Source organism: Ceratotherium simum, chromosome 6 (assembly GCF_057802395.1).
Source record: "Ceratotherium simum simum isolate JZ-2026a chromosome 6, ASM5780239v1, whole genome shotgun sequence".
NCBI classification, from domain to species: Eukaryota; Metazoa; Chordata; class Mammalia; order Perissodactyla; family Rhinocerotidae; genus Ceratotherium; species Ceratotherium simum.
Window position 1 is genome coordinate 48,246,864 of NC_141905.1, and position 72,089 is coordinate 48,318,952.

The 72,089-nt window shown below is 37.3% G+C and overlaps 1 protein-coding gene across 2 annotated transcripts; it reads left to right on the forward strand.

Annotated features, from left to right (window-relative positions):
• The first annotated feature begins 2,789 nt into the window (after positions 1-2,789).
• Positions 2,790-54,064, forward strand: A1CF (APOBEC1 complementation factor). Of its 2 annotated transcripts, none has more exons than XM_004439999.3 (11): positions 2,790-2,888; positions 18,807-18,941; positions 21,027-21,157; positions 26,047-26,285; positions 32,177-32,341; positions 38,679-38,776; positions 43,845-44,118; positions 46,074-46,279; positions 49,942-50,078; positions 50,802-50,953; positions 53,913-54,064. In XM_004439999.3, exons 1-11 carry the CDS (start codon positions 2,790-2,792, stop codon positions 54,062-54,064), a joined length of 1,788 nt encoding a protein of 595 aa, XP_004440056.1. The 2 variants fall into 2 exon arrangements, with proteins under 2 accessions (XP_004440056.1, XP_087289080.1); XM_087432954.1 differs by having other exon boundaries at positions 46,098-46,279.
• The last annotated feature ends 18,025 nt before the right edge of the window (positions 54,065-72,089 follow it).

Sequence of the window (72,089 nt, forward strand, 5' to 3'; positions counted from 1 at the left end):
AAAAAAAATTCTTGGATGATAGTAGGTACTCAGTAAATAATTTTTGAATGAATAAGTGATAAATACTCATGAGTACTTTCCTCTGTCTCCAAAGCCCTTAATGCCTACTACATATAGGTTTTGAATTCTATTGCCTCAATAAATTACATTGGGAACTACTCTCAAAATGCAGTAGTCTCAGATCTGAAGGATTTACAAGCTGCTAAATTAGAAAATGTATTGCAAAACCTCTCTTTCAAACTGACCAATTTTTTTAACAAAAGTTTGACTTGCCTAAAAAAAATATTTATCTGGGATTCAAGTTCACCTCTCAGATTAGGTCAACATTGGAAGAGGTGGTTGTTTTTGAGAAATAAACATAGAAGACTTGGTGTCTTTTGTGGCAAATTCTGAATTTTATTTCCATGTCCTGATTTCCAATGACCGGACATTGTAACATTGACATGTTATACAGATTTTGTCAATAATTTCAGAGTGAACCTATATGTGATCAAAAGACCTTTCTAATGTCAAAATATCTTTAATCACCTTTACTAATTATTAACCAAAACTAAAGGTAGGTTTTGTAAATAAAAGTTGTTGTTTCACCATGAGCTGTTATCTTTTGGAAAAGATGAAGTTCAGCAAAGTGCAAATCTACAACTTGGACAAAAGACAATAGACTTTGCCTTTAAACACCTGTAAGACACACATGACTAACCTCATCAGACCCCAGTCCCTCCATGGCCTCCCTGCTCGTGCTGGTTAAATTCAGCACTGTGGGAGAATTTGAGAGTGTCCTGATGAAAAGACAAATTTAGTAATATTTGAGAAAAGTGCAAAAGTTAGACTTTGTCTTAAAGGCTAATTTTCTTTGTAAATCTTCAAAATGCCTTTATTGTTTTATTTTTTTATGAGGATTTATATTGCTTCATAGAGATTCCTATGACTGTATTCACCAGTAGGTTAGGATTATAAACTGAAAACAGGTCTCATTTTACCCCTATCTTGTAGTACCCGTCGAAAGAGTATTTACACTATAAATGTGTCAGAAAGCTACATGTCCCAACCTGGATTCCTCCATGTATATCAAATCACCACTATCAGAAAGATACTTTCTAATTTGTCTTAGCCAAAATACAAAGTTAGGATTTTTTTCTTTAATTCACTGTGTTTTGCAAAGTACACACACACAAACTGGCATGTTAACTGAGTTAGCCTACTGCCCATAAAACACGACGCTCTAGTGCAGACAGGAGGTGGAGCCAGTACACAGACAGCACTAACTAAACACTTCTTGAGAGAATGAATGAGTGAAAACTGAATTGACCTGAGTCAGAAGTAAGCAAGAATTATTAGAAAAGTCAAAGGCAAGAATGACCATGCTTACACAGAGCATGAAATTGTTCTGTCCTTATAAGAGCTAATGGATATTCTCTGGAATCTCATATTTTTTTCCTTTGGTTTTCTAAATTATTTTGAAAATATTACTTTCTAAATGAAGCCTGTCTATTTAGTTTGGGAGTTTTTTTATATTCTATTACTTGAACAATTCTTGGAAGCTGCATTTTACTGAAATGATCACCTCAGTTTCACTTTTATTTTTGTCACCCAATTTTTGGCCCAGTTTTCTATATTATTAATGGTCCATTCATCCTGAATCTTTAAATGACAACAAAAATCAGTATAGAAAATCTCAACACATAGAACAGAAAATTTTTAAAAGGGCCTATAGTCAAATACATTAGGTTTGCATGTGATTCAAATCATCATAAAACACGCTTCCTCTGTCTTGGTTGGCAGAGCGTATTGAGCAGCGTAGAACCAGCACAGAACCCCCACTGAGCCACTTACGCTCTAACCCAGCAGGTCAGTGTAGACTCTTATGCACATGAGAGCCTCCAGGGCCTCACACTACCGTTCCCAGGACCTTCAGCTCGGCCATATCCTCGTCCGGGAAACCTGTGAATTTGAGCTACCACCACGTTTGGAATGGGGTTCAAATCATGTTCCCAAATAGAAAGTATAGACAGTAAAATGCTGAAATTGCATATTCATATCTACTTATGTAAATATGGACATATGTAAACTTCCTTAACTTCTTAGATTTTTACAAAGGGCTTCACATCCTTTCCTGAGTGATCTGCGTGGTATATGATCCAGGTGGTAGTAGGCCCGTCCAACACCACTCAATTGTTCTTGTTTTGGTAAAACTCATGTGACATTTTTATTACATAGAGTATTTGCATGATAACTTCTGTATATCTGACAGCAGCACACTCTGTTCTAGAAATTTATCTTTGGAGAATGAGTAGATAAATGCCTTAGGTAACACGTAGAACAGATAAACGAAATCTCTCAGGATTTTGATACTTTATCCTAGCTGACTTTATTTAATAACAGTGCCCTCTTCTCACATCTGCAAGGACTGTTTTGCATATTCTTTTAATTGACAAGAGCCAATTTGTTTTCAAGTATTCAGTGGCATTCTGTGATAATTGAATCAAGAATTACTGATCTGTGTTCTAATTGAAGAAGGGGTATTATTTGTTTTTGATGTCTAAACTTCAACTAAAATTGAACATTTTTTAAAAACTTTTTTTTAATGAGGACATTTAACTGGCCTCATTTGTGTGTGGCTGTTAGTTGCTCTAACCTAAATGACTCATTTATAGAGAATGTTTCCTAAAGAAGTCCTCCATGAAAAGGATAAGTTTGGACTTGGTAACAGTAATTTACTTAATTTATCTTAAATTTGGTTTCAGTGAGCAACCCTAATTAACCTGATTTTTTGCTGATAATCACTCTCAATGGAATCAAATCACAAATCCGGGGATGGATTGAGCGGCACCCAGAAGGAAGCAGCCCTCCGCGCACTGGTCCAGCGCACAGGATATAGCTTGGTCCAGGTAGGCACTTCTTGTGACATCTGCTGAGACCCACCGCCAAATTCACAGAGTGATGGGAATATTAGCGGTCCTAATATGCAAAATGTGAACAGTCAGTCGTATAACTCTTTAGATGGATGTTTCTTTCCAAGGGGAAAGGAAGTTGCATCATTTCAGTTTTGTAGGTGACCCTGCGGGTAATGTTCTTTCTGCTCTGGGTTATCAACTCAAACTTCACTTGTCATTTGAATGCAGAATAAGTGCACTGTCATAGTGACTATTACAGTTTTGAAAGGTCATTTTAGTATACAAAAAGGCAGCTGGAATTTACCACCCAAAGCTGTCTGTGAAGTAGAACCAAGTTAGTGTTTCAAGAACCAGCAGAGAGCCAACTATCCAAGAACTAGCCTTGGTTTCCAGATAGATACTGCAGATGTAGGAAGACTTCTAGATGAAGGATCCAAGGACTGACCATTTGGTCAGCCTAGCAATTCCAAGATGTTTTCCCAAAACGGCTACCCAACAGTTGAGGATTTATAATAATTTCTCTCCATGTTCAGCATTTTTGAAAAAGAAAAAAGAAAAAAATCCTAAGACTGTCTATTCATAGATATTGGTTATTAAGAATTACCTGTATATTATTACTGTCTTAATGATAACCTCCTTTAGAGAGCTTATGATTATTAAAAAGCAAATTTGTATTAGACAGATAAGTTATCTTATTTGAAGAAATAATATTGCTCTTTTTACACTAAGACAAAGTATTTTAATTCTCAGCTATTGTCTTTCACCCACATACTTTTCCAACTTATCCAAATCTGTGTGCTATTATGAATACAAATGTCATATGTGGGTAAAAATAAAATATGCAACAGTGTCTTTTTATTACATGGTCCTTTGTCAGATTGCTGCAAAATGTACTACATTTAGTTTTCAACTAATCTTATAAGTCATGGCATGCTTTGTTAGAGATAATATAATGCTCAAAGTCATTTCTAATTCTTCATCCTAGTGAAGAGTGTTTATTTAGGCTTTTTTAAGATTTCAGAAAGTATTGTTTCATGGTAGATTTTTCAAAGTTTCATTTAAGTCAAGGGAGATACTAATATATTATTAGTTTTTTAATAAAGTCATATTATTCTAGGATCATTAATAAACTTTCAAATTTTTTCACCTCCAAATTTAATGTGCTTCAAAATAAATGACTCATTGAAAAATTCTTATGCAGCCTTCTACCACATAAAGGGCTATTTTATAATCAGTAAAGAAAATTCTATAGAGTTTATGGTCTATAAAACGGATACGCTTAAAATAATAATTTTTTTTACATCTGCTCAGGTACATTTAGTTGAAAAGAAGTTTTTCTTTCCTTTTGTAATCAACATTTCCATAAATGTTATAAAAATCAAAAATGTTTTAAAATCAGTTATTTTTCTTTTTAACTTCTTTGTATCTGAAACATTCATACAAAGACAGGGGTAGTGGAAAGCACTTAAATTCTTTTGAAAAGCAATTTGTCAATATTTGTATATATAAAACAGTGTTCTCCCTCTGGAAATAAATCTCTAATGATCCAAAATATAATGATAGAAATACATATAAACACGTCTAGTGTGACATTACTTATAATACCTCAATATCATAAACCTAAATGTGTAAAAATAAGAAAACTATTAAGTAAACTATGAATAGATAATCATTACTTTCAACAAGCAGAACTTCATGAGAAATAACCCTATGACAATATTTTAGTCTGGACTCTAGTTCTTCCTTTTCCCCCAGATGAAATTCAGGGCAAATCTCATGACTTTTCTGCTAACTTTCAGATAATAAAAGATCCTCCACTAAATAATTAATATGCCTAGTCCAGTATAATAAAAACTCAACTTCATTCAAAGTTATAGCTGTTTCCCTTCACCACGTATGTCAGGGTGGAAGGTGATTTCTTTTCTATTTTCCTACTTTATGCTTTCAGAAGCATAGTTTCCTATGCCAGTTTGCTAGCTATAATTCCTGACTCAGAGTGGAAGCGAAGGGAGGAATAAAAGCAAAGGAAAGTTTTTACTTGACTGACATTGGCATTGGGCTTTCTGGACCTGACAGGTATGTAAAGCTCATGGAATACTTTGTAGGATCATCAGAGACATCCTTAATTCCACTGCTGGGCATCTCTCATCAGGCTACACTCTCCTCTTGCCGGCCACTTTCATGGGCCTCAGTCTCCTCCTGCAGACTTCTTTTTGACACTCCAAGCAGCCCTCTTAGAGAAGATGAAAGATAACCCCTGATTCCTACAGGTGGCCAAACTCTAGTCCCCTGGAAATACCGATTCTCTGACTCAGTAAAATCTGGAAGCGTAGGTGACACAAAGCAAGCACCTCTCCTTCTCACCAACATCAAAGCAGCAGGCCAACCCGTTGCTCACTGTTAGATATTTCAAGAGTGTGTTTAGACCCACCAGCCTAGTGTGTTCCCAAATGCAGGGAATAGGTATCAAGCTCTCTGAGTGTTTTCCTTCCTACTCCTCTCCTCTGCTTTAGGTAAACTGAGAGGCACCTCCCAAATCCTCCCACTTAGGAGGAACTAGGATTCACAACACACCAGTCATGGTCTCCATACATCCTTGTGTAAACTCCAAAAACTCCTCTCGAACTCTCCAATCTCTTTTCTAAACTAAACTCAGGGATGGGGAGGAAGGAGGGGTGTTCAGTCAAGAATGTGAAACAATTAAACAATGTCCTGCTACCTCCTTGTGCTGCTTGGTGGTCCAGTGACTGGGTTTCATATCCAAACCAGTGGCCAAAAGAGTCTCATCCATCTTAAAATCCTGTTACAAATGAAATAGTATTCAGTCTTTAAGTAATCATTTAAAAAATTCTGCAGGGCAAAAAACTGTAACATTATTAAAGCTATGTACCAAGTTTGCAAATAATATTTAAAAAAAAGACTCAAATAGCAATGGAGATAATTTTACAAACTTGATGCTATGATTTAAGAACATTTGCGTTATAGAGAAAAAAACCAAAAGGGCTATTTTACTTTTATAATAAAAAATGTTTTTAGGGGCCGGCCCGGTGGCGCAAGCAGTTAAGTGCGCGCGCTCCGCTGCGGCGGCCCGGGGTTCGCTGGTTCGGATCCCGGGCGCGCACCGACGCACTGCTGGCAAGCCATGCTGTGGCGGCGTCCCATATAAAGTGGAGGAGGATGGGCACGGATGTTAGCCCAGGGCCGTCTTCCTCAGCAAAAAAAGAGGAGGATTGGCAGATGTTAGCACAGGGCTGATCTCCTCACCAAAAAAAAAAAAAAAAAGTTTTTAAATAAAATATCCCTAAAAATATATAGTCAATCTGCATATTACTTTGATCTTACATATTCAAGTACATTCAGAAAATGTTAAACATGAGGGTTTAGATCATAAATTAATAACAACAAAATAATAGTAAACATTTATTGGGTACTTATATTCTAATGCACTGTGTATATTAATTCATTTAACCCTTACAATAACACTATGAGGTAGCTACTATGATCATCTCCAACTTCCAGATAAAGAAAACAAGGCACAAGGAGGTTAAGTACCTTGCCAAAGATTTATAAACTATAATTCTACTGCTATTGGCCAAAATTTCTAGCATAATTTACAGAACTAAAACCTGTTATAACGTTATCTTTAAGACGGCAATTTTAGAGATTAGCATGCCAGGGCATCCAAAAAAATATTTTGTTGAGCCTAAACATTATAACATGATTTATTTTAAGTAATATTTCTTTATTAGCAGAATGACTATTGGGTCAGAAATTCTCCAATAATATAGAAACCTAAAATTCCAAAACCTAGTTATCTAGATCTAAAGATCTAGATCTATCCGCTAATCAAGATGCAAATACATATATGACTTGGTTCAATCATTTTGAATGTACTGGAAAATGCTTTCTAATTTTGGCTGCAAAGCACAGAAAAGCACTCAAGACTTCAAATCAGAGACCTGTAATTTAACCCAGTCTCTATCATATACAACTTGTATGATCTTGAACAAGTCCTTTAACTGCTCTCAACCTTTATATCCAGAAAATTGGCTAGGTCCTATCCCCACTCTATTAGTCATGATTTTGTGATTCTAGAATTTGCTCAGTCTAGTAATTGGTTAGTAAACTGGACTAATTGGTTGGAAGAGGAGACCAATTTGTATTGAGACACAGCCTCCAACTCTTTGTAACTTAGGAAAAATTATTTAGCCTTCTCAGTACTTGTCTTTCTATTCTAAATTAGAGAAAACATTAATATTATTATCAAAAAAAGAGGGCAACATCAGGTTTAATTTTTCAAAAATCTCTGTACAGAAATGAAGATAAAGAAACAGCTTAATACAATTCAGGGAGCACACATGTAAAATGATAATTTAAAATTTTATGGTATTTGCTAAGTTAGGGTTTGAAAGCTTTACTTTTTTTGTATCTTTACAGTCTCTGATATTGAATGTTAAATACTTGCAAAACAAGAATTCAAAAAGCAGAGGCTAACTAATTTGTGCTCTCTTATCACTAGCAGGACAAATACAGCAGTCAAAAGTGGAATTTTGCAGGTTACTTAATAACGTGAGCCAGTCTGTTATATCACAACTGATGCAACAATAACATGCTCGTGAGAATTTCAAAATATACTCTGTGATATAATTTTTTATAATTGGATATCTTTGATATTAATAGCTGAAAATTTTATTAAAGTACTTCAGAGAATAAAAGAAACAATGCAATACTCTGCATATAGTAGACATTCAAAAAATATTATTGATAAAAATCATGTAATGTTAAACTACCAACTATATTTCCACACAGATATTTTGGAAGTAAGTTTGTTACAATGTTAGCTTGTAAACAGTGTTTGTCTCCAGGCAATAGAATTACATGTGGTGCTTTTTTTCTCCACTTTTCACTTAACTGTAAACCCCAGATTTTTCTTAAAGTAGCATGTATTTCTTTAAGAGTCAAGGAAAAACATCACATTGTGATGATCCTTTCCTCAAGAATGCATTAAGGTTGTGGGTTATAAACTCTGTGACGTTTGCTGCATCTGGAATTTTCTCCTTAAAACTAGGAAAATACATTTTCATAGATGAGCATTTTCAGAAAACTTTCCAACCAATGTAGGGTAGTTTATATCAATTTTATTTCTACTACCATTAAAGCTAAATATATATTTAATAAAGATCACACTCCAGTATTATGAGTATTTTTTAAAAGTAGACTCAAGATACCCATTATATATTATTTTTAAATGATTTAAAATATGATATGTATTAGTACTGTTTGTCCAATTACTCTATCGATAATCTATTTTCTAAAAATCATTACAGCACAATAAATTTTTATGAAGTATAACAGTCCCACTGCTTTCTTAATCCGACAGTTAACCTTAGTAAATATAAAGGGTGTTTTTGTTTTTGTTTTTCTGTCTTGTTTCCTTAGTCCTTATTATATATTGTGTTAGTGTCAGGGCTTGGAATTACAGAAGCAGAAGATGTAGCGCCTGACCTAAAATGCATATAAAGTAGTTGCGATGAAAATTAATTTATCCGAAACTAAAAATGGCAGCCTAAGACTGGTTTAAATGAGCACTACAGCTGTGGGTGCCACCTTTCTGTATAGAACCTTAAAACTCACCATGCTCTTTGACCTAAGGAATGAGGACAAGTATTAAGACATAAGGATGTCCATCATAGTGGAATTTATAATGTTTAAAAATTAAACATATCCTAAATGTCCAACAACATATTACCGGTCACATAAAGTATGATCACTCTTATATTTCCAAATTATATAGTCATGTAAAACTGTGATTTCAAAGAAAGACATGGATAAATGCCCAAATTTTAATGTTTAGTTAAAAATCAGAATGCAAAACGGTACATATTGTGTGTGAATAATAAGAAATTATTCACACACAATAAAAAATACTGGAAAATAATAAAATGTAATATCTGATTAGGGTAATTTTTCCTTGCTTGATGCTCTTCTTTATTTTCCAAACTTTCTATAATGAATATGGATTATTTTTGTTATAAGGAAAAATCTCATAAAGTGGAAAAAATTTCTAAGAAGCATTCAGTTAGGAGTAGAAAAATTGAGACAATTTCATGGAGAAAACTTCATTATTAAAGCTGAATGATAAATGCCTGGGTTCATTAGGCTATTCTTTCTAATTCTTTGCATGTTTGAATTTAATACCACTATAGACCAACACTTTCGTTTTGCAGTTAGAAAACAAGCCTCTCAGAGTTACACAATTCAGGAGAGACATAAGCCACAGATCAGCAAACTATGACCCATGACTCAAATATAGCTACAGCCTGTTTTTGTAGTGACTGCAGCCTATGAATTGTTTTCACATGTTTAAAGGGCTGTTTTTATAAAAAGCCTAAATTATCAACTATCTGGCCTTTTATAGAAAAAGTTTGCTGACCCCAACTCTAATCCTTAATCTAGTACTCTATGTTAGAAGCTAATCCACAGCTTTTAAAGAAAATTCCCTATCACTGCTTAACCAAAATATTTCTAAAATGCACAACACCTTTGAGCAATGAAGACATGTGTGTCTTAATTTCAAAGATCCAGTAAAATTACAGCAGATAAATAAGAGAAATAATCCTTCTCTTACTCTTTTAATCAGCCACCAGCCTGGTTTCCTGCAAACAACTCCCTCAAACTAGAAACAAAATACATTCTTTAATTCACACCCCTCAGACTTTGCTTTCTATGCATGTTCTCTTATATGGACTTTCAATGCAACCACATATTTTAATTCTAATTTATTCAATTCCTCAACAAATGTATACAACCTATAAGGTACAGAGGATGGTGCTAAATCAACATAAATCTGATTAGGATACCACCCTCTTCTAAGGGTGCCCCCAATTAAGTTGACTCCCCTCTCTCTCTCATTTGGTATAATGTACTTTAGTAATTTTACTTGGGTATTTCTCAAATTGCGATTTTTTTCTACAAATAATGCAATAAAAATAAGTAACTGAGGCCCTCAGTGTTTACAATTGTCTTCATCTAGACTAGCTCTGTGAGAAGCAGATGGAAGAACACTGTGGCACTGACATTCTTTTCCAACCACCACACAAAAATCTTAGGGACAGAAATAGGAATTTGACTTCATGGTAAAATATAGCTCCTGGGTCCTACTTTTTCTTCCATTGCCTGTTCTCACCACCTGCTCATGTTCCTGCTATCCAAGGACTTAGATCAATCACCAAGTGCATGAACACAAACTCTTTAAATAGGTAGCACTAATCATGAGAACAGGATGGGACCAGCAGATCGTCATAAGCACGTTTCCCTAAGCTTATCACCCCAGCCACCCACTGATCAACTTGATTTTAAAACTAATAAGAAGCATTGCTTCTACTAGTCAGAAATGCCATAACATGGTGTGGAAGACTCCAGATGAAGGAACAGTTCTGTGAATATTTATGTGGAAAATGTGTGTGCCTGACACGTAATGGGAACTTTAGCATGCCAAGAAATAGAAATACATTCCAGGGCCAGCCCCGGTGGCCTAGTGGTTAAGTTTGGCACACTCTGCTTCAGTGGCCCAGGCTTAGTTCCCAGGCATGGACCTACACCACTTATCTGTCAGTGGTCATGCTGTGGCATCGGCTCACATACAAAAAGAGGAGGATTGGCAACAGATGTTGGCTCAGGGCAAAACCTCCTCAGCAAAAAAAAAAAGAAAGAAAGAAATGCATTCCAGAAGCTATTTTCCAACAGCAATGAATTTCTCCTCTAATTGCCTAATAGAGAGTTGATTATTTATGAGGTCTTCAATATAAGGTTCAAAATCTTTGCAAACTATGTGTTACAGTGCTTTCCCTTAAACTAGAAGCGCATGAGATTTTCCATTTTATCAGCTTAAAAATTGATGTGAACTTCATGATTCAAATACACAGAAGCATGAACAGCTTCTTTGGACTTTGGACTTTCCTTGCAGGCAACTTCAGCATTTTTTAAATTGTTACCTGTTTGTTTAATACTGATGAGCAACCAAAAATAAATGACTCTTTATCTTCAGAATTTAAAAGCTTATCAGTATGAGATGCAAAGATAGCTTTCAAACATAGGTAGGCAAAGAAGAAAAAAGTGAGACCACAGAGCATGCAATGGTGAATTTGTGCCGGAATTGGCTGTGATCCTTTTTTAACATTGTTGCAGAGGTGCAGGGCAGAGAGGCAAGATGATGTTAAATGGCACATTGACACAGCATTAAATAACTTTGAATCTCACGGTAGGAGAAATATTCCACTCTCAATTCTCTTTCAAACTTTCTGATGAGGAGAGTTAATTGCTGGAGGTATGTCTAGAACATCTCTCCAGCTCCTACTAATCTTTTTAAGCCCCTACTAATCTTTTTAAACAAAGAGAGCAACACTAGGGCTCAGAGCTTTCAGGAGACAATAATGTCTAGCTAGAATTTCACTATGATATTCCCTCTTTTATAATTAAATATAAAAACAATTTCTTATATTTCCATTTGTGAGAAGTGATACTGATGGTCTTCTATAATAATGATATATATTTTCCTTTTTGCATATGTTTCTTTAAGAAAGTGAATCAAGGCAGAGAAAGTCATTAAGTAATTAATAGAATAGGTGTCGAGTGAATACGCAATTGTAGATACACTGATTTTAAAAATCTCTACAATATTCCCTTTAAGAATCCTATTGAGTAATTCACAAAACATCCTATGAACATTTTTCCACATTTAAATATGGTGTCAGCCTCCCTTTCACAAGCATCCTAACACTCTCAAAAGGGTAAGACTTTGCAATCACCCAGTCAACTCTATTTCTTTACAAATGAAGAATTTAGTCAGGAAAGATTTTGTGCCTTCCCAAGTCCCCCAGCTTGTCAGAAATTAAAATTCATAGAAATGTGGTAAGGAGAATAATGACTGCGTAAAATTTCTCACTGTATAAAATTTATGTTTCTCCCATAAAAAAATAGCATTCGATGGAATTCACCTTGGCATGTGTTGAACTAGGAGAGGACAGGAGAGCAATTATTCAAACTAAATGTTCTTTACCTGCACGTGGACAAACGTCTTTAACTGCATGTGAAAACTTTATATAATTTAACCAGATCTTTGACTGCTACAATATTAGTCAATTCCAAAAGGCAAATTGTATCTATAAGTAAATAAAAAGTTGATGGGTCTATTGGATAAATTACACATTCCAAAAGGATAAAAGCCCACTATGGACAAAGGAATCACCTAAGCTTTCGCCTAGTCATTTCTTGGATGGAATTGAGAGGTTCCTGTGGATTGGAGCAGTGTGTCAAGACACAGGCCTAAACCCAGAAGTGAGCACGAACACAGCAAATCCTGGTCTCAAAAAAGTACACATCTGCTCTGCAGTCCATCATCATGTGAACTTCGTTGCAAAATGTGAACAGAAGGTTTTAGAAGTGAGTTGGCATTTTACTTGTTCTCTTATGTAGAGACACACACTCAAAGAAAAATGTTTTCTGATTTCTAATTTTGTTTAAGGATATTTTTTAATTTAATATTCCCATGAACTGGCCAAAAACTTATATTACAAAAAGCTTTACAAAATACAAGTTATTTTAAAAGCTAGTTTGCTTTTAAACACTCTAAGTATTAAGATGTTGAATTCCTAAAGGGTGGTTTACTACACTTAATCCTTAAAGGTAAAGGGAAAATATTCAACGATGATGTTAGTAAATGCATCATTGATAACATAAATTAGTTCTGCCTCCATAAGACAACTAATAACTTGAAATGAAATTGGGAATATTTTCCTAGGCAACAGGCCTTCAACAGCCTTCCAAAGTGAAATAGGAACATGATGCATAATTTGCTAAAAGTCATTTTCTTGGAAGAACTATATTATACATTTTTTAAGATCAAATGTGAGGGCTTTGAGGAGAGTGAAACAAATCAATTTTCAAGAGCCAAAAGCTACTTGCACATTTCTTCATGATTTTTGCCATAAACACATGCCACCAATAATATTATTTACTGAGAATTCATTAAATTAACTCACTTTTTATTCAAGGTAATTTTAAAAGTAAACTTTTTCTCACTTATGTAAGTGAAAAATCCACAGGATTTACGTACGTGAAAATTATATTTTTCTAATGTACAATAAAATGCATAATGTAAAATAAAACATTGGCCTATAAAGTGCCTAATATCATCTCACATACCACATTTTGAGAAACACTGGACTGTATGATGACAAAACTAAATTTATATTTGCCCATTATGTTCATGCTCTAGCTTGTCCTCTCTTTGTTTCTAACTACAGCTCCACATTTCTACAAATTTCAACATCCCATTTATTCAGTCTTTATATCACAATTGTTATTGCTCTATTTTTGGAAAAATAATACTTGGCATTCATATAGCAGATGCCTTGTAATGATTGTAAAAAAAAAAAAAAAATGCTAATAAGGGTAATGCCAACTTCCATAGTATATAAATTAAATTCTGCTTTCTAAAAATTGTCAGCCAAAAATAGATTTTACCAACATGAAGTCACTGATCTTAATGAGATGTGAAGGTGAACAAACTATATACAAAACAGATTATTATCTTTTATACAGAATTAACAGAATGAAGTTTCCCTATAGCACTGTCTGTTGTCCTCAGGCAACAAAAATGTCATAAGCAGGCCAAAGGTACAATCACATCTAAAAGGATCCTTTTGGTTCATCTTATTTAAGGCCCTTTAGACTTGAGATATATACACATCTCCTTAAGGGATATATACGTGATATATAGGTGGAAAGTAATAGACATAATGTCTAATAGAGACTTTTATTCAAGCTCATAAATCAATAACTGGGAAAATTACAGATTTGGAATATAAAATTTCCAAACAATCGGTATTAAAGGGATTGAAATTACTACCCAGGAAAAAAAAACAGACTGAACGAGGGTTCATTCATTAATGTCCTTCCAGTTTATGAATGGGCTCACTTATGCGAGGGAACAAACCATCTGGTCTCCATGTTCCCTGAAGATGAACAAGAAAGTAGATGTAACACACAACACACAGAATTATGAGGCTGGTAAGCCTGAGAAGAAAAGTCATCATGACTTTTGAACAGTATATGTGCCATGAAGTTCACCAGATTAAGAATCATAGGACCTTTAGTCTAGTGTTTTCTGCAATAAATTACACCTGTGTCACTTTAGGTAAGTCACATAATATCTCTGGACTCAGTTTCCTCATCTGTAAAAAAAGCCTATTGAGTTAATATAAAAACCAAAGAGGGGGCCGGCCCCATGGCTTAGTGGTTAAGTGTGTGCGCTGCGCTACTGGCGGCCCGGGTTCAGATCCTGGGGGCGCACCGATGCACTGCTTGTCTGGCCATGCTGAGGTGGCGTCCCACATACAGCAACTAGAAGGTTGTGCAGCTATGACATGCAACTATCTACTGGGGCTTTGGGGAAAAAAAGGAGGAGGATTGGCAATAGATGTTAGCTCAGAGCCGGTCTTCTTCAGCAGAAAGAGGAGGATTGGCACGGATGTTAGCTCAGGGCTGATCTTCCTCACAAAAAAAAAAAAAAAAAACACTCAAAGAAAAATAATGTCATGACTACAAGCATGGACTCAGGATTCAAATTTTGTCTTTGTCATTTACTGCTTGCATGACTTCAAACACATTCTGTACCTTGGATTTCCCATCTATAAAATGAAAGTAATAGTCTCATCCTCATAGTTTTGTTGAGAAGATTAAGTGAGTTAATGCATGTACAGACCTTAAGAGTGCCTGACTCAGTTAGGGTTAGCTGTTGCTGTAGCTGTTGTTTTTTGCTGCTGTTACTGTTATGCGCAAGTAACAGAGCCAACTCTGGCTGATTAAGCAGAAAAGGAGTTTATTAAAAAGGTATTGGTTTACAGAAACTTTGGATTTGGAGAACTAGTTTTAAGAGTAAGCTTTTAGGAATAAAACCCAAAACCAGATCACAAAACTGGAAAGATAAAATGTATCCACCATCATGAAGTGTTCAGCAGTAAAGGTTTGCACCACCACAATTTCTGCACCAGAATTCAATTTTACTGTATTATAACTAAGACTGTCCCAGCTGCAAGGGAAGCTGGAAAAGCAAGTATCTGGCATTTTTAACTTCCGTAGGAAAAGGCAGTTTTGCCCAGATTCGCCAGATGTATAAAAATATCAAATGCCAGGTGGCCAAAATTAACTCAGTCCAGTTGACCTTCAAGCTAGGATTTAATGCTTAGAATCATTTATTAAAGGTTGAGTGGTTTTATCCAAGATCAAGAAGATGGTATACATAATTTCCTAAAGACTCTATGGTTCCATCATGAAAGGCTTAAAATATCTGTGACAGAAGAAACTTCCAAAGACTCTTGACACATAAACTGAGTTACTGGGTTGGCTCAGTATTCAATATTTAAATTAAAGCCGCTGGATTTATAGTTAGAATTAGGTTTTCAATTTTTAATTTACATAGTTGAAGGTTTTCACCTATTTATGTATAACTAGAGAGAGTAAATGGTTTCCAAGTCTTCAGTCGGAAAAATGAAAGTTCCCAGAGTTTAATGAACATTCTCTCATGGAAAACAAAAGCCTATAAACTATTAATACATCTGTGCTGCTGGGGGGGAATGCATCCCAGGAGAAGGACATCAGCCAGGAGGGGAAAGAGTGGTTATAACTGGGCTTTACCTATTTTAAACTCCTCAACTGTAAAAATAGTGCCTAAAATACCAGCAATCCAGCCCCTAATTATCCTTTCTGAGTAATGAACAGCTATTCTAACCCCATGACTAATGCCCAGGGCCTGTCTTAAATTGGCCTGGCCCTTCACCACTGGTGCATTCAAGCCCAGTTGGTAGTTCACAGGACAAATCTCCCCCTGTGCATGAACTTCATAGAATCTGAACCAGCCAGACTCTTTGCAATCCCAAAACATATTCTTGGGGAATTTATTTCAAGTGTTTATAGAAACCGCAGAAAGACAATTGGCTTTCCTGCCCAATCATTTTGGCTCATAAGCAGATGAATCCTCCTATACACATGATATGCACAAAATAGTTTAGTGACATTTTTAGCAATTATAGAAAGGACGAGAGTTGGAGGAAAAATATAAAAGGTCAGTTTGCTGGTTGCCTATTTATTTTTAAACTATCAGACAAAATTTGTCAAATTAGAAATTCTGGAATAGTCACTTTACTATTAGGGGATGCAAGTTTGGTTTCGTCAACCTAAAGTGTGAAAATACTGCCAAATTTATACTCAATTTATTCCAATAATCCATTGAACGGTGTACCTCTAGACATTTAAGATATACAGAAATGGCCTCAGAGGGATCATCATCAACCAAATCATCTGAGTCAGCCCAAGGAGGTAGATTGTAGTTTGGTAATAGAAATATGCCTCTCTGTAAGCAATAGATATGAGACATATTCTCCCCCCAAATTTGTGTAATAAAATGATTGGAAATTGGAAAGGATTTTAAATGTAGCAGAGAGTTTGCAATTTAACGGCATTTTTTTCATAAGTAAATATTTAAATGTATGGATCTCTTATAAGTGGTTAGGCTTCCGTATAATAAGGCAAAATGTTGGGATTAAGCTGATGGACTCTGAACCAGACTGTCTGGGTTCAAATCCTGACTTCTCTGCTTCCCAACGATGTAACCTCAGCAAACCACTGAATCTCTTTTGGTTTCAGTGTCTTCTATAAAATGGGGATAGTACTAGTCCTTAACCCATAATGTTGTCTGAGGATTAGAACAGTATCTGGCATGTAGTAACTGCTATGTAAGTATTTGTTAAAAAATAAGGAAATAAAACTTTTAATATGTCTCTGAAAAGATCAAATTCATATTTTTTAGGAAATTCTTGGTTGAGATAAAGCCCACTGAATTCTTAAGTTTTTTTCTATAAGTAAAAAACATTTCATTTCTCAGATTTCTCAGTGATACCAAAGTCTTGCTAGTGGATAATCCTCAAGAATTTAGGAGAAGAAGAAAAAAATACAAGAACTCTTGAGGCAAATATTTAATAAAATAAAAAGCACCCAGTTGTATGAAGCAAAAAGTAATCAAGGCAAGGTAGAACACCCATCTGACATCTTGTTTTTATTTAAAGCAACATGATATAAATTATTAGGAATAAAAAAGTGATCATAACCACAGACATCATTTAATTACTGTGATCCAAAAAGCCTTTGTGCCAACACCTATAAGATAATTGAGGAAGATTCAGGTTGGTATATATAAAGATTTAACAGTGAAACTAGAAGCTGCTTTATTTTTTATTTTTTTTAAGGTTTTTTTTTAACGCTTTTGTTTATTCATGATGTTGTTTTTAAGTTAAACTCCTTAATTAATGAATTAATTTATTTATTTTTGGTGAGGAAGATTGTCCCTGAGCTAACACCTGTTGCCAATCTCCCTCTATTTTGTATGTGGGATGCTGCCACAGCATGGCTTGATGAGTGGTGTGTAGGTCCAAGCCCAGGATCCGAACCTGTGAACCCCAAGCCTCAGAAGTGGTGCCCACGAACTTAATCACTATGCCGTGGGGCTGGCCCCAAAGCTGCTTTATTTTGGTTTTAAAGAATAAACAACTATCAGACAAAACAATGTCTTTGAACAACTAATGTGTCTTTTAAAAATACACATAGAAAAATATTTGGAAAGGCAGACAAACTTAACAGTAACTACTTCTACGGATGGGTAGGGTGATGCATTGGGGAATTTTTCCTTTACCTTACACGTTACTATTTTTTCCAACAACCTGTATCATTTTATAGCATAAAACTTTTTAAAGTATTAATTATAGAGGTACTGATATTTGGTCCCTTATACTTTCCTTTCTCCAAAAATCATAATAAAGAATAATGACAAAGAACTCTGGCTATGCCTAAGTCGATAGCAAATTTATCCTTCCCCAGCAAATGAACTGTTTCAGATCAGTAGTGGTAGATTAGGCCTATACTTCACTTTGGGGCCCCTGAAGTCACTTTTGGGTCTTTAACCTCTAGAAAAATAAAGATAGCAATGCAGAAAAGCACCAGTGCTACTCCTCCTCCAAAAGGAAGTTGAATTTGCAAGGGTTTGTTAGACAAAGGAAAAAAAATAGAAGCTAATTTTATTTGGACTGAGAAAGCATTGTTCTCCACAAAGAGATCCAACATTAACAAACACCTCTCACCATCTTGTCAGCTTTGAAAATAGACTTAAGTGTCTCACTAGCTAACCCCAAAATTAGCCAGTCCAGTCCTTCCAATGCTATTTTTCATAATTTTTCAATTTAGGGGCTCACATTGCCTTGCTTGGCACATGAAAGAGCCTAAACCCAGGGAGGCAAGAAGAGAATTAATTGAATGTGTATCACATGCCAAGACCTGTGCCATGCATATTTGATGCATTATCTCCTTTAATCAAAAGCTGGTATTATGCCCACTTTGTATATGAGAAAACTGAGGTTCTGAGAAGTTAAGTCATTTGCCCAAGTCCCCACAGCTAGTGAATTACTGAGCCAAGCAGTCCAGCTCCAGAACCCTTACCACCACAACACTTAGACTTCAATGTTAAATCAGAGCCCTGGATTCAAATTATAGTCAGATCCTTTGATTATTAGGCACTGGTGACTTTGAATGACAAAAAAAATAGTAGTAGCTCCTTATATTTGTCCAGCACTTTACAAGTTTTCACAAGGCTTAATTTGAGCCAGTTGCTGAAGCACAGAGCGTGGTATTAAAATCCATGTAAAAGAGACTTTGATTTTTATCCTCTGACCAGTCCACTACTATTACTTGTCAATGATAAATATGTTCCTTATTGTGAAATGATTTTGAAAATAATCGAAGAACTCAAACTAAAGATTCTATTGTTTTCTTCTCTCCCTCATACAATCCACACTGGATCTGCAGGAAAATGGACAAAGAAAATATGGTGGCCCTCCTCCTGGTTGGGACGCTGCACCTCCAGAAAGGGGCTGTGAAATTTTTATTGGAAAACTTCCCCGAGACCTTTTTGAGGATGAACTTATACCATTATGTGAAAAAGTGAGTTGAAATTTAATATAAATTTTCTTATCTTTCAAGGGGAAAACAGCACTCTCTTCACTGCTTTCACTCTCATTCTTCTTGGTCAGCGATGGTTTCTTTTCCAATTGCCATTTCTCAATCATGGATGAAGTTATAACATTCCTAGCTGTTAGTGACTGTCCCCTTATTATCACTGCCTTGACTCAGTTCTTTGTCCTGTTACTGACAGCTTGAACTACCATTGCTGATGACTTTCAAATCTATATTTCAATCCCTGATCTCCAGTGGCACAGCCATCTCACTGCAAACTCAATGTGTCTATCAATCTAAATTAACACTACAACAACCTGTCTAAAATAAGATATTGCTCCAACTCCACATTTTAATATGATTTTATAAAGTATAACATTTTCACGTAAAAATAATGTGTATGTTTGTCATGGCTCAAATGTGTGCCTATACCTATTGATCCAGAATGAAATTTCCTTCTACGAGTTTGAATTTCTTGACTGCCCTAATGCAACAGCAAGATTAATAACATGGTTTCTCAAAGTCATTATTTATTTATTTATTTATTTATTTTTTGTGAGGAAGATCAGCCCTGAGCTAACATCTATTGTCAATCCTCCTCCTTTTCTTCCCCCCAAAGCCCCAGGACATAGTTGTGTGTCATAGTTGCACACCCTTCTAGTTGCTGTATGTGGGACGCGGCCTCAGCATGGCCGGAGAAGCGGTGCCTCTGTGCACGCCCGGGATCTGAACCCGGGCCACCAGTAGCAGAGCGCATGCACTTAACCGCTAAGCCACGGGGCCGGCCCTCAAAGTCATTATATAATTAAGAAATAAATTTCCTTAGTTTTAATTCCAAATGATATTTTGTTACTAAACCCAAAGTTAAAGGGAGAATACAAAATTAAAATTTATTTTCAATAATTTACGAAGTGGTGTTCAAACAACCACATTCCTAGAAAATTTAGTAAAAACGAGAGTTTAGCTGTTTCTTTCCCCAAATGCCAAAATCGATTGTGTGTGTGTGTATAACTCAGCGTCAGATTCAGAACTGCTCCTAATTTTATACAAACAATCTCACTTGGCATGTGCACAAATTATGAAGACTTAATCCTGTAAGAATCTTAAATAGTGAATCTGAAAATGAACGCCAAGAAACACATGAAGCACATCAGGTGAAGCTCTTTCCTAATGAGCCCAGGAGAATTGGTGTCTCACTGAATACCTTGAGGTAGGATGGGCGGGGTAAGGCTGAGCCGAGAAGCAACCAACCACTGAGGTAATAGCATATGCCTATTGACACTTCTTCTCCCCACACATGCTCCTCCTATTTGATCCACACTTCCTACAGCAGCCGGCAATAACAAACTGCTGAGTCTGGATTGCTAGAGATCATTTGGAGTAGCAGGAGAGAGTAGTGTGCAGGCAAAGCAGAAGAGCTGTCGCCAGAGGGACAGAGTGAGTGCCCTCCTACTGTGGAGGTCCTGGCCCTGGGTCTGTTGGATAAACCTAGCATTTACCTTCAGCCCACAGAGGGAGAAAACCACAGGGCTCCCCAGACCAGCCTCTGAAACATCTTCTGTGTTCATCTTGATGTCATGGTGGGGGAAAAAGACAGCTAGGAAGTCAGTTAGGCAAGGTTCCAAATGAGTGTTCCTGGTTTTTGTTTTAAACATCAGTGGTAGAGTATGATCAAGTAAAAATAAAACTGTGGGGATTTCAGAGGTCAACATAGAGGGCAAGGACAAATCTATGAAGAAATTGTACTTCTGATGACAAATGCGTTTTCTGGTCCCTAACACGTTGTATAGATCCACAGATAATTGTGTGATGAAAGGTCACTCGCTCTGTCAGGCACATGTTTTGTTAACTCAGGCTGAAATGCCACTTGTACACGTTTTCTTTATTTAACTTGACTTTGCCCATGAGTCAGATAACAGATCTGAACCCAGCATGAAAATATGCAAACCATTCCACACGGGATGCAAATGCCAAACACAGCAAAGATAAACATCAGAAAACATTGTCTGTGTGTGTTTCACTTGGAATTACAAATGTATAAATATGAATGTTCTCTTTTTCTATTACTTGTAGATTGGTAAAATTTATGAAATGAGGATGATGATGGATTTTAATGGCAACAATAGAGGATATGCATTTGTAACATTCTCAAATAAACAGGAAGCCAAGAATGCAATCAAGCAACTTAATAATTATGAAATTAGGTAAGATCCACTTCTTTTAGATTAAAAGTGAATCACACAATGTACCTGTATCTGTTCTTCTATCAAGTTTATCTAACATAGTATACGCAAAAGACAGCCAAACCAGAAATAAAAAAGGATAGTTCTTTTCTTTGGTGAAAATCAATTTAATGAAATATTTATTGAGTATCAACACTATATAAGGTGACAAACTAAGTTCTGTGAAATGTTCAAAGAAACAAAATTCATTAATTTATCCATTTCATAAATATGTGGTTTTCCCTGTTCAAAATATTGGAAATATCAAGTACACTTTCCTAGCCTCATAATAAGCAAATGGATACATAAGACTATTTAAAAGAGTATGAAAAAATAAAACAAGGAAATGGAATAAAGTTGTGTGTGGAGTTTGCTGCTCTAGCTTGGTGTATTTAGGAAAATACTCTCCGGGAAAGTAGAATTTGATCCGAGACTTGAATGAAAAGCATCAGCCGTGACAGTCAGACCTGGAGGAAGATTACTCCAGAGAAAGAAAGAAGAGCAAGTGCAAAGATCCCAAAATCACCACAAGCTTGATGTGTTAGAGGGACAGAAAGAAAACCAATAAAGCAGCTGGAACAGAGTAGAGAGGAGGGTTGAAGGCAATACAGTTGGAGAGCCTTATACTCCGTGATTAAGAATTTGGATTTTATTCTAATAAAAAGGGGAGTCATAGGAGGGTTTTAATTAGATTCATGCTTTTTAAGACATTACTCTGGCCGTTGGGTGAAGAAGGGACTTCAGCAGGCTAAGGATTGATGGAGAGAAGCCAGCGAGAAAGCTCCTGTAGTAGTCTGGATCTAGACAAGAGATGATGGTGGCTGCACAAGGGGGTTAGTGGTGGAGGAGGTGAAAAGGGGTCAGATTTGGGGTATATTTTGGTAGTTGAATAGACAAGATTGGCTAAGTATTGGATTTAGAGTGAGTGAATTTAGAATTCAGGGAGGAAACCCAGGATTTTGGTCCAAGTATCTATGGATGAGATAGTGTCATTGGGATGGAAAAGACTAGAAGAGTAGGAACATCAAGAGCTCAGTTTGGGGAAATTTACATTTGAGATGCACATTAGACATCCCAGGGGAGGTGTTGAAGAGGTGCTTGTGTATGTGATATTGGAGTCAGGAGAGAGGTCACGGTGAAATGTGAATTTGGAGGCCATATATAGGCAATATGTAAAATGATGGGACTAGCGGAGGGTGTCAGAACATAACTGACCCTGTGAAATCAATAACTGATTTTTATAAAGTGGAAATGGGGCTAACTTCATGAAATTGAGTTCTAAAACCTTCACTTGGAGAAGGAACTGTCATAAATCCTTTCTTAAAGGAAGCCTTGGGCCATCTACAAGAAAGATTAAAAAACTACTTTAAACTGTGCAGCAGTTACAAAGCAATGGTTTTGGGGTCAGACAGGTCTCTCTTGAGTGCCAGCTAGTAACTTAACCTCTCTGAGCCTCAATTTCCTCATCTATAAAGTGGGGATAATAATACTCATTTCACAGGTTTTTTGTAGGGATCCAAAAATATTTTAAAATGTTTAGCCCAGCATTTGGAACACAGCAGTATATCAGTAAATGGTAGAACTGTTACATATTAGCACATTCATCAATTCTAAGATGCAGTTTTTCACATATATTTCCTTTCTGTAATAGAGATGCACCTTAAAATTGATGGAATTTTAAATTTGATGAATACAAATAGAGTAGATTTCCTACCATTACTTTTCTCTCACTTCCTATAGGCCCAAATGAGTCATGCATTCTCCTTATAATTCTGTAAATCAATCAACTACTGGGTCATTTTTCTTAAATCTCTTAGCCACGAAAAGATCCATTGGATTTGGCAACTACTAGTAGCCTAGCCATTCAGTTTCAAGGTTGGATTCTGGAATAGAGTCTTGGAGAAAGTATAAAGGAGGTTCCCTTCCCACACATGCCTCGATGGACCCAAAAGAGTTCTGTATGGTATGTGGAGGATTGTTCAGTGTGGGAATCAGGAGATAAAAACACAGGTTTCTTTGGACAAATCCTTTGACCTCTTTTAGCATCAGTTTTATCATTAGCATCTGATCACACAGAGATGTTCTGAGTATCCATCACATGAAGTAAATATATACTAAAGGTTTTGAAAATATTTGGAATAATATTACAGTTATATGGTTTCAGGGATTGGAAGATTCCCCATTCCTTGGTCTTTCATGGAACCTAGACATCTTAACAGTAAGGGTTATTCCCAAAATGGTGTTTAAGTTGAGATGGATGTAGAATTGACTATGTGGGGAATCAATAGATTTTGCTGTATCTACTTAACACATTGTTACACACACACTGTCAGTATTTGTTGAAAATAGATAGGGTATGAATAACGAATACAATCAATTTCGTACGGTCACTAATAAATAACAGTATCCTCTGGGAATTTCAGTATCTTCATCTATAAAATAGAGATAAAAAAATACCTGTCTCATGGGAGTGTTGTGAAAAACAAATGGGATAACGCATGTAAAGCTCCATGCCTGACACATATCAGATGCTCTATACATGTTTGCTAATTGTAATGATGGTGGTGATGGTGGAGGAGGAGCAAAAGAAAGAAAAGAAGAACTAGGGCAAAGCATTTGAAAAGATAAAGTTGGTAGCCAAAATTCCAGTCAAAGTTCAGGATGGATATCAGAAGCAAGGTGAAGGCACAGAGTGACTTCAAAATTTAAGGAGTAGGGTAAATGGAATGTGAAATAGCGGAATAGATGCTCCAGAACGAACCTCACCTAATTCCTCTCTGCCTTGGATCAGTCCTGCCAGAAAGGGAATCTTTCTTGTAGAGAAGAGAATAACCTTCAATTTGCTTTTAGCCGCTATGTCTCAGGGGAGAGATAAGCTTCTTATCCGGAAAAGACCCACAATTGTCATATCGTCCTCCTCCTCATCAAATATTCACTGAGCATCGTCTAAATGCCTGGCTTCTGAAGACATTAAAGTCGTGCCCTCAGCTTTTGAGAGATGGCTTTTCGTCTCCAAGCAATTCCGGGAAAGGTGCCTGACAAACCACACTGGTTTAAAAATAGGATATGGGGAGTCTAGGCTCCCCCTGCTGGTAACTGATACCTGACTGGCCCTCTAACTATCAAAAATAATATAATGTCTAAATAAATAATATTTTGGAATAGAGGGGTTTTTTAAGTTAAAAAAAAAAAAACCTGAAAGATCACTTTATCAACACTCCCCTCCCCCCAGCAAAACCACATTCCTAGGGCAAGGTTCACCAGACTGAGATGGACCTATCACAGATCTGATATGCAGTCCTTGGTTCTTCAGCAAAGCACAGAAGACAACTAGGACAGTGGCTCAATCCTGGTCAGAACACCTGCCACACAACCGAGAGCCACTAGTTCCAAGAAATCAGAGCAATTTCCCACTCACCTGGCTGAGTGCTTTTATTCATGATGAACAAGTAGTTTCTGTTAAGGGAACTTTACCCTTTTTAATAATTTTGTGTTATTACAAAAGTCACACAGCCTAATACACAACACAAAAAAGAGCAAAAATCAAAAAGTAATAAAAGTTAAAACCATTCCTCCATAACTCATAACTCCATAATCACTATGTTGACTTTTTATTGTTTTTCTAGATTTTCTATATAGTTTTAATCAAAATGGCCTTCTTATATTCTTATTTTACAGTCTTTTTTTTTTAACTGAGCAGCATATCATAAACTAGATTTTTAACCAATATATATTCTTCTACATTACTGTGTTTCATGACTGCAGAGCATTCTACAGTGTGAATGCTCATCTTTTGTTTATCAGTGATTCTCAGTCAGAAGCAGTATTGTCCACCCTATGGGGCATTCAGAAAGATGAAGAGGCATTTTTGGATGACCTAATGGGTGGCTATTGGCATTTAGTGGGCAAGAACCAGGATGACAAATAACAATAACAATAAACAACATCTCCGTTGAGATACATTAAACAGGTCCTATATGGTGTATTTTGCTCATTTCCAATTTGGGGTATGTTTTAAATAACAACAATGAATATCCTTATACATAAATCTTGGTGCTCATTTCTGCTTCCTAATGTCACTTTCTAAGGAGCATTATTTGGTCAAAGGTTATGCACACGTAAGACGTTTGTTAGATTTTGCCAAATGTCCTCCAGAAAACTTAAATCAATCTACACTCTGCCAGTGAAGGTATATGTCAACTTGCTAATAAGCAACACTGTACAGTGGAAGAAACGGGGACTGAACTGAGAATCTGGAGGCCAGTTTCACTCCTTAAAATCTATAAAATCTAAAGCAAGTCACTTAATTTCTTGGAGTCTTCAGTTCTTCATCTGTAAAATGGAAATAACACCTACTCTGCCCATCTTACAGGCTCCTTGTGAAGGCCAAATAAGATGATATGTGAAAATCTGTTCAAGTATAGGGAACTATTTTTAATAGCAATCGTGTCAGAATAGTTTCTCTATTTGACTTGAAAAGAAAAGGAGCACCAATAGTGCAAACTCAAATGCCTCCAGAGCCAGGCTGGTGACATGAGTAATGTGGGCCAGCAGTAAAGGCCTCCTATTGGGGGTACATTAGGGAGTGGTGAGGATTGACGATAACTGGCGAATCCATGTTCATTCTAAAGAAAGTAGATGCTACTCAGCTTCAAATAATTTTTTTCCTTTAAAAATGTAGATCCAACGTTTACATCTTCCAATTTCTCAAAAGCAGTCACGACTCGCCAAAAATAGTTTTAACACTATGAAGACCAAACATCCCACATCCGCAGACCATATCTGGTCCAGGGCCATACATTTTCAACTTTAGTCTTAAACCTTAATCACACAAAGATTCTCACCAACCAAAATGCCCGCTCTTTTTGCAGAAATGGGCGTCTCTTAGGGGTCTGTGCCAGCGTAGACAACTGCCGATTGTTTGTTGGGGGAATCCCAAAAACCAAAAAGAGAGAAGAAATCTTATCAGAGATGAAAAAGGTCACCGAAGGAGTTGTCGACGTCATTGTCTACCCAAGCGCTGCAGATAAAACCAAGAACCGGGGCTTTGCCTTCGTGGAGTATGAGAGTCATCGGGCAGCCGCTATGGCCAGGAGGAAGCTTCTACCAGGTTAGCACCACTTCCTCAAAGATGAGACTTCTCCACTCTGTCCTGCCTGCCTTGTCTACGGCCATACCACCCTGAACGCGCCCGATCTCGTCTGTCCTGCCTGCCTCAGGCTGCTGTGCTCCTTAGCAAAGAAAGCAGACGCTTGCTGTTCTTTTTTTGCTCCATATCTTTGGTTATGTTGCATTCTAAATTCTTCATCCTTCTTAGCTATCGCACAGTAGATTCAGTTCCCTGAAGTTTTCTCAGGCTGGGTTCTGAAAAATATTCATTCTATGCATTGTCTGATTGACACACACTGGAGAAATCCAGAACTTTAAGCTATAGCAACTCTATAATGAATCCTTAAAGTGAAGAATCTTCTTAAAAGTAAATATATCAATCAACAGTTATCTTCATATATAGATTTTGTTATCAGGCTTATTAGAAATAGGGTATATTATCCCTTACAATGTAGAAATAAGAAACCTACAAGTGATACATTATCCCAGTGGCAAGTAAGTGATATACTTTTATTACGACTCCCTAGTGTGTAATAATTTCTGCCTCATTTGGGGGAATAGAAATAATAGCTCTCCATAGAAAAGCACCTTTGTTGGGTGCTACAAACACAGGGTAGGTCCCATATGGGCAATAACCATCAATCCCTGAGTTTAAAAGACTGCATCAAAACACTGCCTCAGTCAGATCAACTTAAGAAAAATTGCTGAAAGTCCTCTGCCCATTCTAAAGTATTCACTAAAATTTACACAAAGTAAGGTATTAAAATGATAACAGGATTTTAAGAATTACAGACTGGACACATTGAAATCAACTCTTCTCATGAACATTATGGGAGAGCCTACAGAATCAAAAACAAAACAATAAAAACACCTAGATTTATGTTGTCCTTATACACATTCTTAAAAACAAAACACACCAACAGTGGGATTAGCCCTCTAGAAATTTTCAAAATTGGAAGATGGCTTCTGAGCTTGGGGAAATTTTTTAGTAATATTTTCATGAAGGCAGCGTAAAGTGAAAAAATTATGAGATAGCTCAAAAAATTGCTGAATGTATCAGAGAGGGGGATATTTTTCATGCTTAAGCTTCCATTCACTACTTCCTCACTACCCAATGGTCAAGTCTTCTGACTCACAGGTGCATAGAATCACTAAAACCCCTCATGGGACATACCTAGCCTCTCAGTGACCTGAACTTAATATTTCACTGTCCTCTTCAACTCCTCTCTTCTTCAACACCAACATTTCTGCCATTGAAAGTCCCTCATATCCATCCTGTTCTCAGGCCATCATTATAGTCTAAACACATATATTCCCAAACATAGATTTTTTTTTTAAAGTCCCCTAATAATTCTCCCAGCTCTTCTCTCCCTTGGATGCACCCCACCCTCTGCCTACTCCATCCTGAACATTACCACCAGGTTAGTGTTCCCAGGATACGATGTCATCCATTCAACAAGTTCTTGCAAATAGTAGGAATTCAATCTCTATCTGTTGATAGGCTGAATAGTGTCACTTCTCAGTTGAAAAATATTCACCACCACCTTGCTGCATATGAGATAAAGATTAAATCTCTCAGCCTATCATTCAAGGCCTTTCATTCATGGCCCCTGTCTTTACAACCATATTTGCTACCTTCTATTTCCCAGTGAAAACTCTCCTTTCTATCAGGACCAACTCCTCAATGTACTAGACAATGCCATGCTCGTTTTTGTCTCCTTTATTTGTAATGCTGTATCCCCTAATAGAATGACCCACCCCTCCCCCTCTCTGCTGACTCATGGCTTTCAAAACCCCAGCTCAGCTGCCACTTCCTTGAGAAACTGGCTGCGACTACTCCAGCCCACTTTAATCACTATCCTCCTTCATTGTTTGTAAAAACAAAAGTACGGGGCTCGGCCCCATGGCCAAGTGGTTCAAGTTCCACACAGTCTGCTTCCGTGGCCCGGGTTCACTGGTTCAGATACTGGGCAAGGACCTACTCCACTCACCAGCCGTGCTATGCTGTGGCGGTGTCCCACATAGAAAATAAAGAAAAGAGGAAGATTGGCATAGATGTTAGCTCAGGGCTAATCTTTCTCAAGCAAAAAAAGAGGAGGATTGGCAACAGATATTAACACAAGAGGAATCTTCCTCAGCAAAAAACAACAACAAAAAACCCGAATACGCACAATCATTTTGGGGGTGGGGGAGGATAACAGTAAAAGAGGGTCCAGAATGGGAGAAAGATAGTTTTCAGGGGCCAATCAGTGTTCCTGGAGAATCTGAACTTCCTGTCAGCTTCCCTTCTCTTCAAAGAAACAGCATATTAACCCACAGAAAGAGTTTCTGTCTATCTGAATTGAGCTGACTAGGACAGGCAGGGCTGAGCAGCTGGGCTTCAGGAATTCTCAAGCGCTTTGTTATGCTTCCATCCAAGGTCCTGACTTTTCCTTATGGATTCTCTGTCCAGGATCCCCCAATATAGAGACTATTTCGCTCTCCCCATTCACTACCTATCTTCATTATGATCTGAGGCAGCCCCCTCGCCTACAGCCCTTTGGGTTGGTCTCAGCTGCATTGAGTTTCATTCAACTGGACTTTAGTCGGGCTGCCTCATCAGCAGACTAACAAGATGAGGCAGAGTGGTGAAAAGCCAGCCAGAGCAAACTTTCATTTCTACTGAGGCCTGAGAGTAAAATCTATTACCCATTTGGACACTCTACCTATTACCTCACCATAGATTCAACAGCAACAAAGAATTTCGGTAATTGGCAATCCTCTGGAGAGCCTAGTTTGAAAGAATGAGGAGATCTTTAAGATACCTGATAAGCAAGGACCATAAGACGCTTTTCTTTCTTAACTGATCCAGACTTGGAGACAGAGAGAAAATTCTGTCTGATGTGATGTATTGGCTCCCTAGCCACCTACCTCCTCTGTTAATAGTGGCAGCTCTCTCTTGACAAAATGTGTCTTTGCTGAGGTGTGTACGGAACAAAGTTGTTGCATCCAACTCAGAGGCTATCAAAGCATTTTAAGGATGCTCTGAAAAAAGTTTTAACAGTCGTTAGCCTGCATAAAAATCACTTGAAGGGCTTGTCAAAGCACATATTGCTAGGCCCCACCACCAGAGTTCCCTGATTCAGTAGGTCTGGTGTGGGGGCTGATAATTAACATTTACAACAAGTTTCCAGAATGCTACTGCTCCTGGGACTGCAAATTTGAGAACCAGTAATCTAAATCAATGATTATCCTTTGTGGGCTGCAAATCTGAATCACCTGAGGAGGTTTCTAAACATGGTCAGTTCCCAAATCAACCTCTAATCAATTGAATCTTCTTCTCTGGGTTGCAAATTTGGGGCACTGGTGTTTTTAAGTTTTCCAGATGATTCTTGTGCAGCCAAATTTTGTGATCCACCACTAAATCTGTCAATTAATGATACTGGGCATCCACATGCATGGGAGGTAAATAGGAACACATGGGGAACCACTCAGAGTGAAAATATTTATTAAGCATCTACAGTGTACATTGCTCTCTTCTAAATGACAGAGGCAATTCTAAAAATATCATACCTAAACATTGCACTCAAAAAGTGCATTTTCTGAGGAAATATACAAGAAAATAGACCAAAAAAGAGTATTAAGAGGAGAGAACATTATTGTATCATCATTTAAAAGTGATAAAGTAAGTCCCTTATATGCATCACGTCCTTTTGTCTTCACAACAATCCTATTAAGTAGGTACTTTTATTATCCCAATTTTACAGATGAGAAAATTGATGCTTAGAAGGATTATGTTTTCTAGACAGGATCATTGATCTGATATTTGAACTTGTCTGTTTTCAAAGCTCATGTTCCCAAATCACTCTGCAACACTGACTTCCACAGAGATATTTGTAGAAATCACTACTTCCCATACCTCCTCTCGCTTCTCTCCATTTTAGCCTTTTGTCTATCTTCAGACCTGTGGACAGCTTACCATGGTCCCAGGCTGGGAAGGCAAAAGCCAATGTACTAGAACAGTGGTTCTCAACCTTGGCTGCATGTTAGAATGAACTGAGGTGATTTTAAGAGTCCTGAGGACCAGACCACTTATATCAGAACTAGGAAGGAGAGTCCAGGGGTCAGTGATGAGCTGGTAAATCTTTAACAGCCAACTCCCAGGGGAAAATCAAAAGCCCTGATCTGTAGCATTTGCGGATTTCCATGGTATTAACACTTCCACTGTGGCTGATTTCAAGCTACCAAGGTGACATTAACTGGCTCACAAAATTCTGAAAATTTAACAATCTATTCTCACAAGTGGATAGGAATTCGGTCCGGCACACCATTGAGTGGAACCCGAGTTTCAATATTTTTTAAAGCTCTTCCAGTGTGGGGCCAAGGTTGAGAACCACTAGGCTACAGACACTAGAGTCACCTGGGAGCCGTAGAGATCTTGGGGTAAGAGAAACAGCAAAGTCTATATAAAGCATAGAAAAGGAAGGGAAGGTAAGCAAAAGGAATAGAAGGAAAAGGAAGGGAGGGGTAAAAGGGAAGAGGAGGGGAAGGAAGAGAGTAATGAAGAAAACTATCCTCTGGGATTCAACGCAGAACAAGGTATCCAGACCGCTGGGGTAGCAAGAGCCAGCCTCTCTAGGATCAGCTAACTCATTAGGATGCATCTATTCTTTGTTTGGGTTTTAAAATGTCAGTGCCACAGATGCTTTCATTGACTGCTTTTCAAAGAATAAAAAGATGCATTTTGGTTGAAAATAATTGCCTCCCAGGTGTAATAATTAAACAACTAAACACTTACCAATACTGAGAATTTCTGATTTTGTTCTCTCAACCTTTGTATTGCTTCCAGGATATAGCTCGTTCCAAAACAACTTATAAAAAATAAACAAGATTTCCAATCAAATTTAGAAATTGAGTTGACCCTCACCCTCCTCTCCTCATTTCAATGTGGATCTGCACTGTGTAGAGGTACAGGGCTAAGTAACAAAAAACAAAAGGGAGTGGTGGAGAAATGAAACAGATCTGGGCAAGTTATCCTCTGTAAAGCTCATTTCCTCTTCTGTAAAACTGAGAAGATCCTCCCCCTCCTTATAGAGGTACTGTGAGAAGGAACTGAGATAGCACACGGGAAGTACATAGTATACTGCAAGACACTCAATGAATTGCAATTGTAGGAATACAAAAATATACATACTCATGGATAACAACTACACTTTTAAGAAGAGTTCAATTTCTCATCATACACTCTTCCATTGCTCTTTGTCTTCTTCATTTGGATAAAAAAATTTTTTTCTCCAGATTCCCAAGTTGTTAATATTCTGACAGAGAGACAACCAGGAGGCAACACAGTCTGTTGGAGCCCTGACCAAGTGTAAGGGACAGAGAACAAACTAGGGGTGCCTGAGCCCTGCCCACCCTTGCCAATGCACCATTTTTTAGACAGCTCACTGGTAGCCCCTGGCCACACAGATTCCAATAGCAGCAGACATACTTCTTAATGACCTTTCTAACGCAACATAAGTCAGACTCTATGTCTGAGCCCTAAATCCATTCTTTTCCTTTCTCCCCTTTTGCCATCTCACCTTCAACTACTATATTCACCCTGTGAAAGCTGTTCTAGGACCCAAACATGCCCACTGCTGCCTCATTTCTGTTCCATTTCTAACCACATCTTAGTTCCCTTTATACTTAGTCATTATAGTAAGCCACTTGTCATCTAGAACTCCCTTCCAGCCAGCTCTTACATCTATTTGGAATCTCTCTTAAAATCAATAATCAACTCTTATAATATTTGTTTTCTTGCTCAATCAAGACCTCAAGGGTCAGTTCAATTTAAAAGGCCATCAGTATGAACTGAGATGATGTTGTCCTGATTTCTATATAATTAATCATACTTGTGATCCTTTTCAACAGGAAGAATTCAGTTATGGGGACATCCTATTGCAGTAGACTGGGCAGAACCAGAAGTAGAAGTTGATGAAGACACAATGTCTTCAGTGAAAATCCTTTATGTAAGAAACCTAATGCTGTCTACCTCTGAAGAGATGATTGAGAAAGAATTCAACAATATCAAACCAGGTGGGACATATTATAGAAGATTACTTTTTCAAAATGTACTTTAAAAACACTTATGGTTGAGACAACGTCCCGTAACTTTAAATAGGATAGTTTTCATCTATCATTCTTGTAATTGCATGCAAACTACTAAAACTATATTCCTACCTTTGGATTAGAAAATTAGACACATATAGTCCTACAACATTTATCAGTATTATAATTTTACATTTATCTGTGTGATTACTTAACGTGTACATATTTCCTTCACTAAACTATAAATTTCATAAGTTCTTTTTGCTCCTGTTGTCTCCTTAGCCCCTGGCTCTGTGCCTGGGGCTTAATACATGCTCAACAAATAGTTACTGCGTTAATGAATGCATGGCCATAATTATAGATCTAACAGAAGTTTTATCAACTTCAGTATTCATGACATTTAGAGCCAGATAATTCTTGGTTGTGGGAATCTGTCCTGTGCATTATAGGATGTTTAGCAGCATCCCAGGCCTCTACCCACTAGATGCCAGTAGCAACCGCTAAGATGTAATAACCAAAAATGTCTCCAGACATGGCCAAATGTACTCTGGAGGGCAAAATTGCCCCTAGTTGAGAACCACTGGTCTAATGGAAAATGATTGTGACTTTAGGTACATAAGTAAGGAGGTGACAATTTATTCTAGGAAACTCATTTGGGTGAAGAGGAAGGGAAAGGAATAGAGGGAAAGTGGAGGGGGATAATTAGTTGTTGCTCATTTTGTCACTACTTTTCATTATCAATTTTAAGCCATGAGATTGACTCCCCAGCTCTTTTTTCTCATACGGGAACTACAACACTGAGACAGGTAAAGCATTTCAAGAAACAAGGTCCAAACAAGCATTTCCCAAACCCAGTTCTACAGAACACTAATTATACAAACTCGTAGTTAGTAGATGTTACTGATAAAAGGGGTCCATGGTCAAATAAGTTTGTAAACACCAGATTCAGGAAAATTCAGCAAAAAAAATCACCAGATTTTTTTATTGTGGGACTTATCAGAGTCTTTAGCCTTCTAATATGCTTTGAAAGTCTCCAAAAGAAGAAATATGGGTTGTCACATTTCCCAAATTTTTGGACCATGGATCTCGTCTTTTGGCAGACCATGTTGAGGGATTAGTGTGTCTTGGAACACATTCTGGCCCAAGTTTATCACTATGGTAACATCTTTCCAAAAATGAGAATTTTTCTGTCTCCAGGCAATAACTCTCTAAGTTGTTGATTATCATGAGCCATGGTACCATCATGTTAAAACTGCCTGAGAATATCCACTTCACATAGTCATGTTACCTGTTTCCAACTCTGTGTGCTGTGTCAGGTGTAACAGAATAAACTGATCATTCATTCTGAAGATAATTAGTAAGGATGTCACTTCTCCCTTTTAAAAGATTCACCAAAGGTTTATCTTTTTCCAGCCTTCAGGAACTCTGGCTTCCCTGCCATTTTAGTATAATGGTGTGGCTCCACACTTCCAGCTGTGAATTTATAACTAACATAGAGATAGCAAATGATTGACTGCATCACTATACGCTAGGCAGGCATTGCAGTGGGCACGCTCACATCATGTGTCATTTATTCATCACAACAACCCTATGATGTGGGTTACTTTATTACTTCCATTATTTTCTAGATAAGAAAACCAGGACCAGAGCAGTTAAATAGCTTTCCCAGGGTCATACAGCTAGCAAGTGGCAAATTCTGGATTCGAATCCAGATCTGGTTAAAAGGATGTTCTTAATAACTCTAAGACCTCCAAGCCCCACCCTTATTCCATTCACTCACTCATATATTCAACTGTCATTTCTTCAGTAGCTCCTATATGTGAGGCACTGTGGGAAGAGATAACAGGTGTGATGTGTGTGAGGAAGGAGGTTAAGATGTAATGACAGCCTACTCTGGGGTGCAGAGAAGACTCATGTTTAGGAGAAGTGACATGTAAGCTGAGATCTGAAAGTTGATGCAGTTGTGGGCATAGAAACTGATATGTGTGTGTGTGTGTGTATTGCTCCACAACCACCTCCCAATTTGTGTTGACTTTCTACCTTCCCAGAGTGAATAATACTTATTTTTATCTGATTAAAACATTACCTTTTTTGGGGGGTGGGGAGCTGGAATGAGAAACTACTAAAAGGCTGCTTCCTTTCATAGTCAGTGGTTACTAGTGTTCACAGTCTGTGTATTAAAGAGAGACACTTGCCCAGGCCCTATTAATTATAATGAAAATAATGAATGCCAGATCTGTTTCTCTCTCTCTCTCATCATTTTCCTTTTAGACCTAAAGTATGTCCAGCTATTCCACAGCTCATCCTGAGGCTGGTGGCACAACTCTCAGGGCTCAGTAATGATGTGTGGCTTCTTTTTGTCACTCTGCAAAAGAATATGAATTGCAGAGGGTGGACAACCTGCAGACATCTGCTGGATTGGGAAAAAGTCAGAGCTAACTAGCTTCTTTTCCAGTGGAAAGGATGTGTTCATACTTACCTAGAAAAATTTGTGGAGAGAAACAGGAAAATAACTCTTTAAGAATTCTATTCAAAGTTTAAATTCCTCAGAGGAACCTGAATATTGCTGGCAAGTGTTTGATCATATATTATTTTAACCCTGATTAACCTGAAAATATTTTATTGCCACTCGAAGAAACAAGTGACAATTAGAACACAAACTGAGGCCCAAAAAGGTCTGTTCTTTGCCAGTGTAGCCTAAGGGTATCTGCTGAAATTCCAATTGTAGTCATTCTATGAAATCTGACGTTCTTAAAACAGTTTGGTGGCATCAGAATCACCTGGAGAGATTGCTGGCCCTGCCCCCAGAGTTTCTGATTCGGTATGTCTGGGGTGGAGCCCAGCCATTTGCATTTCCATTAAGTTCCCTGGTGAAGTTGATACTGCTGGTCTGAGGACCACACTTTGAGAACCATGGCCCTCTGATTATCTTCCCTTTGGACTGCAAGTGTGTTTCCATCAGGGAACTGATGTGCTGCTGACAAATTGACGATAAACAGAGTAATATTTTTCCAATTCCTGTATTATGATTTCAGAATGTCTTTTTCACCACTGCTGATGGGTGACTACTGATATTTTATGGCCTCACCCTCTGCCAAATGATGATCAATCAATATATAAACTCATACACTAAAGAATGAACATATTAAAATAAGCCATGTGGTGAATACTATTGTAGAGAAAACTAGCTTTTATGATACAAACTCTCACTTTTTAATTTGTCTGTTTTATGAGACTAAATATTTATATACCAAGATTTCCAAAAGCAGGTGTGCCTGGATATCGTTGCTCAAAAATGCAAGCCAATTTCAATATCCGCAAGCGGAATTTGAGAACACTTAAATCCATTATCATCTGAAACGCCACCTAACTAAGGTGGATGATAGAAGCTGGAGTGTGAATTGATGGACAATATTCGCTCATTCCATGTATATTTATTGAGCAGCCCCTGTGAACAAGGCATTAGGTAGGAACTGGATGAAGACAATACCAACATGCTTCTGAAGCAGATCCTATTCTCAGAGAGCTAACGTCTAGTAGAGCCTACATTGAAGATGGCACTGGAGAACAAATAGGGCACAGACTGGAAAAGTAGAGGTCCTCATTGGCCCACCTCTTACTTCTCTCTTTTTTTTTTTTAAATAAAGCCTATTCTTTTATTTATTTATTATTTTTTGTGTGTGTGTGAGGAAGATCAGCCCCGAGCCAACATCTGCCAATCTTCCCCTTTTTGCTGAGGAAGACTGGCCCTGAGCTAACACCCGGCCAATCTTCCTCCACTTTATGTGGGACACCACCATAGCATGGCCTGACATGCGCTGTGAAGGTGCACGCCTGGGATGGGATCCAAAACCGGGCCGCCAGCAGCGGAGCACGTGCACTCAACCACTACCCCACGGGGCCGGCCCCCACCTCTTACTTCTGAATTACCAAAACAAGCCATGGGGTTGAGTCACAATAATTACCCCACCTGACATTGAAGGAATAAAAAGGCCATGTTGGAAGTTCAGTTAATTACATGTCCCATGCTTCATGGTCTCAGACACCTTTATTTTCTCAGCCTGGCCAGACAATTTTGCTCTGTACAACCATTGTCATAAGAAGTCAAAGGTTGAATGCTGAGGGGAGAGAGAGGTACCACAATGTTTTTAAATTATCCTTAGGTTACATTACAGCCCTACCATTAGTCCAAAGGGAGATAGTTTACAGCCATTGAATCATGTGGTAGAGTAGAAAGTCTAATTGCCTTTGTGACCTTGAATGTTAGAGGATAGATAACTGAACTTAGATGGGGAGAGGAAGAAAGGAGAGGACTAATCCCCTCTCCTGATCCTCCCTGGCATAGGGTCCCATCATGTGTTGTCTCTGGAAACTAAGAATAGAAGAAAACCTGGTCGCTCAAAGTACACCCAAGTGAGTGTAACTAAAAGAGGATAATTTACATGCTAAATTGTTAACAAGTTAGTGTTAAGTTTTCATCTTACCTTTAATCTATGCAAAAGTTCTATTTTTTTAAACTTGAGTAAGCAACAATATTTTTTTTTTTTTTTTTTTTTTTTAAAGATTTTATTTATTCAGTTTTTTCCCCCCAAAGCCCCAGTAGATAGTTGTATGTCATAGGTTCACATCCTTCTAGAGCAACAATATTTTTTAACAACATTTTAATGATAAAATGTAAAATATAAAGTTCAACCATCTTGATAGAACTTTTTTTATTTTTACGTTACCATCACTATATACAGCAGTTCCTCTACATAAAAATAGGTTAAATTGATTTACTATTTTTTTTACTGCACAAATAACATAAATAAACATCACAAATATTTGTAAAATACCGAAGTATGTAAATTTAAATATGGAAGTCCCCTTCATTCTCCCCAACTTTTCTTGTCATTCCCAAAGTAACTCCTATTAACAATTTGGTCTCTATCTTCCCAGTTCTCTTTCTCTGTGTGTGCATATTCATATTTATGTCCATGTATATGGGTTGGGATTTTTTAAACATAAATGCTATAATATTATACTTATTATTTGGTAACTTTTTAAATTTAACAGTAGGTCTTGAATCTTTCCATGTAAGTACATATAGATCTATTTTGTTCTCTGTAAAGATTCCTTGGTGTTATTTGATATGGATCTACCAGATTTTACCACTCTTGTGAAAATGGATATTAAATTGTTTTATTTTTGCTATTTCAACAGTGATGTAATTGATATCTTTATGCATGATCTTTTTCATATGTGTGAGTGCTTCTGTAAAAGACATTCCTCAAGGTAGACTTAGTGCATATCTATACTGTTTCCAACCTTTAGATATCATGAACAGCATGGTAAGGAACTATCTTGGTTCTCAGATGTTCTTTCAAAAATTACTCTTTTTCCTTTTTTTTTTTTTTTGTGAGGAAGATTGGCCCTGAGCTAACATCTGTTGCCAATCCTCCTCCTTTTGCTTGAGGAAGATTGTCGCTGAGCTAACATCTGTGGCAATCCTCGCTTACTTTATATATGGGACGCCACAGCCACAGCATGGCTTGATGAGTGGTGTGCAGCTCCGCGCCTGGGATCCGAACCTGCGAACCTGGCGCCACGAAAGCAGAGCGTGTGAACTCAACCATCACGCCGCTGGGCCGGCCCAATACTTTTTTTTTTTGTTTTTAATCATCAAAAGAGTATTGCATAAGCAGATAAGGGATCTGGGTTCCAGTTTCTAGCTTGGACTCTTGTAAATCTCACTTACCTTGTCAGAACCTTTGATTTCTAATCTTTAAGTTAAAAATAAATAAAGGTAAAATGAACTAAACAAAAATTAAAGTAAATCATTGCTAACATGTAATCTAATTCTAAGTTTTTATTATATAAATCAAAAGAGATTAGGTATTTTTCTGGGGGAAAAGCCATAAAATTTTAAAAGGCAATCACCTAAATATATGCTTATAAGATGAACAAAAATTGAGTTCAATTCAATTCAACAAATATTTTACCATGTATAAGTTACTATCTTTTATATTATATAATATACAAAGTAAGATACCACTCCTACCTTTAAAGATCCTATAATCTAGGAAGTGGAAAACACAAATCCATAACTAACCATAATAAGGCAGAATATAGGTGTTATAAAAAAATTGCAAACAAAATCTTCTGTTGAATGTGTAGAATTTTAAACCTGGATACATGAAGTATTCTAAATGAGATCCTTACCTAAATATTGAGTCTCCAAAAAAAAAAATATATATCAAATACTGTTAGAAGCCAAATGCTAAAATACGGCATTTTCAGCGCTATTTCAAGTTTGCTAATGAGCCTACTTTCACTCCACGTACAGGTGCTGTGGAGAGGGTGAAGAAAATCCGAGACTATGCTTTCGTGCACTTCAGTAACCGAGAAGATGCAGTTGAGGCTATGAAAGCCTTAAATGGGAAGGTAATACAGGTCAAAGAAGAGTCCATCAAAGTTTGGTGTGGAAATTTCATTCAAAAGAACAATTCTGCAAGTCTATCTCACTCAGGCTTTCTCCATCTCTGACATGGCTGCTGCCTCAGGCCATTTAAGATGAGCAAAAGAGAAGTGATGGAAAATAGAATGGAGATGTGGCTCATATGCCCAACTCTACCTCTTATTTTGGCTGATTTGGATAAGTCACTGCCCTCAATTTCCACAGAAAGAGGGGATTGAAGTAGATTATTTCTAGGTATTTTCCCAATTCAAATTTCCTCTCATTACTTCAAAGAGATTATGGCCTTTGTAGTGCAGTATTTTGGAGGCTGATGATCAGAAAAGATGTCAACGTAGTTATGGTTCTACCCTCAGAGTTTGATCTTCCAACTCTGAAAGCTTAGAATCTCTTCGCCTTGCCAAGAGTAAGGTCTGGGGAAAAACTAACTTCTATATCCTTACTCCTAGTTTAATACATAGAAACCAGCAGCACAATATTTACTCCTCAGTCCAATAAACATGAAAAAGCTACAGAAGCTTATCAGGCTTCACTTAGCATGACCACTTATTATGCTAAATAATGTCTGGGATACAAAAAGAATCACACCAAAGGTGCATAGCAAAGAGCTAGAAGTCTGCCGGAGGAATAAGACAAGTACACAGACACATCTGCCAAGTACAGTCAGGTAAGTGTCATGAAAAACAGATAAAAAGTGGTGAGAACATTCAAAGGAAGGAGGAGTGAGTCATACAAAATTCAGAAAATCTTCATGAAAATGAGAACATAATATCTAAGAGAAGCCATGAAAACTGGCCAGAATTCCAAAAGGAAAAAACACGGAAAAGGAGAGGCAGTCTTAGACAGAGGCACAGAATTTGGAAAGAGCAAGATATGATGGGAGAATAATACAAGTAAATAGATTAAATCAATTTGGTTAGAACACAATGCACGTAGGGCTGTTTCACCCGTCAAGCCTTGCATCAGTCAGTCCTAATAGCAGACAGATGGCAAAGGTATTAACTACAAAGGTGTGAGTGTGGGGTAGGGGAATCAAGAGATAGTGCCAGAACCTAGGGCTCATGGCACTCCTGGAGTCAAAGGGACAATGGATAGAGAAGTAATGGGAAACCTAAAGGAGAGAGAACTGTAAAGAGCAGGTCTCTTTGGGAGAAGTGGTGATCTTTGGTCAAGGGACACAGTCAGAGCAAGGTGACCTCTCAAAGAGGGAGCCAGAAGAAGAAATGGCCTGAACTCAATGTTATCTCTCTCTCCAACATCCTGCCAGGGCTCTCCATTGGTCAAATCCAATCATAACCCAGAAGGCCCAGGAGCCCTGATGAGGACTCCATAGAGAACCCAGAGTAGAGAGGCTGGAGATGGTTGGGAGTAGATCTGGAGGGCAGGCAGAGGATCTCCCAGTGCAGCCCCTTCAGACACACTGGGGCCCCGGGCATATGAGCTCCTCCAGGGCCTACAGAAATGTTTGAGTCCCAGGGGAATAAAATTACTGACTCCGGAATACAAAAAGAAAACTGCAAAACAAAAAGTAATGCACATTTAAATACAAGTCTATGGAGAAAAATATTATTTCATCTTCATTGATTATTACATTTAGTATCATAAAAATGTTATCACTTTGAGCCTGTCTCTTTTTTTTTTATAATTTTATTTATTTTTTTTTCCCCCAAAGCCCCAGTAGATAGTTGTATGTCATAGCTGCACATCCTTCTAGTTGCTGTATGTGGGACGTGGCCTCAGCATGGCCAGAGAAGCGGTGCATCAGTGTGCGCCCGGGATCCGAACCCAGGCCGCCAGTAGCAGAGCACGCGCACTTAACCGCTAAGCCACGGGGCCGGCCCCAAAATGTTATTACTTTGAAAACAATTTGTAGGTTAGAGTTTCTCAATTTGAAAACATTCCTGAGGATACATGATGATTGCTGAGAAGAGACAGTCAATCATAAATTAAATGCTAAATAATTACATTAGAATAATTACAATGCAAAAGTATTCAAATTGTTGGCAATTTTTATAGCTAGATATTTTTATAGCAATGTTTACATGTATTACGTAATTAAATATATATTCAATGCTATTATTAAGTATATACTAAATATTACAATTATATTTAATTATAATGTGGTATGGGTAAATCAAAAGTAAATTTGCCTAGAAACTATGAAAGCTTTTGAGTATACACATGGATATTTAATTTACTAGACAAGATGAGATTTTGAAGTTTTTTGTACAGTAGCGTAATGATCACATTTACAATTTAGGGAAATTAACCTACTACGAGTTCAAGTTTTATAGAGTAGGGAAAGAGATGTAATTAGAATGAGTTAAAAAGCTATTTTGGGCTGGCCCCAGTGGCCTAGCGGTTAAGTTCAGCACACTCTGCTTCGGCGGCCTGGGTTTGGTTCCCAGGCGTGGACCTACACCACTCGTCAGTGGCCATGCTGTGGTGGCAGCCCACATACAAAATAGAGGAAGACTGGCAACAGATGTTAGCTCAGGGACAATTTTCCTCAACAATAAGAAAAAATAATAATAAATAAAAATTTAAAATGGCTATTTTGTTGTTAGTGCCCTCAAGTCAATTCTGACTCCTAGCCACCGTGTGTACAGCAGAGCAGAACCCTCAGTCTTTTTGCACCATCCTCTTACCTTCCTGCTCCTCTGCTATTCATAAGGTTTTCATGACCAATTTTTTCAGAAGTGGGTGGCCAGGTCTGTCTTTCTAGTCTGTCTTAGTCTGGAAGCTCCACTGAAACCTCTCCACTATGGGTGATCCTGCTGGTATTTGAAATACCAGTGGCATAGCTTTCAGCATCACAGCAACATGCAGCCACCATAGTATGACAACTGACAGATGGGTGGTATGGTTCCCTGACTGGGAAATGAACCCAGGCCATGGCAGTAAGGGTGCTGAATCTTGACCGCTAGACCACCAGGGCTGGCAAAAAGCAACTACACTCACCCAAATGGGAAGAAGTAAGGGCTTGAACTAGGGTAGGAATGGACTATAGGAGAGAGCTGTACACAGGACTAGGGGATGAATTCAAGGGACCCAAGAACTGATTGGATATAAGAGTGAGAAAGAAGGATGAGTCACTATAGGTTTTCAATATGGGAGTCTAGGATAATGCTATTAGGGAAGTTAGGAAGGGAAGCTTTTTTGGAGGGAAAGGTGACGAATTGAGCTTTGGACATGATTATTCATTTATAAATACTCGTGGATGTTTATGATGCACAAGGCTGGGCTTGAGTCCATATAGATTAATAAGATATTGTCTTAGCTCTTGAAATGTCTGAACCAAATAAGTAAAATACAATACTTAGTTTAAAACACTGTTGGAGGGGCAAAGGAGTACAGAACAAAATCTATTACAATAAGAAGTCTGACTTTGCAGTAAAGAATCATTTCACTGAAAACACCTCTTGATATGGAAGTGCCTATAAACAGAGATCTATTTGGGTCTCTCATCTTCCTCAAGACAGGACTGAAGATAAAGAATCTTACATTCAAGGTCACTCCTTCAATACTCCAAGTCTATTTCTTCTAATTACATCAACATCAATATGTGATAATTGAATATTATCTCTCAGTGTGTTCCATCTAACATATTTGATACTGGCTCTTACTACCAAAAAGTAGGGCAGATAGGGGCGAGCCCAGTGGCCTAGTGGTTAAGTCTGGCATGCTCCGCTTCAGCAGCCTGGGTTTGCAGGTTCAGTTCCCAGGCATGGACCTACACCACTTGTCAGCCATGCTGTTGCGGTGACCCACATACAAAATAGAGGACGATTGGCAACAGATGTCAGCTCAGGGCGAATCTTACTCAGCAAAGAAAAAAAAAAAGTAGGGTAGATGCATAAAACTAGAGGCAAGTCACCCCATAGGCTGACCAAAATGGTCAGGATGACTATGAAGCACAAACTTTTTCCAGCAGACCTCAGTGATCCAGGAACCACTGAATCACTCACAAAATCATGAGCTGCGGTGAAAGGGAATTTTTGCAAGAACACTTCATATCATTTATTTTCTTTATAAAAAATAGAAGCCCATAATATTCTTATTAGAAAGAAGCCACAAATTCTTCCTCACAACACCTTGTCCCTTTGATAAGAAATACATCAATCTACCAAGTATTTGTTGAGAGCCATCTTTGTCTCTTGTGTATGCAAGCAATACATGAAAGTGAGTCATACATATAGATCTACACACAACCATTATCTTCAACACCTGATCTGTTTGCAAAATGTCAAAAACTTGTGTCAAAAAAGAACCACTCCAATAATTCTTGAGGACAAGTTTTAAGCAGTGCAATACTTGAGAAACATCAACACTCCCCCTGCCATCCCTGTTAGTTCCCAACTCTAGCAGATCAAAATGTTGCTTCACAAGGAAGTACCTAAGAGGGACAATGCAATAGTCTCATTGATTCTTCTTCTTTAAATAGGGCCCCAGTTCTAAGCCTCTCTTTTATCCAGTAAAAACTTACCTATCATGTAGCTGCTCTAAGGAGTAAGACATTTAGCTGGCTGGCTAGAAAGGCCTGACTGGGCTGCCCATGCCAAGGTGTTAACAATTGATAGATCTCTTCACTGGTTTCCTTTCACTTTTATTGTACTGTTCCAGGTAGTGGAAATTATATTCCACCCATACCTAATCTAAAATTTCTTAGAATTATATAATTATATAACTAGGTAATTTAAAACATATATATCATATAAAAATATTACATAATTCTCTGTCTCAGTGATTGTATCAGATAATAAATTTATAACCAATATGTCAGGGGACAGCGGCCAATTTTTCACTTTCAAACCTGTTGGCAGATTATATGCAATTTACCAACAAAACTGCTCAGGGAAAACTTAACTGGCGCACAAACACCAACCTATGAAGAGACAAGACATGTGTAAGTGAAACAGTCAGTAAACATAGCAGCACATAGACTAACACTTAGAAGGAGACGTGTTACTAGGGCTCAGCCACACTTGGTTGTCTTCATATCATCTCATGTTGTTTTTTCCTTGCTCTCTACAACAGGTGCTGGATGGCTCCCCCATTGAAGTGACCCTAGCCAAACCAGTGGACAAGGACAGTTATGTTAGGTACACCCGAGGCACAGGTGGAAGGGGCACCATGCTCCAAGGAGAGTACACCTACTCTTTGGGCCATGTTTATGATCCCACGGCAACCTACCTTGGAGCTCCTATCTTCTATGCCCCCCAGGCCTATACAGCGATTCCCAGCCTTCAATTCCCAGCCACCAAAGGACATCTTAGCAACAGGGCCATTATCCGAGCCCCTTCTGTTAGAGGTAAAACTAGTCAGCTCTTGCCTTCCTTAGAATAACTCTAAGATTTCAATTGATTTGTATTGCAACAGCCTTAGACAAAGTAGGTGGGTCCATTGGGAGAAAAGAACTTTTAACCATTTATTAAAAATCAATTATTATATCAATAGTTTTCCTTCCATAGGAATCTTTTTTCACATTACAACTGGTTATTAAGAAAACTTGGTCAGAACATAGTGCAAATGAGTCTAACGCACACATTTGATCTCTGCATGGGCCCATAAAATTAGCACAAACTAAAACTCAGGTCCACAATCGTTTGCTTCTCCCTTTTCATTGGACCACCATATTGCAGTCATATGTGACTCATAAAATTCCAAGTGAGAGCAGTATGGTCCAATGAAAACCAATTATCTCAAATAGCAAAATCTGTCAAGGCACATGTGTATTTGATGATGACTCGGTGGCATCATCTTAATACATAAATCACAAATTATAATAAATATATTCTAACAGATATATGAGATATTCTCATCTGAACTCCCCAAGAAATATGCGCTATGCCTTGTAAAAAGCCACACTATTAAGGAAATCATCTTCTTTCTCCAGGATATGGGGAACTACATAGTAAAGTCCAAATAGAAAGAAAAAAAACAAACTCAATACAACTGCCAAACAATAAATCTTTCCTGTTGAGTTCTATAATAATTCCAAGTGTTCAAGCAGTCTTATGAGCTCAGTTATTTCAGGCAATATAGAAGATAAGGAAAATATTTTTATTTCCGAGAAACTAGTTTGTTTCTGCCTTATGGGATCCTTCAGAGTGGTTCTGCTAGGATGTGGCTAATGCCAACAGAATCCCAGTTCTATCTTCCAAAAATGACACCAATCTAGGCAATTCAACAACAAACTGTGTATTTAAATCTATTCTTGGGTTTGACTTAGAAGCAAAAGGGCATGTCCAGATTACTATGGAAACAATTATCTTACTGTGTTTTACTATTTTTCAGGAAAACAGAATTGACCATCCTAGGAGCTCTAGTCTTCAACAGCCTTAAAAGTTCCATACTCATAACACAATCACTTCACCCAAAATTGTAATACAAAAGAAATCATAAGGATTTCCTTCAGGATAATCTGTCTATATGATGACAAATCATGTCATTAAAATGTTATGTCTTTATAATCTAAAATTACACCATTAAACAATCCATATGTTAAATATAAGTTGTCAACCAGTTGTAATGTAGGAAAAAAACAAACTGCACTCCAAGGGAAAAAAATACCTGTCTTTTAACAAGAAAGGAATCAATGAATGATATTCATGGATGAAGGGTAATCAATTTAATTTTTTTATCTCTTTATGCCACCAAAAGGAAATCAAAGTAGCAACGTGGCAAAACAAAAAATCAAAAGGAATCTATTAATGAAACTCAATGGAAATTTAAGCCTCACATTGACAGAACATAAGAGAGAAAATGGTGAACTTAAAAACATACTTTCTAAATGTTAGTTTTCCAACATGTCATTGGGAATGGAATTGAGGAAGCTAGAATTCACTTCTGATTTGCTGATCAATAACAAAAGTGAAAGACTGATCTTAATTCACTTGGTCATATTGTGCTGGGATGTTAAAAAACACCTTCCCAATATTTATTAATCTACAGAAAAATGTCAACAAAAGGTTAACTGAAGACAGAAATTGCAAAATTTTTCTCTGTACCAAAGTTTTAAAGTTGCTTGTGTACGTATTGATAGCTTTGATAGTATTGCTTTCTTCCATAGATAATTTTTAAAAAAGACACCTATGGTGAACCCTACTTTATGTTGAGTTTCATTACACTAGAATCCTAGAGTTCTATACCTATCTTCAGGGCAATCATCAATGTGACTTGGGCTAACTTTTCCATTACAGTAAGATTCAGGGTGGTTTGATTTCTGGTGATTTGATTCAGTTTAATGCCTTCTTACATTCCTAGAAATTTACATGAATGTACCTGTAGGGGCTGCGGGAGTGAGAGGCCTAGGCGGCCGTGGCTATTTGGCATACACAAGCCTGGGTCGAGGATACCAGGTCAAAGGAGACAAAAGAGAAGACAAACTCTATGATCTTTTACCTGGGATGGAGCTCACCCCAATGAATCCTGTCACTTTAAAACCACAAGGAATTAAACTTGCTCCCCAGGTAGGTAATGTTATTCCAGACATAGTTTCTTTAAGTTGGACCAAAACTCATCATTCACCTTTCATCAAAAGATTTGACTTGATTCCTACTTGGGCTATTGTTTTGTTTTTTTAAATACAAAAGGTGACCAATCAACATACTGTAGTGCAAGAGAATGCTGAGTGTTGAGTGCCATTGTTCCATTATAGACGTTCTCTTTTTTTTTAATTATAAAGTTTGACACCTTAAATAATCTTCCACTGAAATGTAAAGATCCTGAGAGCTATTAAGAATTATCAACGAATACCTTAAATAAAATAATATGAAGCAAAGACCTTAGCTCAGAATAAATGCCAATCATGTGTGAGCCAGATTGGTTGGCAAATGAAGAGTATTCATGACAAGGAATGAATAGACCATTTAGGAGATGTTATCTTGGAAACACTGTGTTTATGAGAAAACATCATGCTATCAATGGTGATAATCATTACTCATATTAACTATGAGGTGCCATCAGTCATATCAAATTAAGTCTTCTACAAGTATTATATTTGGACAGTGGCATTATGGTGAGTTTTTATTGCTTTCATTTCACAATTCTAAGTTTCCATGATTCTGCATGAAGCTGTGGTTTTTATTACTGGAAAATTAAAAGTCATAAAAGTGTTCCAGCATGGAAACTGAATAACAAACAGGGTTAAAATTAACACAAAACAGGATCTGTGTTAACCCTTAGACTGTTCCTTGTGAATGTGCAGTACATGCTTGTGACTCTGCAGAGACACTTTGACTGCATAACCAATATCTAGTTGTTCAGAGTTACAGTTTGTGTATCCTAAAGGAAACTTCCCTACTCCCACCCCAAAAGTATAAGCCCTTAATTTACAGAAGTAGCCTTATGATCGCAATCAAGTAGAAAACTTGGTTTTCTAAAAGCTCATCTTGAGTATTTCTTATATAGGATTAATGGCTTTCTTATACACACAAATTATTTCATTTAAGGTTTCTGTTAACACTACCTAGGTGATTAAAAAAAAGAGAGAGACGGCCCTGATGGACTGGTGGTTAAAGTTCAGTGCTCACTGCTTTGGCAGCCCAGGTTCGGTTCCTGGTCGTGGAACCACACCACCCATCTGTGAGTTGCCATGCTGTGGTGGTGACTTACATAGAAGAACTAGAATGACTTACAACTAGGATATACAACCATGCACTGGGGCTTTGGGGAGGTGAAAAAAAAGAGAAATATTGGCAACAGATGTTAGCTCAGGGCAAATCTTTCCCTGCAAAAAAAAAAAAAGTGTCTATCAGAGTGGTAAACAGCAATCACTTGTTTGTTCAAAAACCATTTATTGGGCATCCATTATGCACCAAGTGCTGGGGATGGAAAAGTGAATATAACACAAAAAATGGGCAAGAGATCTGAATAGACATTTTTCCAAAGAAGATATATGAATGGCCAACAGGTGAATAAAAAGATGTTCAACATCACTAGTCATTAGGGAAATGCAAATCAAAACCACAATGAGATATCACCTCACATCTGTTAGAATGGCCATCATCAAAAAGACAAGAGATAACAACTGATGAGGATGTAGAGAAAAGGTAACCCTTGTGCACTGTTGCTGGGACTGTAAACTGGTGCAGCTGCTATGGAAAACAGTATGGAAGATCTTCAAAAAATTAAAAATAGAACAGCCATATGATCTAGCAATTCCACTCCTAGAAGTATATCCAAAGGAAACAAAAACACTAGCTTAAAAAGATATCTGCACCTCCGTGTTCATAGCAGCATTATTTACAATAGCCAAGACATGGAAACAACCTAAGTGTCCATCAATAGATGAATGGATAAGGAAGTTGTGGTATACATATATACAATGGAATATTATTCAGCCATAAAAAGGGGAAATACTGCCACTTGTGACAACATGGATGGACCTTGAGGGCATTGTGCTAAGTGAAATAAGTCAGACAGAGAAAGACAAATACTGTATGATCTCACTTATATGCGAAGTCAAAAAAAAAAAAAATCCAAACGCATAGAAAAGAAATCAGATTTGTGACTGTAGTAGTAATTTCACAATATATGTAAGTTAAACTATTATGCTGTACATCTTAAACTTATACAGTGATGTATGTCAATTATATCTCAATAAAACTGGAAAAAGTTATATGGCAATACAGTGAGAGGATACTGACACATAAACAGATAATTATAATAAAATCTAGTAAGTACCACGATGGAGCTTTGCTTAGAAAACACAAAAGGTAGTCATCCAATCTATCTTGGGTTAAAACCCAAAATAAGGAACCTAATTAAAGTACTGGGATACCTAGAAATCTTTTAAGCAAATAAAAACTAATCATCACTATAAATTCTGTATAATAGTTCTAAGAGCTGTTATAGCATGAGTAATGATCTCTGCTTTTTATATCAAACCCAGGTTAAAAATTGGCCATGCTGTATATTAATATGTAACCATCTCTATCAATTAATGAAAGTTCTTTAATTAATTTGTCTCTGAATTTCTGCAACTATGGCTTAGATATCGAAGACCATGTCACCCCCAACCAACAATGACAGAGCCTTAACAACTCCATGGAGGAGTTATAAACTTTCAACAAGAAGAGCAGAGGGACAAGTACTGGCCTGCAGAGTCAGTAGTTAGAGCTGGTACTCCTTTAGAATATCCACCAGCTAAAGTCAATTTACTATTGCCCAGGAACCTTAAAGAATGCTTTGTAGATGACAAGAGATCTACAAAACTGAGAGTATTAAAAAGAAAAAGTTAATAAAGATAGGAGCAATCTACAAATTTAATAAACTGGAAAACGTCATGCTATTATAGCTGGATTAGTGTTAGAATAAATGAGATAAGAAGCTCCATAGATTCATCCTGGGGCATTGTTCTGTCCTAAAGAGTTATTTTTTTCAGATTTATGCTCTGTTTTGCACAGTTCACTGAATCTGCTGACTAACGGGAGCATCAGGGCTTGTGGGCCACCAAAAATGACTTCAGGATGAAGAAAATATGTGCCTTCAGGCAAGACTCAGTTTGGAGTAATGATAGAAGAAGAAAAAAAAACATGTAGCAACATGCTAAAAATCAGATCATTGGAAAAACAGCCAGAAGTGGCATTTTGCCAAAGACATTGCAACTGTCAGCACCCATCTATTAATGCTCATCAATAAATACTAACCCATTAAACTTTTACACTCTATTTTTATGAAAATGTGAAGTGAAACCCCTATGACAAATGATATGAAATAAGAATATATTCTTAGGTTGTATTCTCTAAACCATTATAAGCAGAAGGATCGAGGGTAATAATGAGTCAATCCAGCTATACGTTGCTGGAATATCAATTTTTTTTAAATGGAATAAATACATCAAACAAATCATAAAATTAAACTATTGGTAAAAAGTTACAGCTAATGGACTAAACTAAAAACATATTAGAGTAAATGGTGTGAAAATGATTTTTATGAATTAATAGACATAACGTTTTAAATGGAGTTCAAATTGAGTTCATCTTAAATTTTATGAGTCATTAAACCATGTGGCATTTTATATCTTCTTATATTAGCTTAAACTCTGAAGACTAGAGTTTAAAAACCTGAAAGCTGGAGAAATAATGCAAACGTGACATTTGAAAGGGAAATCACTTTTTTGCTCTTGTAGATATTAGAAGAAATTTGTCAGAAAAATAACTGGGGACAGCCAGTGTATCAGCTGCACTCTGCCATCGGACAAGATCAAAGACAACTGTTCTTGTACAAAATAACCATCCCTGCTCTGGCCAGCCAGAATCCTGCCATGTGCGTAACTTCTCCAAATTCCTAATCATTTAGATTTTAGAATAAGAGTCTCCAGTAAATTAAGTGTCTTCTATCACTATCTAAATAAGATAAAGATTCAAATCTACCTACCTACTCATTTTTTATTAAAGGCAAATGTCGAGATGAGTCAAGTTAGAATGTATGTGCCAGCTATGACACTGCCATCTCAAAGCCCTGATATTTCATAGAGACAATGAAGACCACATACAAGAATCAACCAATGGAAAACTGCAGACGTAAAGTGTAATAGAAATGAAAACTATAGCCTATTCTTTTATCTGTGTAGTATTTAGGTCGGACCATATGAAATTGCCGTTTTATACATAACACCGTCCTCTGTCATTTAAATTTTAGCCCAAAGATATAACCTCTCTGTTAGTGGACATCACCTTCTGAATTTTACCTCGAGCCTGCATTTTTACACATTTTAGGAACCAGTGTGTTTCACATGCACCTTAGAATAGCTATGTGATGAATTACAAGTAGGCTCCAGGAATGTCATCAACCACTGATGTTCTAGATCAATTCACAAATATCCCTACGTGCATATATATTTAGAAGCTTTAATAGCAAAGAGAATGAAAAATACCCACACAAAATTCCATTATCTCATCATCTTAAAAAGCTAACTGTGCCTTAGGTTTTCACCTGTCTCAGTAGCACAAATGTAAAATTCCTGCCCTGACTGACTATGCTTTCCAGCCACCCTTTCACACCTCCGAAGCTAAGTGCCTATGTGGATGAAGCAAAGACATACGCAGCCGAGTACACCCTGCAGACCCTGGGCATCCCCACTGACGGAGCCGACACACCGACTGCACCTACTGCTGCTGCTTCCGCTACTCCTTTTCCAGGTATGGAAAACTTGTGCCAGAAATGGCACCCTGCAGAGACAGTAGGGAAACCCTCCTTGGTACCATGGACTCATAGAGTTGTTTGTCATTCCACCTACAATAAATCTGACTTACACATTCTGTGACTAAAAAGAATTTGCCAGATAAGTGAACCATTGAAAGTATAAGGCGAGAGAACTGAGCTGGGCAGCAGAAGTGGGGTCCGGTCTTGGCTCAGCTTTAAGCAGCTGTGTGATCTTGAATGAGCCAATCTCTCTGCATCTCGTTTGGTTTGGTTTTTACTTTTAGTAAGCGAGTTTGGAACTACAGAGTAATAGCTGATGTTTATTTGAACTCTTACCATGTGCCAGGCACTCACCTAGATGCCCAGCGTGCTTTATAGTATCTCAGTAATGCTCACAATGCCACAAGAGATAGGTTCTATCATATGCCCATTGTACAGATGAAGAAACCAAGTACTGGAAAGATGAAATAATTTGGCCAAGATCAATCAGCTTTTAAACAATCCTTGGGCTCTCTCCCCAATTCTAATCTTTGATTCTACTTAAATTATTACTTTGCTTTCTGAACAAAATGTATAGATCATATTTTTCTTAAATTATTTTAAGTCAAAAATTCTGTGTGTGTGTGTGTGTGTGAGAGAGAGAGAGAGAGAGAGACAGAGAGAGACAGAGAGAGAGAGAGACAGAGATCCTTTCAGTATGTGGATAATCAGGCCACATTTTATCTGTTCCATAATTTTGGTCTGGGGCATATGCTGATCACTTAAAATAAAGCCTATCTATAAATCAACATGCCTTCAGGGTCACATTTAAAAGAATTTTCCCCATTTATTATGTACCACAACAAACATTAATAATTAAAAATGAATCTTCTAGAGATTAAGGGGGACCAGACAAGAAATTTCTTTTGAAAATTTTTCCTCAGCAGTTAGTTTGAGTAACTCCATTCTTTTTAGTAATAAAAGTTTATTTCTTTTGAAGAAATTTGTTCTTCTGACTTGTCATTGTGTCAGTACACCCCCATAAGCCCAAATCAGAGAGTTCTGACTAGACCTAGAAATATGACGTCTCTATCGATTGATTAATTCATATATTGGCCATGTGTAGGTGTGAGAATTGCTGTATTCCTCACATCCACAATACCTGGGGCTCACTCTCGTTCTCTTCGATTTCTCAAAAATTGTGAATCTATCCTTCATTCTTGCAAGTGAAGCTGACACTAATCATGCTTCACACACAAATGTGACCTCAATTCGAGCTTTGTTCTGTGGAACGTGGAGATGTGTGGTGCGCCCCTGCGAGGTTACCAAGGCAACAGCTGCCACTGCAGAGGGCAAGGTTCCCGCTGGGCTGTACTGAGGCCATCAGCCCTGTGCTTGCTTTCCATAAAACAGGGTATTGACATGTCCGTCTACAGTTCTTGGAGAAAGTTGAGCCCCTGTCTTGCAGAAAATTGTACCCCAAAGACACCTAATTAATGTACTATAAAGATAAATGAGCCACTGTCAGGAGAATTTAAAGTTTGCTTTCACATTGGAAAGGATTTGCTTTTACCCAAGAATGTTGTATCTTATCCTCACTTCTATTTGCTCCTGCAAGACGTAAAAAATATTTAGGCATAAGAGTTGTCTTGGGAATGCCTAAGAATTTGAAAGCCTCTCTTATAACTTTGCTGTGGAGTCAAGCAAAGAATAATAGTCTCCAAGGCGAGAATCTGTCTGAAACACAAATACTTTTGCACTTAAGAAATTAGCCAAATTGAAAAAGAAAATTCAAAATCCCTAAAGATAAAATCTATGCCGTAGACACATACACATACACACAAATATTACTTACTCACTTACTTATTTACTTTGGAAACACTGTTTCCAAAGTTTTGAAAGTAATTGTTAACACATTTCTCATATCCTTGGGAGATGTACCAAACTTCACTAGTACATTAGTCAGCCTTACTGCCCAAAGTGCACCAGCCAAGGAGTGGATTCAATTTTTTTAAAAAATAGTCCATCCAGCTTCCTGCCACCACTTCCTGAGAAGCCACTAGAAAGAAATCAATATGTCTGGGATTGGGCAGACTTCCACAGCACGTAAACCAAAGCATATTTTCCGCTGTTTCTTGTCATCTTTCACAATTTTTGGATCATCTCAGAAATACCCAGTTTTGGTCTAAAGCATTAACAGGGAAATATTGATTTTAGATAATAACTGTTATGCTTTCTTCTTCAAAAGTGAATGTCAATCAGCTAGACATAACACTCACGTGAAAGCACGTGATGACTTCCTTACCACTCAAACCCCGTTGTTCTCTGAAGGTGAGGACAAGCATCAAGGCCTCCGAACACACCAAAGACAGCTTATGGTGGCAGGAGATGTTTTTTGCCCTTCATGGTTAAGTCTAAATGTGGACAAGCTAGATATTTGCTTTTATGGTGCTATATAGAAACACACTAAAACTTTAAATATTTCTCCTACTGATCTGGCCAGTCCATACACATCCTTCTTGAGTAAAGGCAATGGTTTTTAACATTTCATTTAGATGGTAGTGGGGGTGCAGCCAAACCATACCCACAGAGCCCAGACCCCCATGCCCTGCCAACCCATCAATTGCCTCCCCTCCTTTATAAATTCTGAGACCCTCTGAGAAAGTTCGAAATCTCAAGCTTTAAGCAGCTCAGCACTCTGTTAAGCTTCATTTTTTGGAATCTATGCCCAATGTTTCTAATTCTCTAAGTGTGAAGTGATTCTGACACATGTAGTTGACCTCACTTTGAGGAACATTGTCCCCTGATCAAGGAGTCCCAGATATTATGTCCCCCGAGAGCACTTTTTAAAATGTACACATTAACTTTTGGCGTTAAGCAATATGCTAAATTTTCATATTCCAAAAAGAAGACAACAAGCCAGAAGGAGACAAGTCTGAATCCCTTTCATGAAGTTTTCTCTGCCTCCTCCCCCAGGATATGCTGTCCCCAATGCAACTGCACCTGTGTCCGCAGCCCAGCTCAAGCAAGCAGTGACCCTCGGGCAAGACTTAGCAGCATATACAGCATATGAGGTCTACCCCACTTTTGCAGTGACTGCCCGAGGGGATGGATATGGAGCCTTCTGAAGATATCTTTCTTTTAGTTTAAGAATAAGACATACGAAAAACTCTATATAGAAGTAATAAACTTCTAACTCAGTCCCCTAATGATGACAAGTGATATTTTCCCTACAGTGATGCCTTTCTGGAGACTGTATAGCTTATACTAATTGTAGAATTGTGATATGAGAATGTTATTCGTAATGAAATCAAATGTCAAGGAGCCTTTTGTCTAACAGAAAGCTAAAGAGCCCTTGCCCCCAGAAGTTGTTCTTCCAAGGTTCCTAAGTGTCTTGGGAGTATGTTTACAAACCCTGGCAGAGCGGAGAGAGATCTTTTAGCCAGCGAGAATTCAGGGGCTGAGCAGACCTGGGCAGTCGGTAACAACAAAGGGAGTCAAGCAAACTCCAGAATCTTAACCCTGGCTCACAGCTGCTTTTGATACACAAAGTCGCAAACAGGCAGAGAGAAGGTGGGAGTTTGCTTTTCAAAACGTGTTTCCCATCACCCACTACCTGGGGCATGTTTGCAGGCTGGAGCTTGTGAAAGACTGTCCAAGGTTGGATGGAGTCGGGACCACTTCAGTCGAAAATTCCATCCAGTCAATTTGTCATAGGTCAGGATCTCTCTGTCCCTTGCAGCCCCTGGGGACTTCCTGGAAATTGATGTGATGTGTTGCAGAGATGGTTAAAACAAATCCATGCCCATTGTTTATTAACTCACTAGCCCACACCTCTTTTTCCCTAGAACTTGTGCCCTTCCCAAGGATCCTCCCAGCACAATAATCATCCCAACTTGAAATGACTTTTTTTTCATTTTAAACATTTTGACTTGTCCACATTGATTTATTTTCATCTCAGTCTCATTTTGCTCATCTCTAATATCATAAAAAAGTAAGTCAAATCTACAGAATATCACTTATGATACTTTTTCCTATTCAGCAAATTGGCTGAAAAGTCATTTCAAACAAAGAGAGAAGTGAAGATTTACTCTCATTTCTTTGGTCTTTTTGCAGCACCCAGACTACCATCCAGCATTCAGAGACAGTTACATTAACTTGGGTTCAGTCTTGGACTATCCAACCCACTTATATTAAATCTGCTGAGAAGCCCTCTACCTTCTCTTCCTTCTATTTTCAATAAGTATCAGATATCTTTACCATATCCGAATCCTTTGGTCTTGAAGCTGTCACAGGAAAACCTTACATCCATCACAGCTGATTAGAAGCTGAGTCCTCACATTCAGCAAGGGAGTTATTAACCAAAATCCCCGAGAGTTTTGGGCCACTTCTCCAGGAACATCTGATGGGGCTGAGGGTGCTACAAAAACTGAGATAGAAGGGAGTAGAAGGCACTACTTTCTTGCCATACTTGTAAATGATTGCTCTTTGTTCAAAGCAGAAATAATTGAAGTTTGAACACCAAATACCTATTACGACCGCTCCAGTCTCATTAGTGGCTTAAGACATACAATATTAGAATTTCCATTTTAAAAATCCCTTGACCCTTGTATAATTCTACAGGACTCAAGGAAAAACATAAACACAAAAGCATAGAAAAATTTGTCAACTCTAGAATGGAATTCTGTGATCTAAAGTCAGGTCAGATTCCAATCAAAATCAGGTAAATTTCAATAACAATTAAAAGTCTTTGTAACCTTTCAGTTCAATTAACTCCAGTCAGATATCAACGGCCTCAACGCTACCGCTGAAACTCTGAAAGGCCTTGTGTTTTCAGCTTTACGTTTTGTTCCTCATATTCTCTAGGACAGTGGTTCCCAAACTCGGCTGCACATTAAAAACACCTGGAGAGTTTTTCAAACTGCCAATGCCAAGATGGCACCTCATACCAATTACATCAGCACGTCTTGGGATCAGAGCCTGGCATCAGTATTTTTGAAAGATCCCGAGGTGATTCCAGTGTGCAACTAGGTTTGGGAACTGCTCTATTCTTTGTATTACTACTACTCTATCCCTTAATATTTTTCTTTTTCATTTTACTTTTGTCAAAAGTAAAAATGCATGAAAAATTAAGTTAAAACAAATAGCCAAATCATATTTTTACAGGTATTCATCTCATAAAAAGTAGGAATTTGAATATAATTCATATTGGCTTCAAACTAACTCTTGGGCCAAACTAATTCTAAAAATGAGAAAGTGAAAAATTCTGCCTTGAGCAATTCTTAGGTTCGAATTTACACTCCCCCACAGTCCTGCTTTTATACTCGGAGTGATTACATTGGGGACAGGCAAATTCATACTCAGTCCAAAAAAGCATTGCAAATTCCAAGATCAAAAGTTTTAATGTTCTTTAAAATCTTTGAAAATAAATGGAAAAGGGCACTCTGTGTGTCTAGTCAATGTGAAATAGAAGATTGGATCCAGAGGAGTTTTTAGTTTAATCAAATGAACAGACATTAGCTAATACAAGAATCTCTTTACAAGAAAAATCATTATCCAGATTAAATCATAATCACTTTTTTAAAAGGTTAAGAGCAAAGAACTAAACATAAAATAATACCAAAGTATCGAGAAAATTACCACTGGAAGACTGTCTCACTTGCTCAAGAAAAAACACAAGTGTTCACGACATTTACCTCCTGGGGACTGATTTTATTCAAGTGAGTAGGTATAGTTTTATTTTTTGCTGAAATTTTACTTCATTCTAGTAAAATCTAGAGAATACTTTGAATTCCCCTAGAACATATTCATAGAAAGTATCAATGTGTCTACCATGCTTTGTTTGCATTTACTTTGCTCCAGTTAAGAAATATAGAGCAAGTCCTGCTGTGATGAGTTTGAAACTTTAAAAAATGAAATTTTGAAAAATCAAGTGTAGAACCAAAGGTTTATTTTGCATGATGTTTATATTTTTAGACTTCAGAAATTAGCACCCATAATACCTTGTGTATCAACATCCATTTTCCTGTTATTTCTAACTTTATTGCTTCCTAGAAAAAGTTCTTCATAGAAAAAATTAAAAATAGTCAACCAACAAAGTGATAATAACAAAACACCCAAACCAATAATTTAGAAACATCTAGTAAATTAGAACTGGGTTTCTAAATTTTGGTAATTAATGGCCTAGAGAGAATTAAAATCAGCCTATGTTACTTAGGAGGAAATGGAACAGCGGTGAGAGTAGCTTCTTTTCTTACTTGTAAAAATTCTGCCGTTTCTCAAATTGCTATAACTCTCTCCCACCCCATTAGAATAACTAGAAGGCCCCCTTCAACCACAACAAAATGTAATTCTAGATGAGTAGTCTGCCCCTCCGACCCGACCCAAATCTGGTATCATGCCAAACCACACTGTGTTTGGGTAATAGTACGCTAAATGCTGCTAGAAAGCTACCTCATGTTAAAAAAATACTGACTTCAAAAATATCTAACAAAAGAGGACATATTTCCAAACTATAGTTTCTTAACTTTATTTAATAGTGGGTGGAAATTAAATTATAGCCATGTATTGATAGTAGCTATGCAGGAAATTAGTTTTAGTTTTACTTAAAAGTTTTTTTAAAAAGACACATTCTTCCAATGGCATAGATTAGCTTTTCATAAATATTGCCTCAATATAATTTTCAATTTATGTTAATTTTCACTATATTTTTAAATGACTATTTTCTAGCTCTGTCTTAGACAACTGGGTCACGATCTGAATCCACGGGGGCAGGGAGACTGTCTAGGGTGCCTTTTGCAGAATAAGGGTCCATAAAGAAAGTTAGTATTTTGAGTAAATTGTCTTTGTATTCAAAGCTATAAAGTTTATTCTTGTTGCAATTCTAGCGGTATCCAAGATTTCCCAAAAGTAACTTACAACTAAATGTGAACAATGTGCCCTGATATTCACATAAAGCCATGATCATTCCCGCTCCTTACACTCATATAGAAGTTCCAGGGGGTGAAAACGTACCTACAACTTAACCTAGAGACTTGGTACTTTTTATATTTTGTAGATACATTTTTACATATTGTAGATACATCTGTTAAAGACAAAACTAAGTTTCAAATGTAACACCATAAGTGAACTTTGTGATAAATACTTTTAAAAGAATGTATTAATAGCATAATTTAGGAATTTTAATGTACTTATTGGAAGACAGAGAAAAACTAGGCAGCAAACATTCCTACCTGACATGCAACAGTTATCTACTTGTTTTTGTTAAACTGATTTGATGTTGAAATTTTCCTTCATTCTAGTGACATCTTGAAAATGCTCTGAGTTTTACGGGAACATATTTCTAGAAAACCATAATGTATCCACCAGACTATATGTTTGTATTTGCCAATGTTAGAACAAAGCAAAGAAACTCCTGCTGTAACGAGTGAAACTATTAGGAAAATGACATTTTTCTGACTCCTATACCCTATCTCTTTATTTAGGGAGTAAAATATTTTTTATTCAATAAAAAAATGGGTGCAAAATATTCTATTGCCCCCAAAATGTCCAACATTTTAAAAGCTAGCTTTTGCTTACCGTGTTTGTACCGAATGTAGAATGCATAGATTTAATAGGGACAGCACTGTATACCTTGAACACATAGACTCATTTATGGGAGACTGCAAACTTTATGTACCTTCAGTTCTCAGTTTAGTAGGAAAGATAAAAGAAAAGTTTATACTTTAGCTGATAATGAAGGGAAATTCATAACCAATCTAGAAGTGAAAAATAATTCAGAAACCAGAAGCCTTCATGCATTCAAAAGTGCCTGGAATGAAATACAGAACACGTTTTTGCATCTACTTCCCCCTTGCAGCCTTTTCTCCTATTCTGAGAGAGAAATCAAGAAAAAGAATATGCTTGTTCTCTTTTCACATACATTACATTGTCTAAGGGGAGGGGTGATATCAAGAAACAGCACTTTAAAGAAAGTAAGCTGCCAGCAGGAACTTCTTGGAGATTGAGGAATATCAACCCTACTCAGTGTTTAGCAACATGTCTCTGGGGTAATAATACATCCTGTTGTGCCTGGACAGTCCTGGCTTACAGCTGTCATCTCACTTTATAAATATTAATAGCCATCTCACTCTCAAAATGTGTCCCAGTTTAGACAACAAATTATGCAGTGACCCCATCTTTATGGCTCTTTTTTTTTTTTTTTTTAATGTTGTAGAATTGGCTTTACCCTCTCCAGAGCAGATACAGCTTAAACTAAAGGACCCAGCTACTCCTTTCTGACTGGGGTAGGAGCGTAATAAACAGAGAGGGGTGCATCATTTTCTCCTCCATAGTTACCCTCAATCCACTCCCCACCCAGCTTTCCATCTACCCAGCCCCGTTCTGATCCTAGTTCTCCTCCCATTGCTCCTGGGCTCTGGGTCCTGAGTTCTGCCTTCAGTTCACAGGGCTAGCAGCCACTAGGCCAGATTGAGCAGGGACAAGATGAAAGAGAGCTTGGGGACACAAGCTTGGCCTGTCAAGATCCATAGGGCATTAGTAAGGTCTTAGAGAATTTGCTGGTTCCTTTCTTCCTTAAACCAAGCTACTTACAACCCAAACCAGAAAGGACTTCCTATGGAAACCTTCACCTTTAAAAGCACATTGCCTTTTTCCCTTCTTCTGTATTTTATAGATTTGCTCAAACACTAATTCCCTTGCATTTAACTTCAGCATTATGGTTGCTTATGAACTATTCTTCAACAACAACTCTCATATAATCCCATATAAAGTTTTGATTATTTTTTAATGGAAAATAATATTGACAGGTATTTTCCTTTTTTTATAGAATTTCCTTTTTACTTTTCCTTTATTCTCTTTACTAATATTGAGAATTAAACAAATTACACAGTTTCTATCGCTATTAACCCACAAATCTATTCTTCATAGAATGTATGATCAGTCTATGTTTACTATGCACCTACTCTTATCCCAGAAACTGTGAATACAAGTATATATATATATTTTTTATTTCTTTCCTCAATGGGTACACAGTCTAGTGATACAGTCTGCATTTTTTAAACCTGAATATAATTATACTTATTTAAGTGCATCAGCTGGTAGGTTTTGTCACTTAGTCAGAATCCCGAAAATAAATCAACTCTGTTCTAAACTTTAAGTTTCCATGATTATTGCCAAACACTAGGTTGGTATAGTATAGCTGGTATAGCCTTTTTAAAGATGAGTTTATCTCCTTAGTCTATTATTATTGCTGTTAAGAAAAATGAGTTTCAAATATTTTCCCCAGGATAAATATAAAAAACTATACAAAAATAGAAAAAAAGAAAAAATTTTAGTTAGTTAGAGATCAAGAAGCTTTAAAACATGGAACTGACAAATTCACATATTGATTTATGACGATAATGAGCAGGTATTCATGCTTTTTATTTACTTGAAAACATTTTGGTTATTAACTATTTCTGTTTTCTAAATATACTTGTGTTTATAAAATCCAAAAGTCTATTTAACAAGCCTTATCTATACCTATATTTTTTGCAATAAGTGATTTGCAATGAAGTATACATACTTTTTTCAAATGTAAATTTTATTTTGAAACTTGGCATTTTCTACTGTAATTCCTAAGAGATCTTTGGGTTCACAGGCTGCAGATAAGTCTATTTGAATCATCCATCATTATCACTAGTTTAAATATTTAATGTAATTATTGTTATTTTTATTCCTATTCCTTCATGAGTTCTTTTTTTTGACTTTTCTGACTGCACTATAACCAGATGTTGTTATCCCCTCTCTCTTAATGAAAAGCATGCTGTCAGCAAAATGCATTTCTAGTTTCCAGATGTTAAACAATCTCTTGTTTCTTTTCCTTTTTGTTATTATTGACTTTATTTATGTGAAGTTAGTTAGTTGAGGTACGAAAAGAAAGAGACAAAAACAGTATTAAAGAGTGTGCATAAAGCACTTATTTTTGTACTTTGAGTACAACGTTTTATAGAACTTTGATCTACCTAAATATACTATGTAAAATTACAACGTTCATTCATTGGGAAAGTAATCATTGGTTTGGAAGATATAAACATAATGGGCGCTGTAGAATCATAAATCACATGAAATGAGAAACAATGCAATACTGTTATGACTAGTAATTCCAGGATTGTGAAATGATTTTAATTGAATTTTAAAGTACTGTTATAAAGTTTTAAAAAGTATCAACGTGAGTTGCTGATTTATTTTTTCTTTCCTGAAAACTAACATTTTACTCTTTTTGAGTAAATACCTAAATATTAATGACCCATAATTACAATGTTCTTTTTGTGATTTCTTTACTTTTGCATCTTTTACAAAAGTTCCCACTGGTGCATCTTCTGAGAGTAAATATAACTTTTAATAATTAGGTGCATTATTTTCCAATCAATAAAGAAAACAAGAGAAACACTCAAAAACTAAAGATAATGAGAAAACATGACTACAAAAAGGTAAGTGGGCTCTGAAGTCAACATTTGCCCTGGAGGCCTCTGCTGATCCCTAATGGATGAGAGCAGAGGTCAGCAAACTAACCCTCAGGAAATCTAGACTCCTATGTTTTTGTTGGCACTTGAGCTAAAATGGTTGTTATGTACTTAAAGGACTGAGCTAAAATGTGTTTTACATTTTAAAAAGTACTTAAAAGAAAAATTTGTGACCAAGACCATAGATGGCTCACAAAGCCTAAAATATTTACCATCTGGCCCTTTACAAAAAGTTTACCAACCTTGTACTAAGCCAATACCACATATTTTGACTTCTGTTACAGGTAGCACCCCAATTCTAAGTACCAAATTCTGAATTAGCTAGGATAAAGTTTGGCTTGCAGGTGACAGTACCCAAAATGGCAGTGGTTAAAATAAGATAGCAATTTACTGTTCCTCACTCAAAAGTCCCAAAACGCATGTGGTGTTCTTCACAGTGTGGTAAACAGAAGGTCTTTACTTGCATGGTCTCAATCTCATGGTCTGAAATGATGGTATTTACATTCCAAATAGACGGATAGAGGAAGGACAAAGAAGAGGAAAGGACACCTATTAGCTTTCCTTTAAAGAGATTTACTGGAAGCTGCCACAGAACACTTTGGCTTACATCCCATTGGCCGGAACTTAGACACACGACCACATCTAGGTACAAGAGAGGATGGGAAATGCAGTCTTTATCTGAGCAACCATAAAAAAATTATTTTACTATGAAAGAATGGAAGAATGAATATTGAGGAAAACTAACAGTCTGCCACAAATAACTATATCACAGGAAAGATGTGAGGGTTAAATGAAGTAAGGCACGTGAGATCATCTGGCACTAGGCTTGGCACGTGCTAGATACCTATGAATCTTGGCTGCCCTTCACCAACTAAAAGGAAATTGTCAATTTACCTCAGGATTTCTTGAGGTATTGTCACCCATTGAAAGTACAGTTGTGGTAGGGACGGTTTCACTGATCCTACCTCCTGGTATTCACACCATTCACACCAATCCCCACCCCTTGAGTGCAGGCTGGACCTAGCGACTCACTTCTAATGAATAGAATGTGGGATATCACCTCTGAGATTAAGTTATAAAAGGTTATGATTTCCATCTTGCTGGCATCCTGCTGGTTCTTCTTGCTAGCTCTCTCTGATGAAGCCAGCTGCCATGTTGTGAGCTGTGCTTTGGGAAGGGCCATATGGCAAGGAACTGAAGGCAGCCTCCAGCCAACGGCCTGTGAGGAACTTAGCCCTGCCAACGACCATGTGATTAGGTTTGGAAGCAGATCTCTCCTCAACAGAGCCTTGACAGAACTGCAGCCTGGGCTAACACATTTATTGAAGATAATGAGAGATTCTGAAGGAGAGGACCCAGCCAAATTGCACCTGGCCCTGCCCCATGGAAACTGTGAGATAATAATAAGTGTTGTTATTTTAAGTTGCTAAGTTTCAAGATAATTTGTTATAAAGTAATAGATAACCAATACAACAGTGAAAAGTTATAAAGTTACAGTGAATGCAAATGTGTTTATCATCCGAGAGTCACTGAAGCTGTTATGCAAAATTAGAGAAACAAATTCAACTTTTAAGTTTATGAATAACTTGTTGTCAGTATGCAGAAGCATATGCTCAATACTAGGGAATATAAAAGCTAACGAAGTTGGATATTTCTCATAGGAGGTGCTCAAAAATGCTGATTGAGTGAAAAGAAGAAAGGAAAGGAGGGATGAATAAAGGGAGGGAGTGAAGGATGGAGGAAAGCAAAAAGGGAAGGAGAGAGAGGTAGAGAAAGAGAGAAGGGGAAAGAGAAGGGAAGATATTAACTTACTTTATTCTCACTGTATTTTCCCCCTTTCTCAGCTGGTCTATCTGTCTATTGTTGCTTCAATAAAGGTATCTGGCAAAACATCAAACAGAGATTCTGTGCAAGCCTTTCTGGTTGTGGTTTCCAAAAGCTTTAGCAATTCAAAGAATTTATATGGTTTTTGGAGGAAGTGAAAGAGTGGGAGAAAGTGATTTGTAGTAGAGACAGAGTACCACGGAGAAACCAGGGGAAGAATGTGTGCCCTCATCCCCAAAAGAGAATGAGGACAGGGAGAGAGATGAAAGAGATCTAAAAAACCAAGAACATAGGGAACCTGGATCCTGCTTCCAAGCAGCATCAACCAGAAGGTAACAAGATCTCGGAGAAGATTGGCTGCAGAGCAAGTTCAGGCAGCCTTGAATGCATGCCCATGCCCCAAACACGGCAGGGACTTCTCAAAGGAAATGAAAGGGGCTATAGGGACAGAGACATTGGCCTTCTCAGAAGTTATCTCTGTGACCCAATAACGAGGACCAGACCCTCCATTCCCACTACTACGCAGGATAACAAATATTATAGCACAGTCTCAGGAATAGGAGGATGAACCTTGGCAAGATTTTCTTTTTACCTGTTTCAGAAGATGGGAGCTCAGTCAAAAACCAAGTTGAGTCATAGAAAAATAAAGTGGTTTTTTTTTTTTCTTTCATGCTTGTGTTTGTGGTCTGAGACCTGCTACTCTAGCATTCAAGGTCCATCTTAAAGTGGTTCCAATTGTTCTTTTTAATCCCATTAATCCCTTACAGAGTGGCTAAGAGCACAGGCTTTGCAGCCAGTCAGAACTGAGTTTGCTTGCCAAATACTAACAGTTGGGAACTTGGAAAAATTACTTAAACTACCTGATTTTGTTTCCTCATCCATTAAAGAGAAATTATGATATCTCTCTCACAGTGTTACTATGAGAATTGACTGAGATTATGTACATTGGAGTGCTCATCATAGTGTCTGGGTCTAGGGTTCTGATGGAAATTTCCAGGTTCTTTTCTCTAAGGAATAAGTAAAAATCAAGCTCACAGACTTCTGGTACTGTCCAAACAGAACTAAACCAATTGTAGTCTATTTCTCCACTCATTACAACACAAAATTCTCTTAGGGCGAGAAGTCAAAACCTGAAGATTGATCCATGATGGTAGTATATTTTCTGAGGTTTTTTTCCCCCTTTATCTCCTCAGGATTTAACATGAGGATGACCTGAGTCACAGAATTATGCAACAAGTATAAACACTAAAACCTCCAAGAGAAGGCCCCCTTTCTAACCTTAAGCCCAGGAAAGGAAGCTCTTGAGAACCAGATAATGTGAGAGAGAAGCAATCCTTGAGGTGGGGGGTTGTCCTTATTTTTTCCTTTTTTATTCTCTTTTCTCTGCCAGTCCTCCCCCACACCCCAGGACCTCGTTGCAAGGCTGCACTGCTGCAATGGCAGTGGTGGCAGCAGCAGCACAGGCACCTAAAACCTCTACAGAAAACTCATCTCTCCAGGCAAAGCTACCACAAAAGAGGCCCCTGTGCTCTCAAGAGGGAGAGTATCAGGGAACCTTCATTTTAACTACTTTCTCCTGCCACTTTACCCAGAGAGCAGACCCAGTATTGTAGAGCTGCATGAGAACACAGGAAGCTAAAACTCAGAGAGAAACACACCTTTTTTAGACAGAGGAACTAGGAAAAAGAGTCCCTGAAGACAGAATGTAAACGAAATCCCAGAAAGGAGAGAACTGGGGAGGGGAAATTCCTAAATCTCTATATTAACGGACATAAAGCCCAGGTTCACCCCAGGCTACAGAAACTCGGATAAAAACTTAAGAAGACGTGACGAAAATTATTGCCAGGGATAAAGAAGTCTATTTTATTATGATAAAGGAATTAAGGTGAAGAAGACGTAACAATCCTAAATGTTTATGACCTAACAATAGAACTGCAAAATACGTGAAGCAAAAACTGATGGAATTGAAAGGAGAAACAAACAAATGCATAATTATGGTTGCAGATTGAAATATCATTCTCAATAATGTATAGAACAAATAGAGTGAAAATATGGAAGATTTGAAAAATGCTGTCAACTAATTTGACAACATTTATAACCTACTCCACTCAACAACAGCAGAACATACGTTCTTTTCAAGTGCACACAGAATATTTACCAAGACAGACCATATTTTGGGCCATGAAACAAATCTCAATAAATTTAAAACAACTCAAGTCATACAGAGTACATTCTCTGATCACAATAGAATCAAATTAAAAATCAAGGGCTGGCCCAGGGGCATGGTGGTTAAGTTCACGTGCTCTGCTTCAGCGGTTCTTGGGTTTGGATCCCCGTGCGGACCTATGTGCCACTCGTCAAGCCATGCTGTGGCAGCATCCCACATAGAAAATAGATGAAGGTTGGCACAGATGTTAGCTCAGGCACAATCTTCCTCAAGCAAAAAGAGAAATATTAGCAACAGATGTTAGCTCAGGGCCACTCTTCCTCACACACACACACACACACACACAAAATTGAAAATCAAAATCAGAAAAATATCTAAAAAAATGCCCAAATATTTGGATACTAAATAATGTACTTCCCCCAAAAAACGAGTCAAAAAAAAATTTATAACATATTTTGAAGGAAAACTCAACATATGAAAATATCTAGGATATCATAAAAAAGTACTGAGGGAGAAATTCATATCACTAAATACATATATTAGAAAGAAGATCTCAAATCATTTTTTAAAAATATAGAAAAAGAGGGCAAACTAAAGCATGTAGAAGAAAGGAAATAATAAAGATGAGAATAAAAATCAAAAAATAAAAACTAAGAAAACACGAAAGAAAATCAATGAAACCAAAAACTACTTCTTTGATAACATAAGTAATATTAGTCATCCTCTAGCCAAACTGATTAGGAAAAAAGGAGAAAAGACAACAAATTACTAATAGACCACAGTTTCTACAGATATTAAAAATCTAATAAGAGAGGGGCCAGCGCAGTGGCATGGTGGTTGGGTTTGCGTACTCCACTTTGGTGGCCTGGGGTTCACGGGTTCGGATCTAGAGTGTGAACCTATGCACTGCTTATCAAGCCATGCTGTGGCAGGCATCCCACATATAAAGTAGAGGAAGATGGCATGGATGTTAGCCCAGGGCTAATCTTCCTCAGAAAAAAAAAAAAAAACCTAATAAGAGAATATTATGAACAAATTTATAAAAATAAATTCAGCAGTTTAGATGAAATGGACAAATTCCTTGAAAGGTATAAACTACCAAAGCTTAGAAGAAATAAATAATCTGAATAGTCCAATAGCTATTAAAGAAGTTGAGTTTCTAGATAAAAACTTCCCTAGAAAGAAAACTCTGTCTAGCTGGCTTCACTGATGAATTCAGATATTTAAGGAAAAAATAATATCAATTCTATATAAACTCTTCCAGAAAATTGAAAAGGAGGACTATTTCCCTGCCTATTCTATGAGGCCAGCTTTGCCCCAATACCAAAATCAGACAAAGAAACTTAAAAAGAAAATCTTACAGTCATAACTATGCTCAGCCCACTAGGAATTACAGGAAACTTCTTCAAAATGATAGAGGGCATCTACAAAAAACCTACAGCTAACATTATGCTAATGGTGAAGAACTCGAGGCTTTCTGCCTGAGATCAGGAAGAAAACCTGGATGTCCAATTCTACCACTTCTATTTAGCAGGGTGCTGGATGTTCTTGCCAGTGCAATAAGACAAGAGAAAGAAAAAGAATCCACATTGAAAGGGAAGAAGTAACACAGTCTTTACTCTCAAACAACATGATAGTCTATATCGAAAATCTGATGGAATCTAGAAAAAAACTACTAGAACTAATAAGTGAGTTTATCAGGGTTGCAGGCTATAAGATCCATATACAAAAATCAATTATATTTCTATATACTAACAGCAACCAATCCAAAATTAAAATTTAAAAAGCAATAGGGCCGGCCCCGTGGCTTGGTGGTTGGGTGAGCGCGCTCCACTGCTGGCGACCCGGGTTCGGATCCCGGGCTCGCACCTGACGCGCTGCTTCTCCGGCCATGCTGAGGCCGCGTCCCACATGCGGCAACTAGAAAGATGTGCAGCTGTGACACACAACTATCTACTGGGGCTTTGGAGGGAAAAATAAATAAATAAAATCTTAAAAAAAAAAAAAAAAATTTAAAAAAAAAAAAAAGCAATAAATTTTGCAATACCATCGAAAAATATGAAATACTTAGGGATGAATCTGACAAAAGATATGAGACTCCTATACAATAAAAACTAAATAACATTTCTAAGAGAAGTTAAAGAAAATATTTAAAGAAAACCTAAATAAATGGAGAGACATACCACGCTTATGGGTCAGAAGACTCACTGCTGTTAAAATGTCAATTCTCCCCAAATTGGTTTACAGTTTCAATGCAATCTCAACCAAAATCCCAGCAGTCTTATTTAGACATCGATAATTTCTAAAATTTATACAGAAATGTATATACAATATGCTAACACAACTTTGAAAAGAAAAACAAAGTTTGAGGTCTTACTCTACCTGATATCTAGATTTATTATAAAGCTAAAGTAACCAAGACATTGTGGTATTGGTGTCAGGATAGTGAAATAGATCAACTGAACAAAATAAAGTCCGAAAATAAACCCACACGTATACATGAAACAGAGTTTTGACAGCAGTTCAAAGTCAATTCAGTGGAGAAAGGATAGCCTTTTTTAACAAATGGGACTGGAACAACTGGATATTTATATTTATATGTAAACTGTGATCCATATCTCACACCTTATACAACTAACTCAAAATGGATCGTAGAATAACATTTAAAACCCAAAACAATTAAAATTCTAGAAGAAAAGATAAAAAAGAAACTTTGTGACCCTAAGATAGGCAAAAATTTTTTAGATACAACCCCAAGAGCACAATCTATAAAAGAACAAATTGACAAATTGAACTTCATCAAAATTAAAAACTTTTAGTCTTCAAAAGAGAATGAAACAAGCCAAAAACTAGGAGAAAATCTTTGCAAAGCATATATCTTATAAAAGACACATATGCAGAATATGTAAAGAACTCTCAAAACTCAATACTAAGAAAACAAACAACCCAATAAAAAAATGGGCAAAAGATTTGAATGAACACTTCACCAAAGTTGACATACAGATGGCAAATAAGCACATAACAAGGTTCTCAACACCATTAGTCATTAGGGAAATGCAGATACCTCTACACATGTGTTATAATTGCTAAAATTTAATAGGCAGACCATACCAAGGATGTGGAGGAACTGGAACTCTTGTGCACTGCTACTGGTAATGTAAGATGATACAATCACTCTGAGAAACAATTTGGTAGCATCTTAGAAAGTTAAGTATCCACGCACTATATGATCCAGCCATTCCATTCCTATATATTTACCCAAGATAAATGAAAGCATATTTCCATACAAACACTTGTACATGAATATTCCTCTGTTTTATCTGTAATAACCAAAAATCTATCCATACAATGAAATACTAATCATCAAGAAAAAGGAATGCACCATTGATACACTACAACGTGGATGAATTTAAAAATAATTATGCTATAGAGACAGAGATTGGATTGGTGGTTACCAGAGGGGAAGGGGGGAGGGAGGAGGGCGAATGGGATAATTCGGGACATGTGTGTGGTGATGGGTTTTAATTAGTATTTGGGTGGTGAACATGATGTAATCTATGCAGAAATAGAAGTATAATGATGTACACCTGAAATTTATACAATGTTATAAACCAATGCTACTGCAATAAACAAAAAATTAAAAAATAAAATAAAATAAAAAATAAAAATAATTATGCTAGGTGAAAGAAGCCAAACATAAAATAGCACATACTCTATTATTCCATTTTCTAAAATTCTACAAAACACAATGTAATCTATAATAACAGAAAACAGATCAGTTGTTGCCTGGGTTTGGAGTTGGGAAGGGCAGAGGGATTACAATGGAACACCAGGAAACGTTTCTGAGTGATGGATGTGTTCACTATCTTGAATGTGGTGACTTTTTCATAGGTGAATAAATATGTCAAAACTGATCAATTTGTGTAATTTAAATATGTACAGTGTATTATACATCAAATATACCTCAATAAAACTGTTTTTTAAAAAGTTAAACATATGTCTATCATATGATCTAGCCATTCTATTCCTAGATATTGACTCAAGAGAAAGAAAAGCATAGATCTATACAAAGACTGTACCTGAATGCTCATAGCAGCTTTATTTGTGACAGCCAATAACAGGAAAAAGCCCAAACATTAATCAACAGATGCATGAATGGATAAACAAATTGTAGTGCATTGATACAAGGAACGTTGCTCAGCAATAAATAGAATGAACCATTGATGCATGCTATCACATGGATAAATCTGAAAATGTGTATGCCGAGTGAAAGAAGCCAGATAAAAGAGAGTACATACTATATGATTCTATTTATGTAAAATTCTAGACTATGAGAACTCATCTAGAGTGAGACAAAGCAGAGCAGCAGTTGCCTGGGGGGGAGGAGCAGGAGGGATGCATACCAAGCAGCAGTAGGACATCTTTGAGGGTGATGGATATGTTTATCATCTTGACTGCAGTGATGATTTTGTGAGTATATGCATGACAAGTATCAAATTGTATAGTTTTCTTATATGTAGTTTATTATATGTCAACAAGACCTCAATATAAAAAAAAAAAAAAAAAACAAAATGGGTATGAAATAGTAAAAGAAGGGTAATTAGGGAAATCAAGAGATGAAGATTCTGGTGGTCTGGATACAAGAAATTATTGACAGAAAAAAAGAAAGAAAAAAGTATTGGCTCATCTAAATTGCTCTTTAACCATCAGCAAGTCCTCTATCACCTCTGGGCTCCCATTTCTTGTTCTGTCAATGTGTAAATGGTTGGACTTTTAATGCTCTTTAATGTTTGTTCCACTTCTAACAGGCCATGCTACTATTTTTAATCATTGACATCAGGATTCTTCAAAATAGACTTTAAGGAGACTGCCAGTTAGCTTCCTTAAGAACCTTCAAAATTCCTATCAACTAAAGAGATAGGCATGGCTCACCCTCCACATTTCCTGTCCCCAGGGAAAGGACCACATCCTCCCCAAACTGTGCAGGATCTCAGAACAAGTACCCTAGGCAGTAAAATGTTTTCAAAGGAAACCTGATTTGCTCTTATCTTGGCAGCTCCTACAGGCCTGCCATTCTGCTGACATAATCCCAGAAATAACCTTCTGCTGTTCTAATGAGAACACAACCAGGGAAATCTAAATTTGAGAGATAATTACCCTCTCTGACCTGTTCTTTCCAAAGGCAGTGGGTAGAGTGTGAGTGAAATTAGCCTATATGCTCCATCTGGTGGTTATGAAAATTTAAACTCCTGTGTGTGTATATGGTTACATTATAACTTATTAGTACTCTGAGTGAGCTCTCTGGGCTTGCATTTTCTGATAAGAGCTGGGATAAATCATGACCCTTGGCTTGTCTTACTGATTTCCTGTTAGTGGTTGTGGACTTTATTGTTAGCCTAATGTATCTCTGCTAAGGGCCTTGGGAAACATGTTCCAATGTCCAACCACGGTCCCATCCCCTCAACCAAATTCATGAAATAAAACATTGATGAGATTAAACACCAGATATAGTGAAGAACAGATATGAAAGTCAAAATATTCTAAGGTTTGTGACTAAACAGAGCTTAGGAGAGAGCCAGAGGCAGATAATGATCCTTCCCATCTGCTTCCGCATAGTAGAAATTTCCTAAAGGTGTATAATCTTGATGTATCTCTGAAGTGCCTAGCTTAAGGGATCAACCTGGGAGTCAAGTGACCTGAGTTTTAGTCCCAGATTTACTACCAACTTAACCTGTGCCCTTGGTCAAACCATGTAAGCTGTCTGGGCGGTCACGCTCCTCCTCTGTAAAATGAGATCATCTCCATGCCCTGTTGACTTGAGGAATCAGGTGGGTCACCCAAAGGAGGGAAGGGCCCAAGTAGGACTCTACAGAGTAGGACCCAGTGTACCCTCTGCCTAAATGTATTCAAGTTCTTTTAAAACTCAAAAAAATAAAATGTGTACAAAACAAAACTTGCCTGTGGCCTGCAGTTTTCAAACTCTGACCTCAAAGATAGCTGGTCCGCTCCAGCTCTAAAAGCCTAAGACTATCTAAGCCAAAGAGCCCAGGACTATGTGTGCATGGTAGCTTAGATCAAGTGTGACATCCAGTGGCCTAGTTGGCTAATGACACTTAGAGACTTTCAAATAGCCTGGGGAATTCTGAACTTTTAGGCACTGGCACTTAATCTTTCTGAAAAGATTTTGATTGAAGAAAGGCAACTGGAACTAACAAATATTCTCCACTGGGTTGCAGGCACTGTGAGAAGAAATTCTCCCATTTATCCTACCCACACTCCACAGCAACTGTGAGACTGATATTTTCATCCACCAAAATGGATAAGAAAACAGAAAGAGGCATAGAGGTTAACTAACTCACTGAACTAACTTGCCGAGCTTGCAAGTAAACAACTGTAAATACAGTCTGACTCCTGAATCCATGCTGCATCCTTCATTCTGGGACTTCAGAGAACCTGTTTCCAAATTTCTATTTTATAATGTAGAAATTAGATTGAGGACAGTTAAATGGTGCCAAAAACTTACTTACTTAGGAACAGGGCTGAGGCTGGAACTCAAATCTTGCTAAAGATCTACCATTAATTACTCCATAATTAATTGTGCATAATAGAAATCCTCTACCAAGGCCTCTGAAATACAAACTACGATCACAAAGACCT

Coding starts and splice junctions, on each gene's coding strand:
- A1CF (XM_004439999.3), top strand. CDS start 2,790: ATGGAATCAAATCACAAATCCGGGGATGGATTGAGCGGCACCCAGAAG. Junction 32,342..38,678: donor ATTCAACAATATCAAACCAG/GTGGGACATATT, acceptor CTCCACGTACAG/GTGCTGTGGAGAGGGTGAAG. Junction 50,954..53,912: donor TTCCGCTACTCCTTTTCCAG/GTATGGAAAACT, acceptor CTCCTCCCCCAG/GATATGCTGTCCCCAATGCA.